Source organism: Pipistrellus kuhlii, unplaced genomic scaffold (genome assembly GCF_014108245.1).
Source record: "Pipistrellus kuhlii isolate mPipKuh1 unplaced genomic scaffold, mPipKuh1.p scaffold_m20_p_8, whole genome shotgun sequence".
Lineage (NCBI taxonomy): Eukaryota > Metazoa > Chordata > Mammalia > Chiroptera > Vespertilionidae > Pipistrellus > Pipistrellus kuhlii.
In genome coordinates this window covers 65,685,953-65,738,265 of record NW_023425584.1, presented here as the reverse complement: position 1 = coordinate 65,738,265, position 52,313 = coordinate 65,685,953, and the positions used below count along the sequence as shown (strand labels likewise).

The window sequence follows — 52,313 nt, the reverse complement described above, 5'->3', positions numbered from 1 at the left end:
ATAGAGAGAAGCCAAGCCTGCAGAAGGGAGCAAAGCTGCAGAGAAGCAGGCGGGGGCAGCAGAGAAGGGAGGAAAGCAGGCGGGGCAGTGACCACAGCAGGAAGCCCTATTGCAGGAATCTTCCTGCAATGGGCCACTAGTAAATAAATAAAAATGAATGTGAAGCTCAACTTTCACTCATAATACAGTCATGATTGTATTCATATTTGGACTAGTCCGAAATAAATATAGGCTTTCTGCAATTGCATCGGATTCGGCTCCCTGGTAGTCTTTGGAGTTTATGATACTTGGGCATTACAACTAAGCTTTGGGAATTGAGTGGTAAGCATGACTGATATGGAAGTTAGGATTTAGATGGACAGACAGATGGTAATCAGACAGTAATCACCCATGTCCATGAGATTTATCTGGAGGCTGCATTCCTTCATGGGTCTGGTAAGCTCAGTGGTTAGGACCTTTCTTACCCTTTCAAGATGCTCTGTGGCTTTCCCAAGATTTGGCTCCCTGCAGACACTGAGTAGACCTCATGTGAATGATTGAGCAAAGTGGTAAATGCCTGAACTCTCAAGTTTGACTTAGGTTCTCATCTTAGAGTGTGATAGTTAATGTTATGTGTAAACTTGACTGTCCTAAGAGGAGGGGGAGGGAGCAGGTAGCTGGTGAATGTTGTTTCTGTGTGTTAACTGTGAGGGTGTGTCTGGGAGAGATTAACACTTGATCCAATAGCCTGAGTCAAGAGTACACCCCTCACCAACGTGGGTGGGCATCAGCCAGCTCACTGGGGGCCTGAATGGAACTAAAAGGCAAAGGAAGAATGAATTCTTTCTCTTTTCTTGAGTGGGTACTATCTTCTGCCTCCCAGACATTGGAACTCCTGCCTTTCAGATCTTTGGACTTTAAGGCTGACACTGATATCCCGAGCTGGAACTCTAGTGCAGGTTCTTGTCTCATGAAGTTTGAAGAATAAATTTCAAGGACAGAGGATTTTAAGCAAAAGTGTGAAAGCTTATGGCAAGCATATACAAACTCCCATGTGGGGAGGGGTCCCCAAATGGGGAACCTCCTGTGGAGGGGTTCCCAAAATGGGAAAACCCTGCTCTCTCTCCAAAATAGGAAGAAACCTGTGACTCTTTGCCTAGGGCAGTGGTCGGCAAACTCATTAATCAGCAGAGCCAAATATCAACAGTACAACAATTGAAATTTCTTTTGAGAGCCAAATTTTTTAAACTTAAAATTCTTCTAATGCCACTTCTTCAAAACAGACTTGCCCAGGCCATGGTATTTTGTGGAAGACCCACACTCAAGGGGCCAAAGAGCCGCACGCGGCTCACAAGTTTGCCAACCAGGGGTTTAAGGATTTAAAAATGCTGGCAGCTTCTTTGTACCTGCTACCTCCTAATTGGAACCTTTCCCATTTTATGTCCTCCCGTGCTTTTCCTAATTGGCCACTTTCCTCCTTTCCCCTGCATGGTATCAGTTTCAAAGCTCACCTGGTACCCCCCTCTTCTTTCCCTTATCTTTTCTGTCCTCGGTGTATATAGGATAAACAACCTGGTGGCTTGAAGCTAACTCGTCCCAGCATGTATGCATTCCTCTCCCATGGACATTCCTTCTCCTAACTGCCTCTCCTGTCTCTCAAATCCTCTCAGCACCAGTGACCTCCTGGTTCTGGGGCCTTTGACCTAAAACTGGGACTTATACCTTCAGCTCCGTCTGGTCCTCAGGCCTTTGTCTATGAACTATGCCAACTACTTTTCCTGGGTCTCCAGTTTGCAGACCACAGATCATGGAACTCCTCAGCCTCCATAGCCATGTGAGCCAATTCTTGAAATAAATCTCCTCATCTCTCTCTATATACATAGATAGATATGTAGATATAGAGATACATCCTCTTGGCTCTGTGTCTCTGGAGAACCCTGCCTATTATAAGAAACTTGGTACAGCCACTCTGGGTTAGTGATGCAATCTGGGGATTGGATCCAAAACACTGATGCTCTGAAGATCTTCAAAGATGATTGAGCTTAATCCTTTGTTAATGTAAAAACATTCAAACCCGAGGGTGGGAGTGGCCAGGGAGAGGTCAATGGGGGTGGGGGTGGAGACATATGTAATACTTTATTTTTTTTAACCGATTTTTTTTTTCTTAGAAAACACAGCAGCCTAGACAATACCCTCAGGCTCCCGAACATTCCGGCCATATGTAATACTTTAAACAGTAAAGAATTTTAAAAAAAAGAAAAAAAAAGAAGGAACATGTAAAAAGTAATAAATAGCCAGGACCGGTTTGGCTCAGTGGATAGAGCGTCGGCCTGCGGACTAAAGGGTCCCGGGTTCGATTCTGGTCAAGGACATGTACCTTGGTTGCGGGCACATCCCCAGTGGGGGGTGTGCAGGTGGCAGCTGATCGATGATTCTCTCTCATTGATGTTTCTAACTCTCTATCCCTCTCTCTTCCTCTCTGTGAAAAATCAATAAAATATATTTTAAAAAAAAAGTAATAAATAAATGGAGCCACTTTAAAATGGACCCAGAACTGCCATGCTAGAGAAACTTTTCATGTCATATGCCTTAAAACTTTGGAATGTTAAAACAGGGCAAAATAACCTTTGGACTGGGCAGTTACTGTGAACTGTGTGCAAACATAGCAAGAGAGCAGTTAAGACTACTGGACTGATGACTAGTAAACCCCAAATTAAAAGCATTCTTTAGAATTCATATCACTATGTTATAATATACGCACAAATAGAAATGCCTTCCTGCTATTGATGTAATTGTTTCCCTTCTCTTTCTCATATTCTTTCCCTTTGTCTTCTAATGGGAACTGAGAGGTTTGCAATGCAGGAGACAAAACACAGAGTCCAGGCGATTAAAAAAGGAGGGAGGTTTTAATCTTGCGTACCTGGGCAAAATTTGCTGGTCCAAGGGTGGGCCAGGGAAGTTCAAACTAAAAAGGCATAGCTGTTTAGTGGGGGAAGGGGGAAGGGCATGCAAGGTGTGGAATTTCTGCCTCAGGCCAGGGGTCTAGGAAGGGGCCAGTTATCTCTGTCACCATCTACCTTGCAGATGCTTGCATCAGCCCCGGACTTCTCCCCTGCCTCCACCTAACCTCCTGGCCTTTTGGTGATAGGGGGCGCTGAAATCATCCTGGCTACTTCCTGCTGACCTGGGGCAAAGAGGGTAGGGGGATGTTAAATGCCAGGGTCAGGCAGAGGCGGGTTGAAGGGCAACCAAGTGTAGGGATAGAGCAGAAGCTGGTTTACAGTCACTCGAGACATTTCCTCCATCCATCCGGGAGCGGATGCATTTGAGGAGGCAGGGAGCTAGGGAAAGAAAGACACAGATGAGAATTAGAAGCCCTATCAGGGGTAGGATCCAGGTAGCTGAAGGGCTTTGGAGCCAGCGGAAAAGAGAGTTGTCCCGGGAGTGTGCATGTAATTCTTCACTCAGCTTAGTCAGGGCCTCCAGGTTCTGTTCCACCACTCCGGACTTGTTGATGTAGTAGCAGCATTCTTTTTGAAGGAGCATGCAGGTTCCTCCTTTTTCCGCAGTGAGAAGGTCTAGGGCCCGTTGTCGGTTCCGCAGGGCTATTTGGGCTACTGATGTTCCTTGCCGCTGCGGGGAGGCTAAGGAGGCAGTAGTAGAGTCCAGGGCTATCTGGAGTTTGTCATTGAAATCCTGAGCAGAGATTATGCTGTTCCCGAGGCTCCCCCCAGGTAGGCCTACTGAGGCAGCGATACTTACCCCCAACTTGACAGGGGGGAAGGCGGCCCGGCGGGCCCGGGGTTGGGATGAAGGGCGCAACCAGGCGAGCTCTGACTCTCCATACAAGGTTAGTTGGGGAACTACTGTGACTACGAAGCAAGGCCCGGGATCAGAGGAGTTTATGCAGTTGCTTACGGTGCCGTTGCACCAAAAGAAGGTGCCCGGGCTGGCCTTGGTGGGACTGGCTGCCGTGTGGCTTTGGGTACAGTTCCAAGTGACCCGTCCCACAGTTACCGGGTTGCTGGTCTGGTAGCATATCCGCGGGGGCAAGGTGGGTTCCGGAGTTTCGGGTTCCCAGAGGGGAATGCCAGTCAGGGGAGGCTGACATTCACCGTGTCCTTGGGTTCCCACTGGAGTCACGAGTGGGACAGCAGCCAGCAGAGGTCTTTGGAGAGAGACACATAGAAAGCAGTGCGAGACATTGGGCAGGGTGCGGGTCTCGTTAAGGAATAGTAGAGTGTGTTGGATAAGTTGGAGCCAAGAAGACAGGACTTCTTCCCGAGGGGAATCAGGCAGTTTCCCTTTAAGGGGATGTTCGGCCTGTAGGCTGCTGTTGGAGACCTGGAGTTGGGCCTCCTGGGCCATGACATATTCCCGGGAGATGTAGATGGTCCCTGAAGGGGTCGAGCTCCAACCATCCCCATACAGTCTTCCCATAACGCCCACAGCCCATCGCTGGTCCCAGGGGTCCCGGACCCTGATGTTGAAGGTCCCGTCCTTCCAGAAAAAGGGGCCAGACCTGACCTCTTTGTAGGCATCATGGATGACACAGTCCGACCAGCGGCAGCCCCCATAGGTGTTGACGTCCCGATTACACCTGTCTGGGTCCCGCTGGTCGTAAGCAAAGCAGGCATATGGTCGGCAACTCTTGGACACTGACCGGAAGTCGACAGCAATCAGGATCTCCACCTGGTATCCGACCAGAGGGCAGTCCTGAGTTCCTACCTGCTGGGTGACTTGTGTGCTGTCCTGGTCTTAGGTTTCACAGATCTTGAACCTCCACACATAAGCAGGTGGGGGTGGGTGGGGGTTACCCAGGGCCCAGAGAAGAAGGAGGAGGGAGAGGGTGGCTAAGGCCCAACACCTCATATTTATAGAAGTCATGCTGCTCCGGGGTCCTCTTGAGTCTGGAGAGGTGGTGCCACGATGGATTGCCAAGTAGTTTGGCCGCGGTGGGGGTTGTGAGGATGACTGTGTGAAGTCCCGTCCACCTGGGGTCCAAGGCCTTGGGATGTAGATTCTTAAGGAGGTCTGAATCTCCTGGCTGAAGGGCTGGTTCTCGGGAGCCTTGGTCTCCTGGTTCTGGCCTGGGGAGAAACCAGTCAGCGTATTCCCGGAGCAACTGCCTGCGTAGAGACAGGTATGGAAGATAAGAGCCAGGAGAGGAGGGTCAGTAGGGAGACGAAGATTGAGCAAGACAGGTCCTGCCTCAAGCCGAGACCGGTTTGGCTCAGTGGATAGAGCATTGGTCTGCAGACTGAGGGGTCCCGGGTTCGATTCTCGTCAAGGGCATGTGCATTGGTTGTGGGCACATCCCCGGTAAGGGGGTGTACAGGAGGCAGCTGGTCAATGTTTCTCTCTCGTCGAGATTTCTGGCTCTCTGTCCCTCTTCTTTTCTCTCTGTGGAAAATCAATAAAATATATTAATAAAAAATAAAAAAAGAAAGAAAGGTCCTGCCTTCACCTAACAGGAACAGCATTTGGGCTTCTGCCTGAATGAGTGTATCCAGAACAGCTATTTTTATTATTCATAAATGAGTGCTTGTTGCCTCTAAAAAACAATAACATTCAAACTTTTGTGAGTTTATTTGAGCCAAACTATCTACGATTGCCAGGAAGCAGTATCTCATCGAATTGGGATAATGCTCCAGAGAATGGCAGTTTTCACCTTGTTTTATACATTACAACTAAAGGGGGAAATGTAAGTGGGTTACATGAAGTCCAAAGGCGATAGATTAGGGAGGCGGGAGAAAGAAAAGCAGAGAAACATCTGGGATTGGGTCAAAAGTAAAATAGAAGGCACATACTTCTTTTACTTAGGTGGGTGCAGGATCGTTAGCAGTCACAATTAACGTAATAACAAGGAAGGAATTTGTGATTTGTGGTATCAGTCCCAGTTCTCAGGGCATTTGGTTGTGCCCTGAGGGGTCAGGACAAAGGTAAATTACAAGTTGCCCTGACATTTTAAAGGCTCAGTTAAGGTAAAGACTGACCTTTGTCAGGGAAAATACCGGCCTAAGATGTGACTTAACTGCTTTTAAGTTAAAGTTTTAATTTCAGACCATAATTTGTGGTTCCTATAGTCTCTAAAGTTTGCCAGGACTCCATGCAAGCCTTCCCTGAGCTTATCAGGTCAGCATGTGGCCCCTTTTCCGTCCACGCCTTTAATACAGAGTTGAGGAGGCTGAGTCCTAGAAAAATGACTTGGACATACAGCTAACTCATTCAAACTAATGTGGACGAAAAGGGGCCGCATGCTGAACTGACAAACTCAGGGGAGGCCTGTGTGGCAGCCTTGCAAACTCTAGAGACCTAAAGTAACCAACCACAAAAGATGGTCTGAAATGAAAACCTTTTAACTAAAAGCAGTTTGTGGCAGGAAGTCATGTCTTAGGCTAGATTCTTCCAAGACAAAACTCAATCTTTACCTTAACTGAGCCTGTCCGTTGTCTTTTGCATCTATGATAACATACCATTGGAATGTCAGGGTGACCTCGTAATCTCCCTTCTTCCTGACCCAGGAGGGCACAACCAATGCTCCAAGGCACTGGACAGAGACCACAAATTCAGTGTCATCATGTTAATTTTGAGTCTTAATTATCCTGTACCCACCTCAGTAAAAGAAGCATGTGTCTATCATTTTACTTTTTATCCGATTCCAGAGGTTTCCATGCTTTGCTTTCTCCCACCTCCCTAACCTATCAATCACCAATGGATTTCATGTAACCCATTTAGGTCTCTCCTTTGATTGCAATGTACAAAACAAGGTGAAAAAGTCAGCATTCTACAGAGCGTTATCTCAATATGTTGAGATTCTGCTTCTTGGCAATTATCAACAGTTTGACTCAAATAAACTCACAACACGGGGAAGGGACATGGTTAAGAGAGACTCGGGCTTCTGTTCTGAACAATTTCTACTTAGACTCTTTCACAGCCACACCTTTGAAACTTGTTTTTGCTGTGCCCTTGACTTCGGATGCTCTTCCATCTCCATTTCCAGCTCAGTGTTCCAGGCTAAGAATAAATGCATTTCTTCTCTGAATAGGTTATTGATCCCTTGACAGGAAGTGCACTCTCCCTCTTTGAGGCCGCTAAACTAGGCTCTCAGTGGTCACTTTGCCAGTCTCCTTGTGGTTGTGTGAGCATCAGTGCCCTGGGAAACACTGGGAGGGAGAGATGATGACCTGCTTCTGTCCACTGCGTGTTTCTGGCCTTGCATGTGGGCACTAGGTGCCGATCCTGCTTCCTTTCTCAGTCCAGCCTTCCCAGCCACCTGCTGCTAAATTACTCCCTGAACTTGCCATGGGAGCCCCTCTGCCAATCCCTCGTGAGCCCAAGAGGCTTTAGTACTCACTGTGCAACAAATTCATTATTCGCTGGGGAGAGGTAGAGCTAAGCTGTGGCTGCTTTCTGCTCTTGAGACCCCCTCATCAAGACTGGTGTTCACCTTTCCCAGAAAATATGCAGGGCAAAAGAAGGAGAAAGCCTCCTGCCTGTAGAATCTCTCGCAGAAGCCCCTCTAATTCTACAAAATAGCCTTTCTTTAAAACAAACAAACAAAAAAAAAAAACCTCACCATCCAGAACTGAAATATCATTGCTGACATGTACACATAAGGAACTGTTTGACATTGAAATAGGGTCTCAAAAGAACTGGTGGCCCAGAAAGAAACTCACTACAGTCTGATTCATATGCCTTTCAGCATAATGATTATTGCTTGTCTCATTTTTTATTCTTATAAGTATAGTTCCAGTAGGACATGATCTCACTCATCTAGGGGAAATGGTGAACAACATAGACTGGTGAACAAGAACAGATCCAGAGATAAGGAGCCATGGGTCAGACTGTTGGACCTCAAAGGGAGGGAGGGGATAAAAGGGAGAGATCAACCAAAGGACTTATGCGCATACATATGAGCCTAACCAGTGGTCAAGGACAATAGGGGGGTGGGGACATGAGTGGGGGAGGGGGTGGGGGGTTGGAATGGGGGGTTGAGGACAAATATGTGATACTTTAATCAATAAAGAAATTGAAAAACAAAACACAAACCATATATTTTTCAAAGAGGAAGGGAGAGGGAGAGAGAGAGAGGCAGAAACATCAATGATGAGAGAGAATCATCAGTCAGCTGCCTCCTGCATGCCCCACACTGGGGATCCAGCCCCCAACCCAGGCATGTGCCCTGACTGAGAATCGAACCTCAACCTCCTGGTTCATGGGCTGTTGTTTAACCACCGGGCCATGCTGGCTGGGCAAGTAGCCTTGCTTTTTAATGTTTCAGTTGGACAGTTAAAAAAACAAGCACTTGCCCTTCATTATTACAAATGTGGTCTTAGAATTATGACAGTATGGCTTCGTGAGGCCCCTTTCTGCCCAAGGAAAAGCGAAAAAGAGGCTTGTAGCTGCTAGCTGTAGGTTCCCCTGGAGCTTGGCCGCTGGACCCAGACATCCATCAGGATCACTTACTAAGTGATCACCCATGTCCTGTGGCCAAGGGAGAGCCCCGTGGTCAGGAAATAAAGGGAACACAGAACATTGTGTCTGGTTTCTGTCTCGTAGCTTCCTTTTTACTGCGGTGGAAACATCAAGGTGGGTGGGGCCTGACCCAGAGAGGCCAGTTATGCCTCTATGTTGCTGAGTCCAGACTCCTCTGCAAGCCCCAGCTACCAGCCAATGCCAATAAGGGCAAGGTGCAGATCGCTAACCTTGGATTTCAGAGGCCTCCTGAGGGGTGCTTTGCCCTCTCCCTTTTGAGAGCTACGTGCTCTGCTGAAAGTGAAAGCAGAAAGAATGAAGCGCATTCATTTTCTCCTGTGGTCTGACATCACAATCCCAGCCTTCCTCATTTATCTTCTTTCTTCCAGTTTTGTTGGTCTGAGTGTGCTCTCCTGGCCTATGGGAGGCCATAGCCTGTCCACCCTCCTCTCAGGGTTCTGTATCTTCCTTGTGCCTCCAGAATGCACTGAACAGCTATGCAATTTGCTCATTGCATTACTCTAGGGGGCGCCACTCACAGGATTGATGAAGAAAATTGCACAATGGTACACAATTGTCCCGTGGGCCTCCTTCCATCCTTCATACACTGTCTTAGTCATGTGGATGTCCCATCAGAGTTGATGACTCTGAGTTCCTTTTTCCATTTTTGAGAGAGTTTTGTGTAGAGAAACATTTCTCTATTATAAGAAGAAAAAGTGCACGATGACAAGTGGTAATTAAGATGCAGTCTCAGTCCTCACCGGGTTGGCTTAGTGTGTAGAGCATTGGCCTGCGAACTGAAAGGTCCCAGGTTGGTCAAGGACATGTACCTTGGTTGCAGATTCCAGTCAAGGGCATGTACCTTGGTTGCAGGTACATCCTCAGTAGGAGGTATGCTGGAGGTAGCTGATGAATGTTTCTCTCTCATCAATGTTTCTAACTCTCTATCCCTCTTCCTTCTTCTCTGTAAAAAAATCGATAAAATATATATTTATTTTAAAAAATGGGGTCTCAGCATTGAGGAGAAACTAAGGGAGTGAGAGGAGAGGTAGCAATGGAGCATGTAGGCTTGAAATGAAGAGAGAACTTATACTCAATTCTAGCAGATTAAAAAAGAATATATATATATATATATATATATATATATATATATATATATATATATGTGTGTGTGTGTGTGTGTGTGTGTGTGTGTGTGTAATTGATTTCAGAGAGGAAGGTGGAGGGAGAGAGAGATAGAAACATCAATGATGAAGGAGAATCATTGACCAGCTGCCTTCTGCACATCCCCCACTGGGGATCGAGCCCACAACCTTGGTATGTGCCCTCGATTGAAATCAAACCTGGGGCCCCTCAGCCTGAAAGCTGATGCTCTCTCCACTCAGCCAAACCAGCTAGGGCTGACTATTCTTGATAAACATATCTTTATCCTCACAGCAAGGCTAACACATTTGAACTTCAGGGGTAACTGTCAGTTTGTATGCAGTCATGTGCCCTTTCTAGTCATTAAAGAGTGAAATAATTGTGTAGTGGTAAAGAACTCCTGAGTGCCCTCCCCACCACTGTCCCCTCCCCAGCTTTCAGTACCTCCTTAGGTCCCTCTGAACTAACCGGAATAAGATAATATCTAGCACAGCCAGAAGCCTCCAGCACCAAACTGGTTGCCAAATCCATCTAATGTTATCCACATGGTTCCCATTTTTAGGGGGGAAAAAAGTAAAAGATCTAGAGATTTTTCTCAGTTTTGTCCAGAACCTCTTGCCTGGTTCATGGAGTTTTACTTTGGCTCTTTTTATGAGATTTTCAGATATTTAACAGCTCTGACTATTGCACTTTTAAGACCATCATAGGTCTGTTCCTATGTCTTTATAAGAGGTCAGGGAACACAGGTAGGAAAGAGCACAGTGTCTCCATAAGCAGGGCCACCGGAAGTAGAAGACACTGGTTAAGAACATGCCCTTGGGCATCTTGCCTCGTCAGCCTGGGCCTTCATGCAGATACGGAGCTGACCTGCATGCACATGCAGTCTGCAGCTTGAGGCAAGTCGCTGAGCTAAGTCCAAGTCTAGATCTGCCAAATCACAGTTTACCTGAAAACCCATAAGTAGAAAACCAAATACCTTGTCAGAAGCCACCAAGTTTTTTGTTTTTTTTTCTTTTCTTTCTTTCTTTTTTTTGGGGGGGGCAGTTATTGTGCAGCATCATTATGCATATAACTGACATATAAAACATGGACATCAGGCTTAAGTTTGGTTGGCTTCTGTCACTATCTGTATGATGCTGACCAGGTTACTTTATTTGTACCACCAAAGTATCATGTTTATTTTTGTGAAGATTAAATAAGACTATATATATAATTTGCTTAGAATATTATCTGGCACATAGTAGGTTCTGGATATTCTAATTAATAATGAATGTGGTTTCTGGTCAAGATGATGGCAAAGGGAAATTGCATTCTCCCACAACCATATCAAAAATACAATTAATTGCTCTAGCTGGTTTGGTTCAGTGGATAGAGCATCAGCTTGTGGACTACAGGGTCCCGGGTTCAATTCCAGTCAAGGGCACATGCCCCGGTTGCAGGCTCAGTGCCTGATGGGGGGCATGCATGTAGGAGGCAGCCAATCATTGATGTTTCTCTCTCTCCATTCCTCTCTGAAATCAATAAAAATAATTTTAAAAATACAACTAATCTACAGAATAACCATCATTCAGAACCACCTGAAATCTAGCTAGATGAAAGTCTAACTTTAAAAAGAAGAAACCTATTGAGACTCGTAGGAGGGATGGAGATGCAGAATGGCAGTCCCACATGGTGAGTAAAAATCTGGAGGGAGATCTTGATTATTTAGGTCTCTCCTGAGAAGCAAGGGGTCCCAGTACCATACCAAGGTTCCAGTGCTGAGAAATCCCCATAACTTCTGGCTGTAAAAACCAGTAGAATTGCAGCTGAGTGAAACAGAGGGCTGTTTGAGCCCCAGGCAGTTTCTCTTAAAGTGACCATTCTCAAACTTACTCAGACTCACTCCTCCTGAATTCCAGTGCTGGGATAGAAGCTCAAAAAGCACCAGGGGAGGAAATGAAGTGGGTATCTTTCTCCCAGACAACGGGAATTATAGCCCACCTCACAATTCTTTTGACATTGTTCCTGTAAGTGCTGACTCTGACTAATAAGAAGCTTGTAGATAATAAGCACCTATAATAACCTATAATAGCTGAAACCGGTTTGGCTCAGTGGATAGAGTGTCGGCCTGAGGACTGAAAGGTCCCAGGTTCGATTCCAGTCAAGGGCATATACCTTGGTTGCGAGCACACCCTCAGTAGGGAGTGTGCAAGAGGCAGCTGATTGATAATTCTCTCTCATCGATGTTTCTAACTCTCTATCCCTCTCTCTTCCTCTCTGTAAAAAATCAATAAAATATATTTTAAAAATAATCTATAATAATAAAAGCATAATATGCTAATTAGACCGAACAGCCAAATGACCTTCTGGATGTCATTCCAGACGTCCTTCCAGATGAAGCCCCAGTGGCAGGGGCTGAGGCAGAGGTGGTTAGGGGTGATCAGGCAGGCAGGCAGGTGAGCAGTTAGAGGTGATGAGGCAGGCAGGCAGAGTGGTTAGGGGTGATCTGGCAGGCAGGTGAGCAGTTAGGAGTGATCTGGCAGGCAGGCAAGCAGTTAGGGTCATCAGGCAGGGAGGAGAGTGATTAGGGACAACCAGGCAGGCAGGCAGAGGCAGTTAGGGGAGATCAGGCAGGCAGGTGAGCAGTTAGGGGAGATCAGGCAGGCAAGAGAGTGGTTAGGAGTGATCAAGCAGGCTGGCAGGCCAATCGTTAGGAGCCAGTGGTCCCAGATTGCAAGAGGGATCCCATATTGCAAGAGGGTGCAGGCCAGGCTGAGCCTCCCCAACACACACACACACACATACACATCAATTTCATGCACCAGGCCGCTAGTGTTTGTATAAGAATTTTAGGAACTAACCAGAAGATACAGATTCTGATCTTCAGTCATCCCAGTTCCAGATTTGCTGACCTTCAATCATAGAACCAGGATGATGTAGAACCAGAATGACAAAGACCAGGATGATCCACAACAGAACATTTGACCTATTTCGAGGTCCTTACTGGAATGGACTGTGCTGGTCTGCAGATAGAGAAATTTTCAACCTTCTTTTCCTTGATCTCTTTGTTCTGCTTTCCCTCTCCCTTCATAAATTCTGCTGCCTACACTGAGGACTCTTGAGTTGGGTTTCGGTGGTGGGAGGCAGGCAGACCTGGATTACAGTTACAGGCAGAGGTCATTGTTTCTTTTTTGAGCCCTTCTTGCACAAAGTTGACTGGCAGGTGCCATATTTGAGTCTCACTCAACCTGTCTCACACTGTTCACCCCGCCCTGGTGATTCCTTAATACCCTACCCCACTGACTTATAGATCCACCCAAGATGTTTCCAGTGGCTTTTTAATACAAATGGCCTATATTGGGTCATGCTTCATACTTTTCTAAAGTCTCTCCAACAAGGAGATCTGGCCCCACTATACAAGACAGAAAGTCTCATAGATACAGAAAACATTTTGAAGGTTACCAGATAGAAGGGTGGTTGAGGGGTTGGATGAAAATGGTGAAGAGATTTAGAAGTACAAATTGGTAGTAACAGAATAGTCATGGAGATGTAAAGTGTAGCATAGGGAATATAGTAATAATATTCTAATAACTATGTATGGTGTCAGATGGGTACAAGACTTATTGAGGTGATCACTTAGTAAGTTATATATAATGTTTAATCCCTGGGGTGTGCAACTAAAACTAATATAATATTGTATGTCAACTGCAATTGAAAAAATGAAATCTTAAAAAAAAAATAAAACAATGATTTATTTCTAAGACAAAATATACTCTGGTTATCCTAAGGAGAATGGTTATCCCAAGGAGGATGGTTATTCTAACTATATTCTCATTTTGTACATTTCTTTCCCATGCTTGTCCACATGGATATTTAGGTCCTTGCCATAATAGTGTACATAGTGATTGTAAACATTTCTCTTTATTTTTATACTAGAGGCCTGGTGCACAGATTCGTGCATTGGTGGGGTCCCCTGAACTGACTGCACCTTCTTATGATCCGGGACCCTTTGAAGGATGTCAGACTGCCAGTTTTGGCCTGACTTTTGTAGGCCAAGCCAAAGGATTTCATTGGTCCATGAACCCGTGCACATGGCTGGTTTCAGGCCAGGCTAAGGAACCTCACCAGTGCACCGGGCCTCTAGTATACATATACTAGATCTTTGGTTAATCTTTTTCTGCCCTCCTTCCTCCCTCCTTTCTTCTGAGATTTATCAGGCTGTTCCCATGTTTCCTTGCTTGTGCATTGAGTGTCTGCCCACTGGTGGACAGTGTGTGTCACAGCAACTGGTCAAATGGTCCAACAGTCACTTAGGCTTTTATATATTTTGATAGCTTTCATTATCTCACTTTTTTTTCCCTGTTTGCATATTTGTATAGGAAGACCATAATTTTGTCGTGAATTGATAATATTTCTAGTTGAGAAAAATATCACCACTGCCACAATAAATACTAATTCAAAAATTTTGTTAAGTATCTATGGTATGGCTAGGTCCTGTTCTAGGAACTGGGGATGCAGCAGTAAATAAAGTAGATAAAAATCTCAAGTCACTTGGCAGTGATAGGAGAAAAACAATAATAAAGATGCATAAACAATATGTTGTCTCAGTGATATAAGCTGTAGGAAAAAATAAGACAGAGAATGTATATGGTGTGGTTTGCAATTTCAGATACCATGAGAAGGTCTTTCATTCCCCCACCAGAGAGTGAGCCATTGAGCCACTCAGATACTTGGGGAGGAGCATTTCAATTCAGCTGAGAGATTAACAAATGCAAAACCCCCAATGCCTCATTTGTGTGAAGAACAGTAAGAAAGTCTGCATGACTGAAGAAGAATGTGTAAGATGGGGAATGGTTGGAGATGAAACCAGAGAAACAAAAGGGAGTTAGAATGCATAGGGCCTTGGTTATTTATTTATTTTTAAAATCTCTCTATCTATATATCTATCTATTTACTTATTTTTATTGTGGTAACATAAAATTGACCTTTTCAACCATTTTTGTGTAAGTCCAATGGTAATAAATACATTTGCATCATTGTGCAACCATTACCATCACCCACCGCTAGAACTTTTTCATCTTCCCAAACTAAAACCCTTCACTCCTTAAACACTAACTTTCCCTCTCTTTTCTCCAGCCCCTGGTCATTACACTTCCACGTTCTGTGCCTGGGTTTTTACTTTGAGCTCTGTGAGAGCTACTGGTAGGTTTTGAACAAAGAAGTGCTGTGATTTGACTTAGGTTTTAATAGATGTCTTCTGACTGCTGTGTTGATAATGACAGGAAGAAGAATAGGAGGTGCCAGCCAGTGTGGCTCAGTAGTTGAGTGTCCACCTATGAACCAGGAGGTCACAATTCGATTCTAGATCAGGGCACATGCCAGGATTACTGGCTCCATTTCCAGTAGGGGGCATGCAGGAGGCAGCCCATCAATGATTCTTTCTCATCATTGATGTTTCTATCTTTCTCCCTCTCCCTTCCTCTCTGAAATCAATAATAAAAATATTTTTTAAAATAAAAGAGTAGGGGCAGTAGCAGAGAGGCTAGTTAGGAAGCTGCTTTAATAACCTGGGTGAGAGAAGATGGTGAATTGGATCAGGATGGTTGAAGAGAGGGGAAGAGTGGTGGTGATGAGAAGTGGGAAGATTCTGAAGGCAGAGCCAAGAAGACTTGCTAATGAATTTGACGTGAGCTGTGAGAGAGAAAAGGAGAATCAAGGATGACTCCAAGATTTTTTGGCCTAAGCAACTGGAAGAATAAGTTTGCCAATGTCTATATAAGAAATGTTCAAACATGTAAAGAATTTTTATAAGTTTATTTAAATCAAAACAGATAACATATGCTGGCGAGCAAGACTTTAAATGTTCCAGAGAATGACAGATTTGTAGTTTCTTTTATGCATTTGAAGTTAAGGACAGAACATAAGGAAATTTACCTAAAGGTGGGAGAAAGAAAGGCAGGAATTTGATTACAGGATAGTTAATATTATGTGCTCTCTTGAGGGTTATCACCCTTATTTCAAATATGTGTTAACCTAGATCAGTGGTCTGCAAACTGCGGCTCACTGACTAATGAGTTTGTCGACCGCTGTCATATACTACCCTTTACCTCTTTGCACACAATATGCCACAATGGCTCACAAGCTGCATATGGCTCGTGAGCCACAGTTTGCCCACCACTGACCTAGATGCATAGAAACAATGGACAGGGCTTGCTTAGGGCAAAGAAAGACCTTTTACTAAAAAATGCATATGACGGGTCATGGTGACTACCCGCCATGACCTGTCTAGTAAGGAATTTATGATCAGATCACTCTGTGAGATTATTTTTCATAGAACCCCATTTTTCATCCATGTCATAAATTTAGATGGGAAAGACTTCAGAGGAGGATGTGTTGTTGTTTTTTTGGAGGGTAGGGGTGCGGGGGAAGATCAGGAGTTTAGTTTTGAACATGTCCAAAATGAGACATTTTATTAAACATTCAAGAGAGATACTGAATTGAGAGCTGAGTCTGGAGTTCACAGCAGCTGAACTGGAGATAGAGATTTCTAAGTAATCAGTGTACAGATGCTATCTAACACCACTTGACCAAATGAGTTCACCAAAGAATGGAGAGTAGCCAAAAACCAAGTCTTGAAAGTTAAACTGAAGGCTTTCCAAGGTTAAGAGGTCGGGGATACAAGGAGGAATCAGTAAGAAACCACTAGGAGAGGAGTACAAACAGGAGGGTGTCTCCTCATGGAATTCCAGCAAAGAACACTGTTTCAAAGAAATCTACACAATCACTGGTTTGTGTCTGACTGAATCTGCCCTCAGATCTGCCGACTGTAGGGTCACTGGGAGGTCAGGGGGTGAAGCTGAGCTGTGAGGCAGCATTTAGGAACAGGGATGGAGGAGCCATTCAGGGGGGGCCAGGGTGTCGAGGAAAGGGTCCTGAAGAGTGAGTGGGAATTTGTGGAGTAGGGAAAACAGCTGTCCAGAGGTATCGCCAGCAGTGGGTTCATCTGCAGAATAAAGAAGACCAGAGCAATGGCCCGACACGGGAATTCAGTAATCCCCTTGGGCTCCTGGATTCTCCCCCATAATAAGGGTCTCCCAAGAGCTCTGAGGCTGCCGATGGAGCTCTCCCCAGTCAGGTGGACTCGGGGGCTGCAGTCTGATGGTGAGTGCCAAGGACAGTAAGGGCTGCTGAAATGAGGTTAGGTCCCTGTTGCGGGTTGAGTTGTGTCCCCCTCCCCAAACCCACACCCCCACTCTACATTTCTGTGTTGAAGCCCTAATCCCCCATTATGTCTGAGTGTGACTATATTTGGAGGTAGGATCTTTAAAGGGGTGACTGAGTTAAAATGAGATCTTTAGGGGTGATCACCCTAATCTAATCTGACTGGTGTTCTCATGAGACGAGGAAATGTAGGAAATGCAGAAAAGCACACGCACAAGGGGAAAAGACCAGGTGAGAGGACACAATGAGAAGGCAGCCATCTGCAAGCCAAGGAGAGAGGCCTCAGAAGAAACCAACATTTCCCACACCTCCCTTGATCTCAGACTTCTAGCCTCCAGAACTGAGAGAAAACAAGTTTCCATTGTTTAGGTCACTCAATCTGTGGGGAGCTCCATCCACAAGGCAAGGAACTGAGGATGGCTTCTCTCCCAAAGCCAGCTGGGAACTAAGGCCCTCCAGTCCAACAACCCAAAAGGAACTGAATCTTGCTGACAGCCATGTAGGTACACTTGGAGGAGGATCCTTCCCCAGCTGAACACTTTAGATAAGACCTTAACCTTTACCAGTGCTTTGAGACAGACCCTGAAGTGGAGATGCAGCAAAGCTATGTCCAGATTCCTGACCCACGGGAATTGTGTGGAAAAAAATATGTTATTTTAAGCTGATAAATATGTGCTCATGTTTACTCAGCAGTGGATAAATAGTACAATCCTGAAAAAGCTCCTTGAGCTGTAGACCAAAGCTTATCTTAGATCCAATTAGCATTGGCCTGAGGTGGACCTTTGAATATAACTGAAAATGTGAGTCTTTTGGGATAAATTACCTTACTAATGCCACTCCTTCCCCCAAACTCCAAACTCCTTATTGATGAAATAAGAAGTTTGGACAGATCCCAAGATTTCTTTCAGTGCAATTTTTCTATAATCTACACTAACAAAAGAGAAACATGCAAATTGACCATCCCTCTGCTAAGCTCACCAGCCAATCAGGAGCAAGTATGCAAATTAACCCAACAAAGATGGTGGTGGGCATGGAGGTGGATCGAGCAGGAGGCTTGAGTTTCCCCCAGTGATGGAGGAAGCGGAGCTTCCTGCCCTCCCTGGCCTCTACTTAAGGAGTGGCTGGGGGCCTGGATCACCAGGGGTGAACCAGGTTTCTAGCCCGCCCTGGCCTTTGCTCAAGGAGGCACTGGGGAAAAAAAAAAAAAAAAAAAAGGAGGGGCTGGGAGCCTGGGTCATGGGGGGGGGGGGCGGGCTTGGCCAGACTGAAAATGGCCCTCAACCCCTCACCCAGGCTGGTCACACCCTCATGGGGTGAGGGTCCCTGCTGGGGGACTTGGCCAGCCTGAAAACAGCCACCGGCCCCTCACCCAAGTGGGGACACTCACCCCATGGGGTATGGTCGGCCTGCAAACCACCACAGGCCCCTAGGCCAGGCCACCCCACGCCCCAAGAAAACCCCCACACTGATCTGGGACAGCCTTCAGGGCAAACCAGCCACCCCCCACCCATGTACCAGACCTCTGTCTCTATTAATAAAAGGGTAATATGCTAATTAGACTGGGAGATCTTCCGGATGTTCTTCTGGACAAAGCCATGGTGGTGGGGCTGAGGTAGAGGTGGTTAGAGGCCAAGAGGGGAGTTGTGGGTGATCAGGCTGGTAGGGAAACCAGTTGGGGGCAAGCAGGTTGTCAGTGGGGGTCAGTTGGAGGTGATCAGGACTGGGGGGGGCAGTTTGGAGTGAGCAGGCCAGCAGGGAGGGCAGTTGGGGGTGATCAGGATAGTAGGCAGAGTGGTTAGCGGCAATCAAGCAGGCAGGCAGGTGAGTTGTTAGGAGCGAGCTGTCCTGGATTTCGAGAGGGATGTCTGACTGCCAGTTTAGGCCCTATCCCTGTAAATTGGCAGTAGGACATCCTTCAAGGGGTCCCAGATTGGAGACGGTACAGGCCAGGCTGAGGGACACCCCCTTCCCCCCACACAAATTTTGTGCCCTGGGCCACTAGTATATGGATTAAGAGTCCACAACTAGTACATCTGAATTGGTTGGTTTGTAGCAGCCCATTGATGTCTTCTTTAAAAGTCAGTTTTTGGTGTTTTAGCTATTTTTCAGAAGGTAGCTAGAGTATCTCCCCAAAATTCACGTCCATCCAGAACCTCAGAGTATGACCTTATTAGGAATCTTTGCCGATGTAATTAGGTTGAGATCGGACTGGGTTGCGGTGGCCTCTAAATCCAACAGTTAATGTCCTTATAAGAAGAGGGAGGACATACAGAGACACACAGAGAAGATGTGAAGACAGAGGTAGAGGTTAGGGTAATCAGCTACAAGCTAAGGAATCCACAGATTGCCAGCAGTCACAAGCTAGGAGAGAGGCGAGAAGACTTCTTTCCTGGATCCTTTGAAGGGAGCGAGGTCCTGCTAACTCCTTGATTTTGGACTTTGGATCTCCAAAACTATGAGGCAATACATTTCTATTTTTTAAAAACATATTTTTTATTGATTTTTTTTTTTAACAGAGAAGAAGGGAGAGGAATAGAGATTTAGAAACATCAATCAGGGATGTGCCCACAGCCAAAGTACATGCCCTTGACCAGAATTGAACCCGGGACCCCTCAGTCTGCAGGCTGATTCTTTATCCACTCATCCAAACCGGCCAGGGCTACATTTCTATTTTTTTTTTTTTTTAATATTTTATTGATTTTGTACAGAGAGGAAGAGAGAGAGATAGAGAGTTAGAAACATCGATGAGAGAGAGTCATCCATCAGCTGCCTTTTGCACACCCCCTACTGGGGATATGCCCGCAACCAAGGTACATGCCCTTGACCGGAATCGAACCCGGGACCTTTCAGTCCCCAAGCCGACGCTCCATCCATTGAGCCAAACTGGTTTCGGCTGCATTTCTAGTTTTTAAAAAATATATTTTATTTCCGCAACCGGTTTGGCTCAGTGGTAGAGCGTCGGTCTGCGGACTGAAAGGTCCCAGGTTCGATTCTGGTCGTGGGCACACCTGGTAGGGGGTGTGCAAGAGGCAGCTGGTCGATGTTTCTCTCTCATTGATGTTTCTAGCTCTCTATCCCTCTCTCCTCCTCTCCATAAAAAATCAATAAAAATATATTTTATATATTTTATTGATTTTTTACAGAGATTTTTACAGATTTTGGCTACATTCTATTTTTTTAAGCCATGCAGTTTGTGGGAATTTGTTATGGTAGCCCTACAAGATGAATACAACAGCATGTTTCTTTTCTTCTTTTTTTTTAAGTTTTTTTTTAATGTATTTTATTGATTTTTACAAAGAGGAAGAGAGAATGATAGAGAGTTAGAAACATCGATGAGAGAGAATCATCGATCAGCTGCCTCCTGCACATCCCCCACTGGGATGTGCCCACAACCAAGGTACATGCCCTTGACCGGAATCGAACCCGGGACCCTTCAGTCTGCAGGCTGATGCTCTATCAACTGAGCCAAACTGGTTTTGGCGTGTTTATTTTCTTTTAAGCTCAAATATACTCTAAGGAAAACTATAGATATTTCATGATGTGGCCACAAAGAAGGATGCTTCTGAAGGTATTAGATCATTGGAAAAACTGCCTATCACACAATGTTAGGGGCTGGAAGCAGAAGTATGTACAGTATGGGTGTAGCTAGGTTAAGAAGGAACCTTATGCATAGGGATAACGAAGCCCAAAATACAAATAGCACGGTAGGACCGTGAAGGGTTTTCTCCCTTTTAATTACTCACAAGTTCTTCATGGGTTTATTTTCACCTGTATAGAAATTTTGATAGCAAACTAAGGAAAAGAAATCCAGGTTCTAAGAGAGAATGTGAGACACATGCAGGTTATGGAATGTTTGTGACCTCACTGCCCAACGTAAGAAAAACAATATTAGCCACAAAAATACATCAACTGTAATACTTTCCCCCTAGCTATCCCCTCCCTCCCTCATGCAGATAAGAACTATTCACAGTCACTATTTTGCTTTTTAAATATAGTATGATGTTAATAAAGAAGTTGCACATGATAATTGTGTGGTTCTATTTATTTCGAGGCTTATTAGCATGTTCATGTGTCGTAGCTTGATTCAATATCATATACCTAATGCTCTCACATGCTGGTTTATAGGTGTACTTCATTTGCTGTCATGGGTGTGTAACTTGCTGAGTGGCTCAATGATTGAGAGTCGACCTATGAACCAGGAGGTCACCGTTTGATTCCCAGTCAGGGTACGTACCTGGGTTGAGACAGCCAATCAATGATTCTCATCATTAATGTTTTTAACCTCCCTTTCCCTCTTTCTTCCTCTCTGAAATTAATTAAAAAAATATTTTTTAAAATGTATTCATTCATGGCTTTATTTAGGTATTTTATAATAAAGGAATGAGGTGGGGGGGGGCGTGAGGGGGAGAAATCTAGATTTTGAGGCAAAATTTTCAGAACAGAACTTTCGCAAATAGGGACTTGCAAGCATCCTTTGCCCAAGTCGTGGTTGTTTTCTCTTTCTCTCCCCCAGTTTGCCTGTTTCCCCACCTGCCATGAGTACGTGATTTATCTGAGCACCCCATGCCTGTTCCTATTTCAGAGGAGTCTGAGGCCATGGATGGGGGTAGGGAGCACTGGACTGCTCAGTGCCAGCCACAGACTTCACAGCTCAGTGAAACTCCTCGTGCTTCCTCAGAGCTCAATGTTATTCTTGGACTTTTGCTTCCTCTTTGGGTCTCAGCCCACTCAGTGTCTCCTGACTGTGGAATCACATGCCTTCCTGTACTTCGGAGTTTGAGCTTTATCATACCCCAGCTCTTTGGCAATAGCTGGAGTGTGGTTCCAATGACAGCAGTGGGAGAAGTCTCTCTATGGCTTTCCATCCACCGTCACATGATCCCAGTGACTCCCTGTGGACCTCCGATTTGACCCTCCAGTAGAGGAAGGCACCTGTCTCCTGAGACAGGCCCTTAACTGCTAACCACAGCACCTGGGGAGGACTTGAGTTTCCAAAGTCTCTGCAAACACACGCTCCCATCTGAGTCCCCCGGGAGGTAGGCGTTCCGAGTTCATGTGACAGGAGATTGCTAAGTGGGAGGATGCAGAAGTGTGGTTAGAGAAGACAACCAGAGTCCCTTCACTGGGCCTAGCCCTGCACCAGGTGCTTTATTCTCCTTGATCCTTTGAACAGACTCCAGGCAAATTGATATGAACTGCAGGTTTATTTTCTCCTCCAAATTCCTAGGGTGAAGCCCTAAAGCCCAACAGCTGCTAAAGGCAGTGGGGCCTTTGGAAGGTGACTAGGTTTATATGAGGTCATGAGAGTGGGGCCCCATGATGGTGTGACAAAACGGGTGACTAGGCAAGCCTGACAGGAACTAAAAGGAGTCACAAGGGAAGCTTCCATCATTAAATAAATAAATAAATAAATAAATAAATAAATAAATAAATATCTTAACTGAGCAAACTGTGGTGAGAAGTCATGCCCCAAGGCCTATTGGAGAGATTAATCTCTACCCCAAACAAGCCGTGTCCGGATATCTAGATTCTAGAATAACCTACTTAAAATGGCAGATAATCTCTTCTCCAGACCTTGGTTTGGAGACAACCCCAACATTTCTCATTGTTATCTTTTACCCGGATACGTCTGTAAACTATGCATGGGAAATGTTAACTGTTCTGCACCCATCAGTGTAAAAGAAGTGTGTCTCTATGTTACTTTTATTTATTTTTTTATTTTTTTTAATATATATATTTTATTGATTTTTTACAGAGAGCAAGACAGAGGGATAGAGAGTTAGAAACATCGATGAGAGAGAATCATCGATCAGCTGCCTTTTGCACACCCCCTCCTGGGGATGTGCCCACCAGGGTACATGCCCTTGACCGGAATCGAACCTGGGACCTTTCAGTCCCCAAGCCGACGCTCTATCCACTGAGCCAAACTGGTTTAGGCTCTATGTTACTTTTATCCAGTCCCGGAGATTTCCCTGCTTTGCTTTCTCCCACCTCCTTAAACTTCCACTAACGGGTCTCATGTAACCTTCCTTAGGCTCCTTTGATGCTAATGTATCAAATAACCTGCACAACTGCTGTTTTTCCAGAGCATGATCTCAGTCCCTTGAGATTTGACTTCTGGGACTAATCCCTAAACCCTTAGCTCATAAGACACTCTTGAAACCTTTCTTTAGATTTGGAAAGTCTTTCCCTGATAATGGGGTTAGTGTTCTTTTCAGAAGAGAGAGGGACTGGTGCTCTCTGCCATGTGAGGACACACTGAGCAGGAGGCTCTACAAGCCAGGAAACGTGCTCTCACCAGACTCTGCATCAGCGGCACCTTGATCTTGCACTTTCCAGACTCCCTGGCTGTGAGAAACAACTGTGTTTTGCTTAAGCCGCCCAGTACATGGTATTCTTGTTAAAGCAGCCCAAGCTGACTAAGGCAAAAACTAGGCTTAGAAAGTCAAGTGACACAGCGATATATAGAAGGGCAGGAACTGAAACTCAGTTTTGTCTCATGTTTAGTACTTTTGCCTACTTCCTATATTTGTTATTATTATTATTTTTTTTGATGAGCAACTGATTACCCAAAACTCAGTAGTTTGAAAGAATGACAATAATTTACCATCTCATAGTTTCTATGGATTAGGAATTTGGGAGCAGTTGTAGTTGGGCTGTTCTGGCTCAAGGAATCCCACTGAAGTGGTTTTCTGGGGCTCAGCTGGCATGGCACTAAGGAGGCACCCGGCTGTTCAATTGTTGTTTGAGATGATTGGCCCGTAAACACTGCAGTTTCATCCATAACAATCATGTTGTAAAGACTGTATTTAGAGAAGTCAGCATCATCAATAAAGGACTTGAATGCAAGTGCTCACTTAATAACTTGAGTATCTTCCAACCTAAACAATGTTATAGATCTTCTTAAAGACAGTTCACTTCCCTGAAGGAAATTATCCAGCCAGTGTTGTGATGCTTTGAAGTCTTCAGGGGCTATGTCAAACTGTGGTGCCATTTCAAGGGCAAATTCTTGAATCTGAGCCCTATTCACAACCAAAGCCTTTGCTCTCCTGTCAACAACCCATTCCAGGTCTTCCAGCTCGGAAAATAATGGTTGCTAACCTGATCCACACTGCGCTTTTTAGCATTTCCCTTGTCCACTTGTTCAATGAGGTTACCATACTCTGCTCGCCATTTTCGGACCAATCGGATACTCAACATCTTCTCTTGCAGAAAGCAGTAAGATTTTGGCCCCAAGAGTCTTCCACGATTCCTTTCTTGTACTCCACGGAGTAGCTTTTTCTTTTTGTGCTCATTTCTAGGGGTAAAAAAAAGGAATTGGGGTACCAAGGTGGGGGGAGGAGGATCACTTAAAATGACACAGGGGGGATCAGAGGGGAGAATCAAAATGGCACAGGAGAATCAGAGGGGGGATTACTATTTTAGTAACCCCTTTTGATCCTCCTGTGTCATTTTGATTGCCCCCTCTGATCCTCCTGTGTCATTTTAAGTGATTCCCCTCCCCCCACCCCTGTGCCACTGAACACCTTCACCAGACATCCCACCTACCTCTTTATCAGACATTTACCCCCTGGGGCCTGCCTGGGGACTGTCACTGGGCTTGCTGGGGCCTGGATCTGGGCTGGAGCAGGATCTGCCACTGACTGAGAACCTTCAGTCATCATGAGGGCGGCCAAGAGCATCAGGTAATGTCTCCAGAGACAGACCAGCATTTGCCACCTTCGCCGCATCTCGTCCGCTCTTCTACATGCATCTGCGAAAGTCTCCTTTTCTCTCTCGGCCTGTGCTACCGCTCACTCCAATCTACACTTTGCCTCTACACAGCAGTGACGTCAGGACTCTATGTAATGTCACTGGTTGCTAGATGCCAGTCGGGGTGGCCCTAGCGACCAGTTTAAGCTAAATTATTTTTCATTCTGAGACAGAGCCTGTGGGGGAGGAGGGGGCTTATTTTCAGGAAATGCCTTATATTTCACTCAGAAGGAAACCTGTAAGTAGGTCTTATTTTCAGAGGATGTTTTATTTTTGGGGAAACACGGTAGTTTAATTTCTCGTTGGTGAATACCTAAGAGTGGCATGGCTGGGTCATATGTAGGTGACAGTTCCAGTTGTTCTACATTATCCCAGTGGGTGTGCCCTGGCAGCTCATCGTGGTTTTAATGTGCACTTCCCTGATGAGTAATGGTGTTGAGCATCTTTTCATGTGCTTATTGGTCATTCATATGTCTTCTCTTGTAGAATGTTTACTCAAGCATTTTGCTTATTGCCGAAATTGGGCTATATATTTTCTGAGCGAGTGAAATGCAAAGTACAGAGAGGTTATAAACGTGTGAGTTATTCACACAGGGACAGTGGGCCCTGTCTGGTTTTCCTCTGACTTCTATGGTCCGCTGTCATGGGCCACGAGTCTGGTGGTGGTGGTGGGGGGCATTGTCAGGACCTGGGCAAATGTAGGAAAGAGGGTCACTTGGCAGAAATGTGGGGGGAAACGAGGTTGGCAGGCATCTCATAGCATCATAACTTCTGAAATAAGGCCCATGCGACTGGGAATGCCATTGAGTCTGACCACCTCTTCTTGCTCTTTGGTTCCAGCCTCCTATGGCTCCAGGTTAAAATGCCCTCAAATTACAGACACATCAATGACCAGAAAATTTGTCTGCAAAGTGTAAACAGCACAGGTGAATCCCATCTCCACACTGATGTCTGTGTAAAGCAGAAGCAGGTGGGACTGTGGGTTTGGTAGTGTTGGCTCTGCCACCTTAGAGAAGTTTTGTGACTCCCTGGGCAATGACTTTGCAGTGATTAGAATGTTAATAATTCTTTACGCTTATTGAGCATGCAATAGTTTAAAAGCATGTCCTTGCTTATTATATTCCTCCCCTTTGAGATGGGCAAGGCATTGGTCAGTGTTCCCATTTTACAGCAAAACAAACTGATGATCTGACAGGTCGGGAGCAGTACATCCAGGGCCCCTTCTCCAGTCCAGCAAGGCCTTGGTGGAGTCAATCCCAGAGCAAGCTCTAGCCTCACCTCCCGGTGAGCTCCCACATACCTCCGACATCATGGTTCAGGCCTGTCTTCTCTGTTTCCCTGTTAATCCCCCTTCCCATTTTTATTTTTCTCGGACAGTGCGTGTTTGTGCAATAAACAACAAAAAGAGAAACACTTGTGTTTACTGTTCTTTGGTGATAAATACACTTGAGCAAGTCCTATAATTTCAAGGGACCAGTTTCCTGGACTATGAAACGGGCAGCTCTCAGTCCTGTCCTGTCATTTTATGCAGATTCTTCCCTGAAACCAGCAAAGCTGGCGCCCAGCTTTTGTGTTTATTTCTAATCCAGGCCTGCGGGTGGGTGCTATGCAGTCACCAAGCAGTCTTCCATGAAGCAGCCCGGCCAAGCTCCTGGACCTACCTCACTTCTTACTAGAAGTCCACCCTTCCAGAGCCTGCGGAACCCATTAACTGTGTTAATGCCGACAGCGCCATCCTGCGGCCAACCTGGAGAACAGTAGCCATGCCCAAGAGTAAGTGAGGGATGCTCTGGGTGCGGAGGGGATGGGCAGAGCCTCATTTCAGCCGGATCCGGTCCTATTGGGTGGAAACCAACCCAGGCAGGGCGGGGCCTTCTCCCCAAGGAGGACGGAGGCGACTCGTGTGCCACCTGGAGCCACCTCCGAGGCTTCTGATGTTGTGGCCTAAGCTTTTCTCCTTTTCCAGGCGGCCCTGGGAGTGGGATTCATGCCCAGGGCTGTGCCTGGGGGAAGCCCTGTCTTGAGGTTAGCCTGGAACCCTCCCTTCGGTGCCTGCAGCCATTCATTCACAGATCAGGGGTGAGGATTACCTTTTCTTCCCTCCAGGCTTCCCTGGTCATTCCTGCCCCCTCCTTCTCCTCTTTCTCCTCCTCCTCTTTCTCCGCATCTTCCTTTTTTTTTATCTCCTCCTCCTCTTCCTTTTTTTTCATCCTCCTCCTCTCTCCCCTCCTCCTCTAACTTCCCTCCCCCCCCCCCCCCCCCCCCCCCCCCCCCAAAAAAAGAGCCTCCTTGACGGGCTGCATTCTCCAAGCCCTGCTGTGGGGCTCCTGACCCTCTAGGCTAGAGGACAAGAGTCTGTGCCTGCAATTCCAGATCCCATAGGGTGGCCTCAGCCTACTCTTCCAGGCTTACCGCCAACGACCCTCTGCCCAGGCAGGTGGGCTCATGGTCCCCCCAAACCTCCCGATTCATTTCCCACCTCCACACCCTTTGCAGAGTCATTCTCTTGGCGTGGAAGGCGTCTTCCCACCCTCCCCCAGCCCACCCCCAGCCCACTCCCCTCAACCCCACCAGCCCACTCTCCCCCAGCCTAATCTCTCCCATCTCAATGGGCCTAAATCTGCTCACTTAGAAGCCTCCCAGGACATCTGCCACCCAGGCTCTAGGACCAAAAGCTCAGGTTGAATGTGAGACTTTGGTCTGTTAATTATCTTACTGTTTTCTAAATAAAAGGTCAATCAATATATGTGCTATTTTAGAAAATAAAAAGAAAATTTAGAGATTCATCCTTTATCTCACTTCTCTGATACAACTACTGCTATTTCTAACTTAATTTTAATTATTATATTCCTCTAGACTTAGTTGTTGTTGTTTTCTCTGCAAATTCACGTACTTTACAAACTGAAGATCATAAATATTAACCATCTTCAATGTGCAAAAGTGATGCTTCTGCAGCTAGTTATTGAGCTTCCAGAAGGCAGGAACTCCTACTCATCCTTCAAAGCCCAGACCATGTCACTCGCCAACCACAGGACTCTGATTCATAACTGCACTCACTGGGTGTTGGTAACTCCTTGACCATAGTTTTATAACAGCACTTACCTTGCATTTGGTTATTGGTTTATGCTGACTCTCCCACTTGACTGGAACTCTTTGAGGATGTGGACACTGTCTGATAGATTTTTGTTTTCCTAACTGTTGAAGAGAAATTATTCTGTCACTTGTTAAAATGTCTTTTTCAAGAATAATGCAATGGGGTCATGACTATAGCAATAGGGGAGAGGGGTTAGGCTCAGCATCAAGTACAACAAAGACAAGTGGGGATTTATAGCCAAGGACCAGGTGGAGGTCAGTGGATGAAAAATGACTAAGAGAAGACAATAGCCCAGCCAGTGTTGCTCAGTGGAAAGAGTGTCAGCCTGCAGACTGAAGGATCATGGGTTTAATTCTGGGTTGCAGGCTTGATCCCAACCAATCAATGTGTCTGTCTCACACTGATGTTTCTCTGTTTCTTCCCCCTTCCTTCCACTCTATCTAAAAATCAATGGAAAAATACCCTCAAGGGTAGGGGGATTCTCCCTAAACTGAGTTAGCAGGATTGTTCCTAGAACTGGGTTAAGGGCCTGAAGACATAGTGGGCCCAGAGTCTAGGCCTAGTTAAGAGGAGAGCTCAGAGGAGTCTAAAGTTTAGTCAAGGAGAGAGTCTTGGTCGTAATACATATTCCCAGAATCTGTGCACAGTGTGTGACAAAAGAAGGTGTACAGTTGTGAGTATGCAAATCACAGTTTATTCTTGTATTATTATTTATGAATTATTATGTTATTTTCCATATGAACAACTGTATAAACCTATTTTTGCCCCATCCTGCATATGGAAATAAATATCACACAATACTTAAAACACATTATTGTATTTTTTAGCTATATTCTATTTTTTTAAACAAATATTTTTTATTTCAGAGAGGGAGGGGGAGAGAGAAACATCAATGATGAGAGAGAAGCATTGATTGGCTGTCTCCTCCTGCAGGCCCCCTACAGGGGAATCAAGCTTGTAACCCGGGAATTGAACCCTGAACCGATATTGAACCCTGACCTGGTTCATAGGTCAACATTCAACCCCTGAGCCATACTGGCCAGGCTTTAGCTATATTCTAAAAGAGTAATACTCATAGTTTTTCTCTAGGGCTTATAGACTTGAGAAGGAGTCTGGCACCATGTCAATCATTCTTGCTGCCAGAAGCCCTTTGTACAACAAAGAAGTTTTGTGAAGATAAGTGATCCACAGCCTAGCTCCTATCCTGGCATCTCAAACTTCTCAAATCCATTATCTTTATATATAAAAGCCTTAGCAACTGTTTGACCATTTGACCAAGGGGCATATGCTCAACATACAAGCATGAAAACATGGAACAGACTGATGAATCTCAGGGGATGGGGAGAGAGGGAAGAGATTTTAACCAAAGATCTTATGTGCATACTGGTGGGGTCCCTCAGCCTGGCCTGCAGGAATTTGGCCAAAACCAGCAGTTTGACATCCGATGAGGGGTCCCAGATTGCGAGAGGGCACAGGCCAAGCCTAGAGACCCCACCAGTACATAAATCAGTGCACCAGGCCTCTAGTTTATTTTATAAATATTTATTGAGCACTTACTATGTGGCAGGCACTGTTATAAGTGCAGAGATTATAACAAGTCCTTGCCATCTTTGAGATTTACATTTTATTGGAGGGAATAAGTCAATAAGCCAAATAAATTTGTAAAATATATAGTTCACCAGATGGATAGAAATAGAGAAGGGGCAGTCCCATCCTTAGACCTGGGCAGGAGGACTTGGCACTCACACCCACCCTAGTCCTCCTCCACAGTGAGGGGATGTGAACCTGGGAGCCTGAACCACCTTTTATAGACCACTCTCTGGTTACCCAAGACTTTAAATGTTCCTGTCCAGTGGCTGAGTCCACATCAAGGGCTTGCATGGGTTTCCTCTGGGCCTGACCTTAGGGCATGGAGTACAGCACAGCCCAGGTGTATGTAACCTAAGCCTGAGGTGTGCATACTTGCAGGGAATGTTCACATGTATGTGTGAAGCTCCTTGAGGTGCCAGGTGGAAATGGGGGTGGGACGAGAAAGGTGTGTGCAATACTTTGGATACCACCATTTTTACTCTTGCTCCAAGCTCTATAAACGCTAGGGGCTGGCCTGGGAAGATAAATATAGGGGCTTTTGAGGGCGGTGGCTCTCACTGTAATTCTATTTTATCTTTAAATATTTTTATTGATTTTACAGAGAGGAAGGGAGAGGTATAGAGTCAGAAACATCAATGAGAGAAAAACATTGATCAGCTGCCTCATGCACGACCCCTACTGGTGATCAAGCCAGCAACTGAGGTACATGCCCTTGAATGGAATCAAACCTGGGACCCTTCAAGTCCAAGGACTGGTAACTCTATCCACTGAGCCCGACCGGTTAGGACTATCATTGTCATTTTAAATAGGATGGTCAGGAAAGGCTTCATGGAGAAGGTGACATTTGACTAAAGACCCAAAGAATATGAGGAGAGAAGTGATGCGAATGTCTGTGGAAGAGCCTTTCAGGCAGAGAGAAAAGCAACTACAAAGAGGCAGGAGTGTGCCTGGCTGCTCCCCAGCCACCTCAGCCCACGGGGACCTGCCAGATTTGAAACTGTGTGAAACCTAAAAGAAATAGGCCCTCTGTCAATGCCGAATGGAGTGAGTGAGTGGGCCAGCCTCCTTGAGGAGCCCCTCCCAGCAGCACACACATGCGTCTTCCTTCCCTGCCCTGGGTCAAGGGCCATTTCTGGGCCAGTTCTGCTCTCATCCTGATGACCAGCGACTGCTTGCTTTTCAGGCCAGGATGTCCCCAAACTTGCTGTTTGTAAAAACTTACTCCAGTTCCTTCGGAACTCTTTCCTTATCTCCTCTACTTTCCTGTTTTCCTTTCCTGCCCAAACCCTTAATTTCCCCATGGTTGCCCCACACGTCTGCCTGTCCTCAGGGACGCCTGTGTCTCAGACGTGGCTGCAGTCACAGAGCTGAGAGGGGGGCAGCTATGTGTGTCTGAGGGTGGGGGACCACGGATCCCTGACTGAGGGGACAGGGGTGAGCCCTGAGGAAGGAAAGACTCAGAGGTTGGAGGCTTGACCTGGTCTCAGCTGAGGGGATGTGGGAGGGTGTTTACAAAGATAAGAGGCAAAGAAGAAGAAGAAGAAAAAAAGAACCTTATTGAAAAAAAATATTTTAAAATTTTATTTTAGAGAGGAAAGGAGAGGGAGAGAGAGATAGAAAGATCAATGATGAGAGAGAATTATTGATCAGCTGCTTCCCGCATACCCCCCACTGGGGATCGAACCTGCAACCAGGTGATGCTCAACCACTGGGCCACACTGTACAGACAAAAGAGCCTTATTTTGGGGGACAGGTCCTGAAATTTTGACCTGACATGGAGCCCGGGTGTCAGATTTTCAGCTAGTGGCTTCTCAGTTTCCCTGCTCCTGCTCTGAGCACCTTCTATCCTCAGGGCCTGGAGATGGACATGCTTCCCATTCTCTGAATGGAACCCCTTCTCTTTCCTCCCCCCACACTCAGAGACAGGGAGATGGCTTCCCCCCACCTGGTCTCCCCTCTCTCCTGCCTCTCTTTGCACAGGCTGTTCCTCTTGGCATGCCCTTCCCAGCCTCCTTTGCTGGGTGGCACCTGCTTATCTTTTTAATTTTTACTTTATTTTTATTTTTTTCCTCATCTTTTTATTAAGGTATTATATGTGTACATATCTTACTAATCCCCCCTTTACCCCAACTTTCATATATGCCCTCCCTCCCCAGAGTTTTGCGTCCATTGGTTATGCTTATATGCATGCATACAAGTTCTTCGGTTGATCTCTTATCTCCCCCATATTTCCCTACCACCTGCTCATCTTGAGAACTGTGTGTGGGCCCTTCCTCTGGGTAGCCTGTCCTGGCCTTTGAGGCCAGATGGTGTACCCTCCCCATGATTGGAGACCCACTTAATGATGAGAGAGAATCATTGATCAGCTGCCTCTTGCACACCCCCCTCTCTGTCTGCATCGCTTCCTCCTGCGAGGTGAATATCAGCACAGCTGGTGCAGGGAGCATTCGGGATGTGTGTCTGCCAGTCCCTTCCAAAACAGCCCCAGGCTGCGTGCAGAACTGGTGATCTCCGTGGCCTCCTGCCGCTCTGTGGTGAAGCCTCTGACCTCTTCAGGGGACTTGTAAAAAGCACACTTTGCAGATCTGCTCTCGAAAGGGCTCTATTGAAAGCCAGTGTGGCAGAGCCAGCTGGGCTGCCAGGAGGTGGTGTCAGGAAGAAACGGAGTTGGTTCCCACTCTCTCCACTCCCTCATCTCCTGGGCCCCATTCGTGGTAGATTGTTCAGTTTTGTAACCAGCCTCATCATTTTAACATAGCATCATTTGGGAAAAGGACAACAGATATTTGTAAAACGAGACATTTAAATGAAATGGACTAACTCGCATGTAGCATTTCACTCAGCATTTTCTCACACACTGGGAAAGAAATATTGTTATTCCCACCTTGTAGGTGAGTCAATTGAGGCACAATGAATAATTATAGTCAGACCAGAGGCACCAGGCATGAAATCTGTGCCTGGGTAGGGTTCCTAGGCCTGGCTGGTGATCAGGGCTGATCTGTGGGGAGTCTGGTGTGGCGATCAGGGGCCCTTGCTGGCACCCGCATTGGCTGGCCTGGGGCCTGAGAGCTGAGGGCAACTCCTGCATTGAGTGTCTGCTCCCTGGTGGTCAGTGCATGCCATAGCAACTGGTCATTCTGCTGTTTGGCCGATTTGCATATTAGGCTTTTATTACATAGGATGCTTATGAAGTGCCAAGATCTTTATTTGGATTATCTATGTATATAAAAGCCCAAGCAACTGTTACAACCAAATGACTGGAATGATTGGTCAACCAGTTGCTATGATGCACACTGACCACCAGGGGACAGCTCTTGTGTTGAGTGTCTGCTCAACTCAAGAGCTGTCCCATGGTGGTCAATGCGCTCTCACAACCAACCTTCTAGGGTCTATCCCCCCAGCCAGCCAGCCCTCTCATAGGCCTTGATTGCTGGCCAGGCTGAGAGACCCCATTGGTGCATAAATTTGTGCACTGGGCCAGTTCTGCTCTCATCCTGAGTAAGTTTACTTACTGATAGTGGCTTATACTTATTGAATAACTACTATGTGTAGACACTGTTTTAAATTCTGTTCATGCATGAACTCATTTGATCTCCAAAAAATTCTACGAGGTAGCCGTGATGAGAACGTGGGGCCAAGAGAGGATTCACACATTATGTAAGGCCAGAGCATGGAAGGAGCAGATCTGGGATTCAAACCAGGCAGTCTGACCCAAGAGAACTCTCACTGAAAATCCCTGACCAAGTCACATGGTTAGTTACTGGTGGGGTGGGGATTTGAATCCAGGCGCTCAGACTCAGCACCACCGGCCAGAGCCAGAGCTGGAGTACAGACCCTCTTCTCCAAATGCAAATGTGAAAGCTTTTCCCCACATCACGCCAGACAGTTTACTTGCATGGTCTTGAGAAGCAAGAATGTTGTTTTTCACACCTGATTTCCACAAGGCGAGGCTTTCCCTAAGTGGCCTCTAGTCCACTGCCCTGGTCCACTGCTGAGATCAGTCAGGTGAGACGACAGTTCCATGAACAGGCCCGTGTTTGGTGAGTAGATTCAGAGCAGGCTCTCCACCTTTGCTTGTATATTTTATTTCTCAAAAGGTTTCAGAATGCAGGCAGGAGAATGAGGTTCTGTTTATTGAGTGTGCTCTTGGAGACCTCAACATTTATACAATACCAGCAACCTAGTATGGCCTAGTGGATTGAGCGTGGACCAAGAGGTTCCAGGTTCGATTCCCAGTCAGGGCACATGCCTGAGTTGTGGGCTCCATCCCCAATAGGGATGTGCAGGAGGCAGCTGATTGATGTGTTTCTCTCATTGATGTTTCTATCTTTCTGTCCCTCTCCCTTCCTGTCTATCTTGAAAATCAATAAAAAACTGCCAGAAACTGATCATTGTCTCACTAATAGAATGATATGGAAGGCTGGTCAACCTTTAAGCTCTGAAAGGTCAGAGCCCTATCTAATTAAGACGAGGGTAACTGAGGCAACTTCCCCACCAAAGGTCTGGCCCAAACATTTGAGGTTCACATTAATTGCCAACTTAAGAAATTAGAATGTTCACATACAATCAGGATTCCTCACTTCTCTTTCCAAGGTGGCTGACTGGGCTACCAACCAAGGGTGGTCAGTGTCACTTCAACCCTAAGAGGAGCCCCCAGGTTGGGGGTGTGGTGAGGAGGAAGCTATCCATGCAGATAGCTCAGTTGTATAAACTCCCGCTGACTGTGGCACAGCCCATAGTGTGGCTGCTCAACTGCGACACAGCACAGCCACGAAACAGTGCGGCTATTAAATGAGGCCCCTCTCCAGCTTTTGGGGGGCTTCACTTGCTCCAACCCAGTGCACCCCACTCTGCCCTGAGCTGCCCAGTGCACCCCTGAATCCCAGTCTGCCCCAGTGAAACAGCTTCAGTGTTTCAGCTTCAGCAGGCAGAACACATCCCAGCTGAAAGGGAAAATGTAGTCCTGGCCAGTGTTACTCAGTGTATAGAGCCTCTGCCTGAAGACTGAAGGGCCCAGAGTGCAATTCCTGGTCAGGGCACATGCCTGGATTGTGGGCTTGATCCCAAGTGTGGGGCGTGCAGGAGGCAGCCAATCAAGGACTCTCTCTCATCATTGATGTTTCTATATTCCTCCCTCTCTGAAATCAAGATATACTAATAAAAGGGTAATATACTAATTAGACTGAACATCTTCAGGATGACTTTTCGGACATCCTTTCAGACAAAGCCATGGTGGCAGGGCTGAAACAGAGGTAGTTAGGGGCAACCAGGCCAGCAGGGGAGAAGCAGTTAGGGAGGTCAGGCCAGCAGGCAGGTGAGTGGTTAGGAGCCAGCAGTCCCAGGTTGCAAGAGGGATGTTCAACTGTCGGACATCCCCCAAGGGATCCTGTATTGTAAAGGGTGCAGGTCGGGCTGAGGGACCTTCCCCCCCCACCCCTGTGCACAAATTTCATGCACTGGGCCTCTAGTAATGATATAAAGATCTAATCTGTCTGATTATTCTAAGTGTACTCCCACAAAAAGTATACTTAGTGTTAAAAAAAAAAAAGATGTTTGAAAATACTTTTAGGAGACTTTTCAAAATGCCATTAACAGATCTTAAAACAAACAAAATAGAACTGTAACATGAATCACACAGTAAACAAAAAAGTTAAAGTTCAATGGAGAGCATAATAGATTAGACACCACTAAGGAGAGAATTAGTGAAATTTGCCAAAATAAATAATCCAGACTTTCAATATAAAGATTTAAGTCTAATAGAATATATCCCTATGCATCTACATTAACCACATCTTTGTGAAATCTCAGAATACCAAAGACAAAAGATCACCACGTCAGTAATAAAATATTTTTGAAATATCTAAAGTAAATAACTGAAAGAAAAATAACTGCCAACCTAGAATTGTATACAGTGAAAATATTTTTTAAAGAATAAAAGCAAAATAAAGTCATTTTCAGATAAATAAAACCAGAAGGATAGGGGTGGGGGAGGATGGAAGGGGGCTGGAAGAGGTTAATGGGGAAAAATGAGAACCTATGTAATACTTTCAAAAATAAAGATTAAAAACAGAAACAAAAACAGGAGAAATTTTGCAATACGGTATTAAGCCCACGTATTTCAGGCAGACAGTAAAACAATCCATGATGGAGGGCTGAGTTGCAAGAATCAATAGAGATAAAAAAGGGTAGGCAAATATATGGCCAAATTTAAGTGAACAAATGCCATATAAAACAACAATAAAATGACTTGTGAGACTGGAAACAACTGGAGAATTGAAATATATAGGGATAGATATAAGCTGAGAGATAGTGGAATTAAAGTGTTCTAAGGTTGTGCTTTTGTCTGGGCATGGGTTAAACATTGTTCAACTTCAGTTTGGTAAGAAATTAGTTGTGTATGGTATAATTTCTAAGGAAATCATGATTAAAAAAACATGGTTTTATAACTTCCCAGGTAATAGAAGGGAAACATTGAATGATGAAATGGATCAAGTCAAGTAATTGCAAGATGAGAAAGTACAAATGTAGAGCAGCCAGGACAAATAGAAAGAAAAAAAAAAGTGGTAAATTTATACTCAGTAATACGTCAGTAATTACATTAAATGTAAATGCACTGTACGCTCCTGACAGATTTTAAGATGTATGAAGTAATTCTCTGGGGACCAAAGAGAGGGAACTAACCTGCCCAAGGTCCCCCAGGAAGTCAAGGTGGGTTAGCAGCTGGTGACCTGCTTCCTAGTCCTGTGTACTGTCAATCCTACCCCGGGCAGCTCAATGGGTCCATTGATATCGAGCAGCTTATTGTTCACTGGGTGGTGTCAGACTTTGGAAAACAGGGTTTCTGTCCTTACTGTGTCTCCTAAATGAGGAGAAAGTATGTTTTAGCATGAATTCTTGATTTATATACTTCTCAGAAGTTTAAGGTCCAACATGTCTTTATGGGGACTGTTTAGAAGGAACGAACTTTCAAGGTTCTTCTGGCTGGTCTAATAATCAAATAGATAGGAGACAGATTAGCAAGAGAAAACAAAATTTAATAGTACTTATTCAACAGACAGTGGAATCTCAGAGGAAAGGAGGAGGTGGGTGGGTGGGAAAAGATCAACTAAATAACATATGCATAGCCTGTGGACACAAACGATAGTGTAGGGAAGGCCTGGGGTGGGGGTGAGTGGGGGCTAGAAGAGGTCAATGGGGAAAAAAGGGGACATCTGTAATACTTTCAATAATAAAGATTTAAAAATAGTAATACGTGTGAAAACCCTGTACACACAGACGGTCTGAGACCCCCACATGCAGGAGAGTTCAGAGATAGAAGAGGGATCAGGTACGTAAGATATTTTGAGCTAGGGGTGAGGTAAGGTGCTTTGGGGGCTTCAAAGGGTCATTGCAGGGTGATAAGAAGAGCAGAAGGTTAGTAAATAGAAGTTTGCCCTGCCCTATAGATAGGTCAAAAGAAGTTATCTGTGATAATCTCTTATGGGCCAGGCCTCTAATTCAAATTCTTGTAGGCAGTTAAAGGGAGGGGCAGAACATGCTCTAGACTAGAGCCTGCAGCTAAAAGTTGCCTTTAGCTCAAAGTCATCTGCATACCGCTGAGGCACATCTCGGGGTGGCTTGCTCTGAACCCCCACAGTTGGTAGAGATGGCTTCCAGGCTGTGTCTGAGAAAGGCCCAGCCCATGTGCCTGAGTGCCCCTCTGAGTGGGACCGCATGCAGACAGGGAGGGTGGGAGGAGGCGTTTTTTTTTTTCTGAATGGAAATTCATCAATGTATTTCTGTCTGCTGCAGTTATCAGTGTTGCTATTTCAGTGAGTAATGGTGGAGCCTTCACCCAGCGCTCGCCAGACGCTGGGGGTGGGGCTGCGGGGCGGCGATAAGGCCGGGGTCCTCTCTGTCGTCAGAAAACATGAGCTCATGCCAAGGTTTCTGCAGGTCACCGAGATAGCACTGGCTCTCTGGAGACAGGCGTGACCCTCAGATCGGCTCCTAGTCATTGAACTAAGTGGGCTCAGATAAGGGCCGGATAATGGTAGCCAAACTCCCATGGCCTCCACAGGCCTCCCCCAGGGGCCCAGGGCCAGAGAAAGGGCAGGTCAGGGAGGGGCCAGTGGGAGGAGTGTGGCCCCGGAGCCTGCTCTGATCCCTCTGAAAACGGCCACAGAGGGACCCAGGCCTCCGGAGGCTCAAGGCTCACATGGTTGGTCCTTGCTCCTGCCTCTACGCCTAACAGTTGTTAGCACAGATGTCTAATGGGAAGTCACTGGCCAGCAGGAACTCCTAGAGAAATGTCAAATTGACAGCGCTTCCTTCTTTGGAGTTTGTTGAATCCAATCTGCTGTACCTGTTGACTAATTTCAGTGAGTGGGATGTAGGAGGTGTGAGCATTCAGGGCTCTGCGGTGGAGGGGTGGGCAGGGCCTGGTTAATCTGCTCTGTGGTTTCAGGAAAAATCAAGGCCTGATCGAAATCCAGTTTCTCAACTTCTGTGCTTCTGACCCCGAATTGGCCATCTCACTAAGCTTTCTGGGACAAAAAACAAGCCACACCCACTTAACAAATAAAACGAAAAAAGAAAAGAAATCTGTGTGTAATCAAGATAGTCAAGTCCTGGCCCGTTTGGCTCTGGATTGAGTGTCAGCCTGAGGCCTGAAGGATCCTGGGTGAGATTCCCGTCAAGGGCATGTACCCGGTTGCAGGTTTATTTTTCTGGCCCTGGTCGGGGTGCATGTTGGAGGCAACCAATTGATGTATCTCTCTCATATCAATGTTTCTCTCTGACTCTCCCCCTTCCTTCCACTCTCTCTAAAAATCCGTAGGAAAAAAGATCCTTAGATGAGGATTAACAAAAAAAAATAAAAATTAAAAAACAATGGTCATGGCCCCAGGCCAGCAAATCGCTGTAGCTACTACAAGGTCACAAGGGGAGGATGGGAAGTGGTTTAGAGCTGGGAGGGACTTCAAAGGCTGGTCTCCTCTGGGAATGGCACACGTTGGGCATGCTCGCTGCGAGTCCCTCTTCTTAGTGTGGTTTATGGAGCCTTTCTCTGCCCAGAGCAGCTCCCAGGGAGACATTCTCAAAGGACCAGAGCCCGTGTGGAGAGGCAAGGATATTCTATCCTTGAATGTGTACACCTCCCTTATTCTGGGTGGGAATGTGTGTGTACCAAGGACCAGAGAGGGAACACTAGTGGTATCTCCCACATTTCTGCTCAGTGTCTTTCTCCACACTGCACTGGCCTTCCCTCTAGGGAAATAATAAAAAAAGGTTGAGGTTTCATTGCATATGGTGCTGCCTCCCCCCACCCCCTTTTAATATATTTTTATTGATTTCAGAGAGGAAGGGAGGGGGAGATAGAAACATCAATGATGAGAGAGAATGATCTGCTGCCTCCTGCATGCCCCCTCCCCGACTAGGGATTGAACCCGCCACCCAGTCATGTGCTTTTGATCTGAATCGAACTGGGACCTTTCAGTTCGCAGACCGACTTCTATCCACTGACCCAAACCAGCTAGGACAAATTTGCTGCTTTTAAGTTGTGAAAAAATAAAGCATGTAGACAATCTTAAAATGCAAATAAGTTAAAACTTCCACAAAAGGAAACCCTAACCTGGCACTGAGAACAGAAATTTATATCCCTTCAAGACTGGATTACTAGTGACACCTATTGGATTGTGCAGACACTGCACGTGTGAGGCTTAACCAGTCATTCCTTTCATTCTAATGCCATTTAATTTAGGTAAAAATTTCAAACGCATGCAATTGCGTATGTTATTAATGAATATATGCACATATGGAAAAACTGTAAAGTATTCTTGCAAATTATAATCACAATGTCAAGGTAGTATTTACTCTGGGGAGGGGAGGAATGGAGAGTGTGGTAAGGGTTTTACTATAATTATTTTTCCTTTAAAGAGATCTAAGGTTAATATGACAAAGTATTAACATCTACTAAATCTTGAAGGTGGTAATATTGTAATCTGTTTTTCTACCCATACCTCTTTGTTTAAAATAGTTTATAATAATAGTAATAATTGTTATAGTGATTATATAGTACATAGTTATAACATTTATTATATGGTATAATATATATTCATTTCAATTATATAATTACAATTAGATAAGAACAATTAAAAAAGGGTTTTAAAAATTTGGGTCTAGGTTCTTGCCTTGATAGCAATAGGGCACTTTATTTTTTTAGTGCCCTTGACCAGAATTGAACCTGGGACCCTTCACTCTGTAGGGTGATGCTCTATCCACTGATCCAAACCAATTAGGGCAGCAATAAGGCAGTTTAAATAGCAAAAAGTTGCTAATATTTGCTAGCTACTACTATCATTAACTAGAGGTCTGGTACATGAAATTTGTGCACTGGGGGGTTGTCCCTCAGCTTGGCCTGTGCCCTCTCGCAGTCCAGGAGCCCTAAGGGAATATTCAACTGATGGCTTAGGCCCACTCCCCATAGTGTGTGTGTGTGTGGGGAGAGTGGGGGTGGTGGTGGTGGGTGGTCCTAAGCCATCAGTCAGACATCCTTAAGCACTGTTGTGGAGGTTGGAGAGGCTCCCGCCACCACCACTGTGCTCACCAGCTGTGAGCCTGGCTTCTGTCTGAGTGATACTCTCCCTGTGGGAGTGCACTCACTACCAGGGGGCAGCTCCTGTATTGAGCATCTGCCCCCTGATGGTCAGTGAATAACATAGTGACTAGTTGACTGGTTGATTGTTTGCCCTCTGGTGGTCAGTGTGCATGTCATAGTGAGTGGTTGAGCAGCCTTAGCATATCATCGGCATATTACACTTTGATTGGTTGAAGGATGACCAAGTGACTGGACACTTAGCATATTAGGCTTTTATCATATAGGGTAGGTTTGCTGGAGTTGATGCAAGTCAATGAACAGTAACTAAAAACTCACATATGGACTAAAGAGGTCATTTCATTCCATAGAGGTAACAAAGTAAAGATGATACATGCATTTGCTAGTTGATTACTGGACAGACTTGTCATTTTGCTTTGTTGGAAAAATAGTTCCTTCCCCATAAAAAGATGTGGTGTGGAATATCAGAATGTCAATGGCACCAAATCTGGGCATTGCAAGGAAGACCTCATGTAGGAGGCGGAAGGAGGAAGTTACTATTAACAATCAATATTATTTCCAGATTAAGTTTGCAGCCTAAAATTGATCACAGGCCACAACTTGCCACGTTTGGACTATCCTATGTAATAAAATCCTAATATGCAAATCAACCAAATGATGGAATGACCAGTTGCTAAGACATGCACTGACCACCAGGAGGCAGATGCTCAATGCAGGAGCTGCCCCCTGGTGGTCAGTGTGCTCCTACAGGGGAGTGCTGCTCAGCCAGAAGCCGGGCTCACAGCGGGTGAGTACAGTGGCGGTGGTGGGAGCCTCTTCTGCCTCTGCTGCAGGTGGGCGGTAAGGAGTGAGGGGTCCCCGACTACAAGAGGGGACAGGCCAGGCTGAGGGACCCCTCCAGTGCATGAAATTTCATGCACCAGGCCTCTAATAAAGGCAGCAGGGTGAAAGCAGGGCTCACTATATTTTGACACCTTTGGTCCACCTACATAATTGCTTTGCTTACCCAGGTACCTCCTGTATAATTATTTATATAATATATACATTTTTTTATTTTTTAAAAATATATTTTATTGATTTTTTACAGAGAGAGGAATAGAGAGTTAGAAACATCAATGAGAGAGAAACATCGATCAGCTGCTTCCTGCACACCCCCTACTGGGGATGTGCCAGAAACCAAGGTACAAGCCTTTGACTGGAATCAAACCTGGGACCCTCTGCAGGTAGATGCTCTATCCACTGAGCTAAACAGGTTAGGGCAATATATACATTTTTAATTCTCACCTAAGGATAAGCTTTTATTAATTTTTAGAGAGAAAGGGGGTGGGGGAGAGAGAGAGAGAGAGAGAGAGAGAGAGAGAGAGAGAGAGAGGGAGAGAAACATCCACGTAGAGAGAATATTGACCCATTACTTCTCCTCAATAGGGGATTGATCCTGTAACCTAAGCATGTGCCCTGATCAGGAATCAAACTTGCAGCTGTTTGGTGCAGAGGATGATGCTCCAACCACTGAGCCAGGCTGCCTGGGACTCTGCTTTACTAGTTTTGCTTGGCTCTGACACCTGCCTTGTGAATAGAGGTTGCATCTTGGGCAAAGAGACTTGAGGGATGATTTGGCCTGTAGAGCCTGAGAGTTTTAGTCCTCACCTTCTGGTCCTAGAGTTCCTGGTTCTCGTCTCCCAGGTCGTGGGATTTTGGATTATTCCAGCAGACTCTATCGGTTTGCTCAAGTTCAGGAGCTTTGCCAGAATTTCCCCTCACGTGGGGGAGTGAGCATCTTTATTGATGTCTGTGGACTGAATTCCACTCTTCTCCCTCACTGCCCAGAAAGAGGAAGAGAATTAATTGTAGACTTGAAATAATTAATTTTTACTCTGCTCTACTTCTTCAGGCCTCAGTTTCCCACTTGATAAGATAAAGAAAAAACAATTTTCCCAAATGGAGCCTTTTTCTGGATTTAACTCTATGGGGAAAACTTCTCAGCCACCCTTCCTGGGTTCTCGGCCTTGGTAGATACTTTTAAGAACAACACAGGTAAAAACAACCCCATGCCTTCCCCATCTCACCGGGAGGATGAGAACCAGCTGAATCACAGATTTGCCACAGAAAACAAGATATTGATTCCCCCCCCCCCCCCAATTTTGTTGTTGTTAATTCTCACTGGAGGATATTTTTTCCATTGATTTTTTAAAGAGAGTGGAAAAGAGAGAGGAAGACACAGAGAGAGAACCACCAACGTGAGAGAAACACGGGGCCTAGGCTGGAGAGGAGCTTGCAACCAAGATACGTGCCCTTGACCAGAATGGAACCTGGGACTCTTTGGTCCGCAGACCGATGCTCTATTTGCTGAGCCAAACCGTCTAAGGCCCAATTTTTGTTTGGATCATAGGGTCTACAGTGAGTGGATTCTAGTGTTGCTGATTTCTTTAAAAAGTTTCTCTCTCATCGATGTTTCTTTTTTATTTTTTATTAAATTATTATCTGTGTACATATTTTAACATTGCCCCCCCTCCCATATAAACCCTCCCTCCCCAGAGTTTTGTGTCCATTGGTTGTACTTATATGCATGTATACAAGTCCATCGGTTGATCTCTTATCTCCCCCAGATCTCCCTACCCTCAATGCTGTAATTTGACAGTCTGCTTGATGCTTTACTGTCTTTATATATCTATCTTTGGTTCATCAGTTTATAATGTTCTTTATTATCCATAAATGAGTGAGGTCATGTGGTATTTCTCTTTCATTGACTGGCTTATTTCACTCAGCATGATGTTCTCCAATTTTATCCAGGTTGCTGCAAATTATGAGAATTCCTTCTTTTTTATGGCAGCATAGTATTTCATTGTGTAGATGTACCATAGGTTTTTTTTAAAAAAAAATATTTTATTGATTTTTATACAGAGAGGAAGGGAGAGAGATAGAGAGCCAGAAACATCAATGAGAGAGAGTCATTGATCAGCTGCCTCTTGCACACCCCCCACTGGGGATATGCCCGCAACCAAGGTACATGCCCTTGACCGGAATCAAACCCGGGGCTCCTCAGTCCCCAAGCCAACGCTCTATCCATTGAACCAAACCAGTCCCGGCAAGATGTACCATAGTTTTTTGATCCAATCATCTGCTGACGGGCACCTAGGCTGTTTTCAAATTCTAGCTATTGTAGATTGTGCTGCTATGAACATAGGGGTGTATATATCCTTTCTGATTGGTGTTTCTAGTTTCTTGGGATATATTCCTAAGAGTCTCATCGATGTTTCTATCTCTCTCCCTTCTTCTCTGATAATATGCTATACTGTAATATATTTAACCACTCCCCTGTCAATTAATACTTAGATTGTTTATAATTTTTGCTGCTCCGATAACTCTGTAATGAACATTCTTGTACATCTCTTTGTGTACATGGGTACTATCTCTAGGGTAGACCTGGAAAGTAGACTTACAGGTGAATATACTTTTAACTGTTCAACGTTGTACGACTTTCCTAGACCATGTAGGAAAATATTCATTTCTTCATTCTGTCACCAAAACTAGTTGTGTTCAGTCTTTTTAAAATTAGGTCTACCCTGATGCTGCTTTCTCTTTTGTATATTCCATGCCCCTTCTCAAATCTTGCCATCTATTTTTCTTCCAACACAAAATTTGGACATACTTCATAGACTCGTAGTCAAGTCAGAAAATTACACAAACATGATCCATGTGCTCAGAAGTCACGGGGTGGAAAACACTCAAGTAGACACACAGACAGGAGTTTGTAAAAATCACACACACACACACACACACACACATCTTCACACACAAACACAGCCTTCTTTCCCTTCAAGATAAGGGTATTGGTGGGAAAAGTGCTGCTGGACTATCTCATTTCCCCATGTGGGCGTTCCAGATAAGTGGCCTCGCAGATCTGGACAATAATACCACAGCCTGACAGCTCCTCTGCAGCTCCAGCCCGGCCCTCTGTGAAGCCCGGGCCATCGGGCTTGGCTGGGCCCCGGGGTCTGTGGCCGTGCTGAGGAAAGGGACAGGTGAACATCTCTGAGAAGCGCAGTGGGAAAGACAGGTCATGATGACTTGGGAGGAGGGGTTAACCCAGGACTGCTGAGGAATCGCCTGGGTGTGGCGACAGCAGATCAGAGTAATTAGAGTGACCGCAGGGGCCGAGGGTATCCCTGTGGCCTGAAAGCTTGTTGGCAGAGTGGTTCAGCTTGAGGCAGAGGTGCAATAGGCCTATGGGCTCCTGCCCAGCTGTCTGTAAAGAAGGGAGCAAGCCTCCTTTCTTTTAAAAAAATATATTTTATTGATATTTTTACAGAGAGGAAGGGAGAGAGACAGAGAGTTAGAAACATCGACCAGCTGCCTCCTGCACAACCCCCACTGGGGATACTCCCTCAACCAAGGCACATGCCCTTGACAGGAATCAAACCTGGGACCTTTCAGTCCGCAGGCTGATGCTCTATCCACTGAGCCAAACTGGTTTTGGCAAGCCTCCTTTCTTGAAGTAGCCGGACACACACAGGGCTCTCCAGAACCAGAACCAGAAGGTCCAGATCCTAGTCTGGAATAAGCTGTGTGACCTTGGGCCAGTCATTGGCTCTCTCCTTTGTCAGTGTTAATGAACATAAGATGCAGATCTATAATTGTCCTTCCAACACACGGAGCTGTTGTAGGGGAGAGAAGGCAACATCAGGATGCAGAAGGATGAAGCCTCATAAAAATGCAGGTAGCCACTAAAGGGGCTTAGAGGGAGGTGGGTAAGAATGTGAAATCTGGGTGGCACAGGCGATGATTCCGTCCAAGGCCCTGCTTGCTCCCTGATCACCTGTTTCCCATTCATCCTCTAAGAGGGAAGGGCAGGGTCTTCCATGGACATGGCTCATGGTTGAGTCTGCACAACAGTTCGAGGGAGTGAGCTGGCCTAGTGCTTTTCAGAAAGGTGCAGGGAGTGGGCAGAAAGTGAGAGAGAGAGGGCCTGGGGAGACTATTGACTGGGGGAGCTGTGAAGATGACACATTCCCCACCCACTGGTGCCCTCCCCTTTGAGGAGGAGAAGGGACACAACGCAACTCGCCCCGATATTTGAACAACATCCACTAGACAAAGTGCTTCTCTGAATAGTGATTTCTGGCATCAGGAGGTGGTGCAGGTGCCTGGGCCCAGGAAGCACAAGGTGTGCTGGCTGGGAGGAGAGGCCAGCGGCCCAGGGAGCAGAGGGTCCCTGTGGGTCCTGGGATCCAGCATGAGAGAGCCCCACACATGGGGATGGAGGGAGATAGTAGGTGAAAGAGCCTCCCGCTAAGGCCTCCTGAGGGTCTGCAGTGTGCTAGGCTCTGGGGCCACTGGGGATGCCTGGGCACTTAAGACCCTCCTTAGGACCACACTATTCTCAGAGACCACAGACCTAAGCACATGTTGAGTGTTTACTACTGCTGGACATGAAGTACTACTTCATTCATCTACTTGATCCCTACAACAGTAGTCTGAGAGGGTAACACTTACATCCCCGATTTACAGATGAGGCAATGGGGTCTGGAGAGGCGAGGTAACTAACTTTGCTCAGGATCACATGGCCGTGGGAAGCCAGTGGCCCAGCTCCTGAGCCCGTCCTCTGCAGGTGACAGGAACCCCACCTTGGCCAGGGCCTAACCAGCACCCTGAAAGTGCTGGGCCAGACTGGAAAGTGGTACCACAGCCAGCGCAGTGACATGACCTGCCGGACACAGCTGCTTCCCTGCATGGGCAGGTCTCTCCTGAGCTCCCACAGGTGCCTCCGAGCTCACACTGGACACTGGAAAGGAGGTGGGTGGAGGAGCAGGAGAGTAAACACTGAACATGACAGTGACGGGGACTTTGAAGAGAGAGGGATAAAGAGTTAGAAACATCGGTGAGAGAGAGTCATCGATCAGCTGCCTCTTGCACACCCCCTACTGGGGATGTGCCCGCAACCAAGGTACATGCCCTTGACCGGAATCGAACCTGGGACCCCTCAGTCTGCAGGCCGACGCTCTATCCACTGAGCCAAACCCGGCGTGACAGGGACTTTGATTCCTGAGCTGGACTATGCCCTGGGCTGGCCTGAGACAGTAACATCAGCAAACATAAAGGGTCTGCTAATGCGGTGTCAGGACCCAGGACCAGAAATGGGACTCTTTTTAAAATATATATATTTTTATTGATTTCAGAGAGGAAGGAAGAGGGAGAGAGAGACTGAAACATCAATGATGAGAGAGAATCATTGGTAGGTTGCTTCCTGCATACCCCCTACTGGGGATTGAGTCCACAGCCTTGGGCATTGAACTGTGACCGGGAATTGAACTGTGACCTCCTGATTCATTGGTCGACGGCCAACCACTGGGCCACTCTGGGACTCTTATTTCAAGGGACCATGGGAGCCTCCTGTGTCCTGAGCCTGGCTAAGCGGTGGCTGCCAGTTGCAGCGGTCTCATACCCAAGCTCAGCTCAAAGGAGCGTGGAGGCCAAGCTGTGAGAGGTGGCCACGTGCAGGCGGCAGGAACCCCTAGAACAAGGCCAGGGTTTTTCTGATTTGAAGGCTGTGGCTGACACTCCACAGAGCCCCAGCCTGTGCCAAAGTAACCAGAGCTCCAGCCAGCCCCTGCCTCCGGCTCCTTCCCCCGCTCCGGTCCCAGGGAGGCTGGCAGCTGATAGAAGCTGGGTCCCACCGATGAAGTCATATGTTTTGGTGCCAGGGAAAGGAAGGGCTGGGGGCAGCAGGCGGAGGGGCCACAGGGCCCATGCTCTGTCTACTTTTCCCAGGCTGGCGCCACAGGTTGAAAAGCCCGAGCCTTATCTAGGGAGTGCCCATTGTGGGGGTGGGGTGTGGGATCTAGGGGGGCAGGGGGCTGGAGGGGAGTGTCTGTGCTTTGTTAGGAAGTCAGGGAGAGAAAAGAGAGTTTGGTTGAAATGTCAGGGATGGGGGGGAATCGGCAGATCTCTTGCAAATGTCTCGCTGGTGCTGTGAATGGTCCGTCCTTGTTCTGATCACTCCTTTCGACCATTTGCCCTTCCACAGAAAAAGAAAAGAGCCGAAGCCGGTTTGGCTTGGTGGATAGAGCGTCGGCCTGCGGACTGAAGGGTCCCAGGTTCGATTCCGGTCAAGAGCATGTATCTTGGTTGCGGGCACATCCCCAGTGGGAGATGTGCAAGAGGCAGCTGATAGATGTTTCTAGCTTTCTATCCCTCTCTCTTCCTCTCTGTAAAAACTCAATAAAAATATATTAAAAGAAAGAAATATAGAAAAGAACTCTGAGAACACTCCACATTGTCAACTCTTTATTTATTTATTTTATATTTTATTGATTTTTCCATAGAGAAGAAGTAAGAGGGATAGAGAGCTAGAAACGTCAATGAGAGAGAAACATCGACCAGCTGCCTCCTGCACAACCTCTCCCAGGGATGTGCCCGCAGCCAATGTACATGCCCTTGACCGGGATTGAACCTGGAACCCTTCTGTCCGCAGACCGACGCTCTATCCAAGGAGCCAAACTGGTTTCGGCACACATTGCCAACTCTTTGCCTTGCTCTTCAGGCACTTCTGTCATTTGTCGCTGTCCTTAAGGGAGCCCCCTGAGGTTCACAAGTTTCCTCTGTGTACCTCAGCAAAGCTTGCATTTCAGATCCATTTTTATGAAGAGAGATGTGAGCATGCTTCCTGGTATAGAGTATGCACATCTTACGTGGACAGATTGATGCACTTATACACATGGATCTACCCGTGTAAACGCCACTCAGATTCAGAGGTAGACCTGATTCTCTGTGCTCCTTCCCTGTCATTATCCACCAGCTGTAAGCATGGCTTCTGTCTTAGTTTTGTGTGTCCTCGAAATTCATGTCAGTGGAAGCACATAGCATTGCTCTTCTGTGTCTGGGTCCCTTCCTCACCTTGATGTCGGAGGGACTCGCCCTTTGCTTACCTTGTGTGAGTAGCAGAAGTTCACTCTTTTTTCATTTTCCTTCTTTAATACACTTTGTTTTTCAGAGCAGTTTTAGGTTCACAGCAAAGTTAAGCAGAAGGTGGAGGGATTTCCTGTTACCCCCTACTCTCTACACTCACAGCATCCCCCATCCACATCCCCCACCAGAGTGGCACACTGGTGACACTTGATGAACCTATATTGGCTTATTATTATTATCACCAAAAGTTCACAGTTCCTATGAGGGCTCACTCAGGGTGGATTCTATGGATTTAAATAAATGTATAAAGATATGAACCAATCATTATAGTATCATGCAGAATCTTTCCTTTTGTTGTGTTTATTTATTTTTTAACTCAAGGTATTGGGGTGACATAGGTTATTAGGATCATATAGGTATCAAGTGTGCATTTCTGTGATCCATGCTCCATATATTATATTGTATGCTCACCACCTAAAGTTAAGTCATCTTCTGTCACCATATATTTGATTCCCTTTACCCTTTACTAACCTCCCCTCCTTCCCTCTGATAACCACCGTGCTGGTGTCCATACAGAGTATTTTCACTGTCCTAAAAAGCCTCTGGTTCTGCCTATTCATCTGTCCTTCTCCCAATTCATTCTTTCTATTGTTGTAAAAACATTCCAATATTTCAGTTATTTATCTATTCAGTTGCTTATGGGCATTTCCTGGTTTTGGCCTTTAAGCATAAAGCTGCTATGAGCATTCCCAGACATGTTCTGGAGGGCGTGCACAGCAGTTCTCTCTGGATTTGCGTTGATATCTCACTGTGGCTTTATTTTGCATTTCCTTGAAAATGGATGAAACTGAGTACCTGTTTGAGTGCTTCTTGGCCATCTGACCTTCTCATTTCCTAGGGTCACTTTTTAAATTTGGATATTCATTAAATTTTTCTTAGATGTCAGATTTTATAAATAAAAGCATTTATTAGAATAGATACAGGTGTGAAAGTAGTGTGTGTTATTTATTTATTATTTAAAAAATTTATTTATTGATTAAAGTATCACATATTTGTCCTCAACCCCCCATTCCAATCCCCCACCCCACCCCAGTCATGCCCCCACCCCCCTATTGTCCTTGACCACTGGTTAGGCTCATATGTATGCACATAAGTCCTTTGGTTGATCTCTCCCTTTTATCCCCACCCTCCCTTTGAGGTCCAACAGTCTGACCCATGGCTCCTTATCAGTGTGTGTTTTTTATTCCTAAAAGTTTATTTATTCATATAGTAACATTTAAAAAAATATATATATATATTTTATTGATTTTTTTTTTTTTTTTTTTTTTTTTTTACAGAGAGGAAGGGAGAGGGATAGAGAGCTAGAAACATCAACCAGCTGCCTCCTGCACACTACCCACTGGAGATGTGCCCTTAACCGATGTACATGCCCTTTTTTCGGAATCGAACCGGGGACCCCTCAGACCGCCTCTATATAGCAAAATTTTAGAAGGCGCTAAGATAAAGTAAAAAGGGGTGAAGAGATAGACTGAGTTCAAGCACCCTCCTCATCCAGCTCAGATCACACCAGCAGCTGGATAAAGGAGAGAATGTGGAAAGAAAGAAAAATTGGGGGTGTGGAAGAGGTGGGGAGTAGGTATTCTTAAGATATGGCGGCATTTTATTGTAGCTTAAAGGCCTGGCTGGTGTGGCTCAGTGGTTGAGTGTTGATCTATAAACCAGGAAATCACGGTTTGATTCCTGATCAGGGCACATGCCCAGGTTATAAGCTTGATCCCCAGTAGATGGTGTGCAGGAAGCAGTTGATCAATGATTCTCTCTCATTATTGAGGTTTCTATTTCTCTTTCCCTCTCCTTTCTGAAATCAATAAAATATATTTTTAAAATTTTCCAAGGTTGCCGAAACCAGTTTGGCTCAGTGGATAGAGCGTCGGCCTGTGGACTGGAGGGCATGTACCGTATTTTTCGGACCATAAGACGCTCCGGACCATAAGATGCACCAGTTTTTAGAGAAGGGAAATGAAGAAAAAAAGATTCTGAAACAAATAGTGTCCTAAAATATTTTATGTGCATTAAAACCCAACATCACAGTCATAAACACATGTAATCAACCCTGTAAAGTAAACAGCAGCATTTAGAACCATTTTAGAGCCGGGCAAGCACACAGAGACCACACAGAGCCGGGCAAGTAAAAAAACTTTTTTTAAAAGTATATGTGTAGGCTATATTTGGACCATAAGACGCAGGGACTTTCCCCCCCCCCCACTTCTGGGGGAAAAAAAGTGCGTCTTATGGTCCGAAAAATACAGTACCTTGGTTGCAGGCATATCCCCAATAGGGGATGTGCAAGAGGCAGCTGATTGATGATTCTCTCTCATCGATGTTTCTAACTCTCTGTCCCTTTCTCTTTCTCTGTAAAAAATCAATAAAATATATTGTATTTTAAAAAATTTCCAAAGTTAAACATAGGTGAAGTCTTTGACACAAATGGGAAGCCCTTCCCAGAGATGACCCCAAAGGTGATGATGTTAGAAGGTGGGACTTTTGGAAGATGTTAGTCATGAGGGTGGAGACCTCATGAATGGGATTAGTGCCCTTACTAAGAGAGAGAGAGAGAGAGATCACAGAGAGCTCTCATCCCTTCTACCATGTGGGGACACAGTGAGAACCTGCTGACTATGAACCAGGCTATGGGCTCTCACCAGACACCTAATCTGCCAGCACTTTGATCTTGGACTTCCCAGCCTCCAGAACTGCGAGCAATACATTTCTGCTGTTTATAAGCTGCCCAGTCCGTGGTATTTTGTTATAGCAATCTGCCAACAGGGGTGCCAAGGCATGTAGTCCCCTCAGCCCTGGGTGGGGCCTACGAGAGCAGGAGCCCCACCAGTTGCTTCCTGCTGCTCCCACTTTCCTCAGGGCACAATATCGATCGGCTACCTCTTACAGGCCCCCACAGAGGTTGGCGTGGGGCCTCAAGAAGCAGATTCTGTGCACTCTGCAGATGTCCCATTCAGTGCTGGCCGAGCTCTGTTGATACAGAGAGTGCAGCAGGAGAGGGACTCCATCCTGGATACTCACCTGAGGCCACTGCAGAGCCTGGCTTGTCCATTAAAGATCAGGAAGCATGGGAAGTCCAAGATCAAGGTGCTGGCAGATCTGGTGTCTGTTGAGGGCCACTTCCTGGTTGATAGAAGGTTGTCTTCACAGGCAAAGAGCAGAGAGGAACAAGCGCTCTCATGGCTCTCATGAGAGCACTAATGCCATTCATGAGAACTTCACCCTCATGTCCTAATGATTTCCCCAAAGACCCCATATCCTAATGCAATCGCTTTGGGGTTAGGATATCAACATATAAATTTGGGGGTGGGGGGGAACCCAAGCATTTAGTCTCTAGTAGTACCTGTGCTTTATTTCAGGTAGACAGGAATAAAATAATTATCCTCTACTTTCCTCTAGTGCTGTATGGATTCTTATTATCTTTACATCTTTGACCCATTTGGAATCTATCCAACTAAAACAGGCAAGGTTCCAACTTTATAATATTTCCAGATGCCTCTCTAGTTTTCCTGACACCATTTATTGGATAATACTTGGTTAGATGGCCTCTTCATCATTTCTAAATGGCCATTTGTATTGGGCCCATATCTGATTTTAGTGATCTGTCTAGTCATATGCCATTATCACACTTTTTTTAATTATGGAGACTGAATACTGCTAATAGATTTTAACATCCAGAAGGGCTGTCAGTATTTCTCTTCTGCAGAATTCCCAATGAAATTCTTACTTTAATATATATATATATATATATATATATATATATATATATATATATATTTCAGAGAGTAAAGGAGAGGAAATATAAAGGGTGAGAATCATTGATCCGCTGCCTCCTGCACACCTCCTACTGTGGATGGAGTCTGCAACCCCGCATGTGCTCTGACCGGGAATCTAACAGTGACTCCTGGTTCATAGGTGGATGCTCAGCCACTGAGCCACTCCCGCCAGTCAGTTTCTTTTCTAGACGTTTTTTATGTACAATTAAAAAAAAAAAATCTACACTTCCAATCTGTACATTTCATCAATTTACCTTTGCTAATGACTTCCACCTCTTACACAGACAGAAATAGATTTCTTTTACAAAACTGGGATACATATGCTCTGCTCCTATCCTGTGCCGCATCTCCACCGCGCCCCTCCCGCCCAACAATTACAGGTTCATCTCTCTTGTTTCTACACTGTGATGTGAGGTTTGTATCCAAGTTCACACTTTGCCGGTTTTCTGTCCTACTCTTTCAAAAGTTGTCGAAGTTGCTGAAACCGGTTTGGCTCAGTGGATAGAGCGTCGGCCTATGAACTGAGAGGTCCCGAGTTCGATTCCAGTCAAGGGCATGTGCATTGGTTGTGGTCACATCCCTGGTAGGGGGTGGGCAGGAGGCAGCAGGTTGATGTTTCTCTCTCATCGATGTTTCTAACTCTCTATCCCTCTCCTTTCCTCTCTGTAAAAAACCAATAAAATATATTAAAAAAAAATTGTCGAAGTTGCCGCTTATAAGTGAAAAAATGTCGTGAGTGTGC

General features: G+C 45.7%; 1 protein-coding gene across 1 annotated transcript; it reads right to left on the bottom strand.

Annotated features, from left to right (window-relative positions):
• Window positions 1-3,201: 3,201 nt before the first annotated feature.
• On the bottom strand, window positions 3,202-25,861 carry LOC118711820 (endogenous retrovirus group FC1 Env polyprotein-like). Its single transcript, XM_036425209.1, has 2 exons — window positions 25,853-25,861; window positions 3,202-4,671 (listed from the first exon to the last, which is right to left on the bottom strand). Exons 1-2 carry the CDS (start codon window positions 25,859-25,861, stop codon window positions 3,202-3,204), a joined length of 1,479 nt encoding a protein of 492 aa, XP_036281102.1.
• Between the last annotated feature and the right edge of the window lie 26,452 nt (window positions 25,862-52,313).